This window comes from Glycine max, chromosome 8, assembly GCF_000004515.6.
Source record: "Glycine max cultivar Williams 82 chromosome 8, Glycine_max_v4.0, whole genome shotgun sequence".
NCBI lineage: Eukaryota > Viridiplantae > Streptophyta > Magnoliopsida > Fabales > Fabaceae > Glycine > Glycine max.
The window spans coordinates 44,103,794-44,167,032 of NC_038244.2; the positions used below are offsets into that span (position 1 = coordinate 44,103,794).

Here is a 63,239-nt window from a genome sequence, read left to right on the forward strand (position 1 = left end):
TAAACAATATTTGAACATGACGTCCTGTCATATAAAAAAGGATTATTCCAAGGAACATCATTTTATTTCAGCAGTTTCTAGAACAAGTTCAATACATACTTTCCGAAGTAAAATAAGCAATGGAAAAGGAAGTTAATCTAACATAAGTGCTTGCAACACACTCTTTCTCAACACTCTTACATGTCAATTTATTAAAAACTAAAGATTCAACAAATAAGGACTGAGACCCTCCCAATTTTAAGATTTTCAACAAATTTCAATTAATAGTATAAAGTATGTAAGAAAAATGTGTTGGAGAGTGTATTGCTATCATTTCACTTTATATAATATATGAAACTTTTATAATAAACATTATATCTTTGAAAAGTGAAAAGACTAAGCATCTTCCTCTCTATTACAAACAACAACAACGCCTTATCCCACTAGGTGGGGTCGGCTACATGGATCAACTTCCGCCATAATATTCTATCAAGTACCATACTTCGATTCAAACATCTTCCTCTCTATTAAAAGCACTCAAAAAACAGAGAACAGAAATCAATACTATATGGCCCTCCAATCCTCAACAGTTGGATTCCATTAGACTAGATATAAAAAAGACAAGACCATAAAACAAAACTGGATCTGGATTCGACCTTTATCAGCAAAGTTAATATCAATATATACACGAAAACATGTACAACCCAGCTTTGAATGATTACAGTGATCAAATGGTTAGCTCTCTACATACACAATATTTGCATGCTACACCGCTGCCATGCTAACAAAATGTGAGGGAGAAAACAACAAAAAAGAAGTGGGGGAAAAATGATACAACAGCCAGCCAAAAGGTGGGGGGGAAAAGATACAACAGCCACCCAATAAGAAACGGCACATTATCAGCATCCTCTGCTAAATCCTAGTACATATTTCAAACAATAAGTTCTAAATAATCTGACACATTTCAGACTTCAGCAAGTTAAACCCATTACATCAACACTGATGGTTTAATTAATCATGTGCTAATAACTGAAACATAAATTCAAATCAAAAGCTAATACTTCATAGCAAGAGTTCCACTTCTCAATGTATGAATGTAAGAAAAGGATTGTCATGACTTGAATCTCCATCATTGAAGAGGCTTGATCCCCATCACAACCCAGAGTTTGAATGAACAGTTTCCTTTCTCAAAACAATTGTCCTACACAAAACAGAAACCCATAACAATGACAATTGTTTGCAATTCAGAAAGCATCAACAGAAAGAAGAAAAAGCACGTATAAATCATACAAAAAGGGGGAAAAAATACTTCAAACCAAGGGTTTTAGACCATACAAATGCATATAACTACAAATTTTATTAGAAATATTGATGTTCGAATATCTAAAAGTTTTTGCCTCAGAAGGAGGAAATGATGCATGATACATTATAGGACAATTGTGTTAACTTATTGTTGGGGATCTTTTCTTGTTAGAGACTGGGCATTTTATCTAATCTGTAGTAAATAATTTGTTCCCGCAATACAATTAAGCAGGTTAAGTACTGATTCCAACTATATAGAGGTTAGTGCTTTGTCTTTGACATCATCTAAAAGAATTAATTGAAAGTCACCCTACTTTCTTTTTCCTCCTTCCATGCCTAAACCTTATACTTTTAAGTTTTAACATGGCAAATACCATCCTCCATAACCTAAAAGCCATTATTTTTCCACTTGCAAATTCCAAGAAAAACAAAATTTTGAACTCCCAAGTTTGGTATACACAGTTTTCAACAACCAACAATAACAAACGCTTTTCTTTTAAGGTTGGGTCAACTACATGGATTGTTGAACAATGTCATTGTGTTATGTCAATAACCAGTTCCTCAGAGATGATACCTAGGTCTAGTCCGTTTTTAATAGTTATACATTATACTTAGTTTTTCTTGTCCTTCCTCCACCTATAATTTTATTTCATTTCCCTTTGGCCATGCACAAATTCCAGGCAACAAACCCATATATTTTCTTCCACCTATGCTACTTTCTCTCTCCTCCCACAACTGACCATATCATATTAACACATAAAGAGTGGGTTTCAGCTCCAACTGACCCTACTATCATTCTTGCCAATCCCAACTTGGCACAATACTAGAAGGTCACTATTGCCAAAGCTACTACAACCCACCAAACAATGTACTAGGGTTAAAATATCTACAAAATACCTTAGCAGAAGAGAATGAAGCATAACACATTAGAATTGTGTTAGCTTGTTTTTAGGGATCTAATGTTGATAAACTTAAACTTATTCTTAAGGATTTTTTCTTATCTTTAGTATGACATTTGTTCACCATTTGCACAGTTAAAAGTCAAACACTTGACTTGTTTCCTTTATAAATAGGGGTTGACTGAGTGCTTTGTCTACTGTATAGCCTAGTCCGTATTATTAATTATTAATCTAATTACATATTTAAGATATAGGCAAAATTCTCCTTTATCTCTTTTTTCCCTTCCCTTCCTAAAACCCACAATTTCAACAATGCAAATCATTCAAGAATGGCCCTAATTTCTCAACCCTTTTAATATCCATGTCCAAAGATCCTACTACAGCTTAGGCTAGGTATTTTTAAGGGAACAACTTGTGAAAACTATATCTCAAACAAATACCTCGACAAGTGTTAAAAATATAGTCTAAGGAAGGAAGTTAAGCAGTGTTCTTGGTAATTTAAAAATTTCAAGGGAAAAACTATATTTGGGCATTCAGCAAATCCACAAAGTCATGCAATTACAGACCATTTGAAGCTTCAATGTTTACATATTATATGCTCATCCCAATATCATAATTTATTACTCTAGAAACATGTAGCCATGGATCCATATGTAAAGACATACATTACCAAAGTAGAACTTTGATATACAGCAATCCAAGTGTAGATATACCACTTATTAGACATAAGGGAAGGGTACTGAACAGCCTGGGAAACTAGTTACTAATATGCACAATGAGAAGCTGCATAGCTGACTCCTTTAGTTTACTTTACATAATTAGCCCAACAAAATAAAAATAAAAAATCATGACCGTAAAGTGTTTAGCAGACAACATATACATTTCCATTTCATCCAGAATCCATAGTCAAACAGCCACCTGGTCCAGAAGCAGAGAGGTATGAAAGTGATACAGCATCATAAGGGGGATCACAGAGAAAGAAAAAAGCTTCAAATGCATTTGGTGGAACTCATGCAGAATTTTAAGCAATGATGATAAATAGAATAAAGTGCACAGATAAACAAAAGAAATACAACAATTAAACATTAACTAGACAATAGAAGAAAGGAAATTTTAAATTAAAAAATAATAAGAATTTATTTAGATAGATAAAGAGTTAAAGACGTTAGTGTTAGATAAGAGGGAAATAAAAAAGTAGATAAGAAGTTTTCCAAAAGAAACCACAAAGCAGAAGGAAAAGAAAAAGGAAACTCCTCACATAGAAAACCACAAAACAAATAAGGGGAAAACAAAAGGACTCCCAAACCCTCTATCTATGAAACACCCACAACAAAAGCAAAACACAGATACCAAAAACAATATCATGATAATATTTAAAACTAAAAGTTTCTTATTGAACCTTATGATACATATTGATAGGCTTCTCATTTGTTGGCTATAGTTTAGTACTTTAGTTGTAGCCATCTAGGATGCCTGAGCTTATACTTCTGGGCTCAGTTTTGAAAAAAGAAAAAAAAATGCAAAAATTAAAAGGCTTGATCTCAATCATGCTAATTCCTCCTTTGGCCTGGGCCCTGCAGAAATCTACTAGCTAAAAACTCTAAACAGTCAAGCAGTAATCTTCTCTAGATTGTTGTCATGTCATCTATGGTTAAAATAATCTCAGCTCCCAACTGGTTCTATAACAGGCAGTGAGCTCATATCACAAATCGAGATGTAATAACACAAGCAGGCTAAGAATTGAAGTCGCAAACTAACCTTTCTCAGAGAAGAAAGAAACCATGCTCCTAACAAGAAGCAAATAGAACAAGTGATTGAAATAAAACAGCTGCTCAACAACATCTGGGCCCCAGACAATCTAAGCAAATGACAAATCCTGACTTTTTGGACACTGTTGTTTCCTTCCTCAGTGGAAGTGTTCAGAGAAATAACAGCCAGCAAACATAGTTATTCAGAGGTAAGCCTCCGCCTCTTCCCATAATCAGCATCTCTTGGCCTAGAATGGTGTTCTTCCTCTTGTGATAATCGTGACTTGCTGTGCATCCTTGATGATCGTCCCCTCTCCCACTCATCATCATGCTCTGCCTCCCGGTCTCTGTACCTATGATGATCTGCATACTTGTCCCTATCTTCTCTGTGCCTGTCACGCTCACGGTGATCCCTTTCGCGGTCACGATCACGGTCTCGAGATCGTTCACGGTCACGATCACGAGATCGTTCTCGGCCCGTTTCTCTATCATCACGATGCCTTCTTTCAGACCATTCATGGTCATGGCCCATGTCTTCTTCTTTAGGTGCATCTCTTTCATATCCTTGATCTCTATCATCTCTGTACCTTCTCTCAGAAGTACCAGACCAGTCTCTTTCCGAGCCTCTATCTTTCTCCCTCATAGGCCACCCAGCTCTATCATGACTCACCTCACCATACTGATGGTCAGATGCAGCTTCCTCCCCATAACTGGACTCTCCAGCCTTCCCACCACCAGGCTCTTCACCACCCCATCCACCCATATTTGGATCTGACCACATTCCCATATTAGGACCATCCATGCCTGATCCGGGCATCATCCCCATACCATTAACAGGCATCCCTCTTCCGAAAAAGGCTGGATTAACATGAGGTGCCACTCCAGGCAAACCAACACCTCCAACACCAGGGAATGAAGGCAAAATCCCAGAAAATGGAGGCGTCGGAGCACCGGGAAAGCCTCCATAGCCACCCATTCTACCCATGGGACCACCAAATGCAGGATCAAAACCCTGATTCATCATTGACTGAGGATGCAACATTGGAGGGGTACCACCCATACCCTGTCCAAATCCGTTTCCACCATGGCCCATTATACCTCTACCACCCATCCCACCACCTCTATTCCTCATTGGATTAACAGGCCCTCTATTCCCCATACCAGGATTGTTCCCTCTCCCCCAGTTACCTCCTCCTCTTCCATAACCTCTATTCCCTTCTCCACCTTGGTAATTACCAACTGTCGAAATATTACTCCCGCCAGGCTTAGCCCCTGCATCAGCAGGCCCCCTCCTTCCCTGAGGAACAGCAGAAGGGTTCATCTGCTGATTCCTATTTATCTGAGCCTCCCCCATTTTCTTAACTGTAAAAGGCGATGCAAACGCAACAACACACGGCCTCCCATTAAAAACATGCCCATTCATCCCTTCCTTACAAGCAGTGGCAGCAGAAGGGTCAAAAAACTCAACCTGACAATACCCCTTCGACTTCCCACTCGCCTTCTCATCGAAAAACTTCACCTCCTTAACAGGCCCATACTTACTAAGCTCAGTTTCAAGCTCAGCATCAGTAGTCCACCAATGCAAATCACCCACAAACAGTATAGTACCACCAGAACCACCAGCAGCACCACCACCACCACCACCTCCAACTCCTCCAGTATTAACACCACTAACAGCACTCACACTGTTCCCAACACCATTTCCACCAACCCTAATAACATTCCCTCCTCCTCCACTACCACCACCACCACCTTGACATTGTCTCACCAAACCCTCATTTCCCACACTCCCAACAACCACACCAGGTGGTTGCTGCCCAATCCCCTGCACTGCAGCACCATCATTCCCACCCTGATCCTCAATTTCAGTCAGTTTCCCAGATTGGTTCCCTAATTCAACCCTAATCCCGCCTTTGGAACCCACATCGTTCCCTCTAAACCCTTGATTCTGAAACCCATCAACACTCCCAGAAACCCTAGATTCCACAACCCCGCTTCCACCACCACCGACACCCTCTCCACCGCCACCGTCACCCGGTATCGAGACCCCAGTGGCATCCGGAACCGCCGGCGGCGGCGGCGGAGGCTTCTTTTCCTCGACGTCGTCGTTTCGAAACCCCGAATCGTCGTTCTTGCGCAACGATTGAAGAAACCCTTCGCCGACGTTGACGTCGTTGTAAAGATCCTCGTAATCGTCGTCTTCTTCCTCGCCCAAGAAACCGTCGTCGGCGACGGCGGATATAGCTTCGTTACGGTGGAACTGATCCATGGGATCGCCGCTCTCACCGTACCCTCCCTCGGCCTCGTCCATTTTTGGGTCTCTTTCCTTTAGCTTCTTCAAATTAGGGTTTGCAGTGAGGAGTGAGACAAAGAATGGAGTGCAAGCATGTGAAAATGTAAACGCAGCGTAGAGAAGAGAGATATGCGATTTGTTTAAGAACTAATGTAATCAAATCTAATCACAATCTAGATAATGCATTTCATATACACTTCTATAGCCATTAGGCACACACCCCCAATACATCTTACTTAGACACACCAACCAATGCTACAATGACACATGGCATAGCTCGTCTCGCTAACTAATAATGAAAAAGACACGTGTAGAATATAAAATAACCATAACCTTATTTTTGGATATAACAATAAATCGACAACAATTACAACATCTCATATTTGTTGTGAACTTATATATTCAATGAAAATGAATGTGGAAAGATTACCATGCGAGAATCATAGAACTATTACTTTATTCCATGGAAGTCTTGTGTGTTCCTCAATAGCTAAGAATATCCCCATTGGAGTTTCTTCTCGAATATAATGCAAGGTTGAGGTTTGTTTTAGAATTGCATTTTTCATCCACAAATCTATGCTTCTTGCACTTTACCCCTATATATCAACAATTGAAGCATTATTGTGTCATTGTCATTCAAACACATTGAGAAATCAACAACCATGTATTGATTCACTTGAGTCTAAGGGTGGAACTTGAAAATGGTTATTTATATGTCATTGTAGGGAAATGGCAGATCTTAGTATGACTTTCACATCTGCCAATTTTGACCAAAACTTCTACAGATATAGTAGGTATTACAGGATAAGTTGCTTTATTCATGCTCATACATTGTTTAAGTTTAACTAATTCAACTCCCCCTTCCATTGATGGCAAGTTCATGATGTAGTTAGATGCAACTTTTTTTAGTGGTATTAAATGAAGTAGATGATGAAAAATGATCTTATAATAAGACAAAGAAGAAATATGGTTCTACTTTAAAGTTTCTTAGGCAATAGCAGAAAATGAAATAAGCTCTTTTTGGTTAGTTGTTGAGTTTTTGCTTGTGATGAATGTAAGTGTGACAATGATATGATTATTAGGCAAAAATGTTCATGCAAGTGTTATGTATTTGCGGTAATGCTTCAATGAATTGAAAAACAATTTAAAGCCAAATCTCATGATCGATAAAAGAAATCTTAAACAAGTGAATTGATCCAAGACCATATAGCCTTTCATGGACATTCCACACAACTATCAAAAGAAGGAAAGAAAAGGAAATAAGTGGTTGCGTCTCTATGGTCCTAAAAGATATGTTTAAATAAAGACTAATAATTGGTTAACTAAATCCTACCCCAAAATATAGGTCCTAATTAGCCCAATTACAAATTAATTCCACAAAATCTAGTTAAGTTGCAAAGTAAAACCTTCATGGTCGTGTTATTCTAGCCAAAGGAGAAAAACCTTAGAGTTGAGGATATCCGATCTAAGCTAAGCAAGTTGTGGAAACCTCTGAAGCAGTGGAAGGTGATACCTCTTGGAAGAGGGTTCTACGAATTTGGGTTCTCCTCTCAAGGGTTGTATGGGTTGCTGGTACATGGAATTTGCAACCAGATTCTAATCCTAACAATATGAAACAAACCCATACTCAGTGTTGGGTTAGAATTCATGACTTGCCTCAAGAATATTTGAGATCGCAACAAGCCCAGGCACTTCAATAGTTCTTGATGAGGCCACCCACAGCAAGAATTTTTGACATTTTGCTCGAATTCTTGTAGATGTGGATCTGGCAGAAAAACTTAATATTGAGATTCTTGTTGAAAGATAAAGATTACGCGTTCTATGTTGGAGTAGAGTACGAAAGACTGCCAATGTTTTGTGATCAATGTCATGTTGCAAACAATCGAATAGAGGAAATCAATAGAAATATGCTCTATTCAGGCATGTGGCTCAACAACAGAAGGCTATTTATCCTTCTCTGGTAGCTAATGTTAATGATGATGGCCATTTAATTGATGGAAGCAATCGTCATTTTGCCTTAGAAGATGTCGACAATGACTCTGGTAGTCATCATTCTGTAACTCAGAGTCTTGTTGTTGATTCTCAAGCAACCGAAATCTAGGAGTACCCCCAGCTACAAACTGCTCTTATCCCAGCAAATTCTGCATATATGGAAGATTTAAATCTTTGGCCTATTTAAGTACAACGGGATTTCAAGCTTCTCTCTAAATTTTGGACATATAATGTGGATGAAAACATAATAGAGGAGCCTAGGGAAAAGGAGTTCTCCACTGTCACTTCTAAGGGAAACAAGAAAAAGATGAATGTTAAGCAAAAGGCTTCATCCTCCAACTAGACTGCCAGAAACCGTTTTTTGGTTGGAAAGAAACTACTTTGACATTAGGTTGATCTTATAACATTTTCGTGCTTTTGGTAATCCTGTAATCTTTTTGTACATGATAGACCAGCTTTATCCTTTTCAAGTCTAGGCTATGTTCCGCTTTTTCTTGCCTCCTGGGTTTGGTTTTGCCCCCCTCCCCCCATGGCTTTTGCTTCCTCTTTCCTTCTTTTTATGAATTCGGTCCTTCGTGTTTAAAGAAACAAGGAGGAAAGGTCAAAATAATTAAAATCCAAAAACTAACTAAAATTTACATTAAAACCCAATATGTCAACCAAAATCTTAGGTTACATGAAATAACTAACTAACCAAAATAATATACTCAAACTAGACTTATATTTGTTACATAAAATCTTAGGTTTCTTGTGAAAATAAAAAATTTGGATTTGGTTGGAAGGAGACACGATATAATAAGTGATCAATCAAGTTCTCTAATCAAAACGAGTTTTCGACAAAGTCAATGAATATTTAACAAAAATACCATAATGATTCAAAGATATAACTAAAAATTAACTATAAAAGTACAAATATATAAAAAAAAATATGTTAATGTATATTTTACCAATATACAAAGTCAAATAATATTTCGTATCAATGTCATAGTGAGTTCATTAATTCACCAAATTTCTTTTTCACAAGATTTTGAGGGAAAAATGTTACATTAGTGTTTTGGTCCTCTAATTTATTATTTATGTTCGATTTGATCCTTTATTTTTTATTCAATTTAATCCTTTAATTTTTAAAATTGGTTTAATATGATCTTGCCGTCTAAATTAAACTAACCTTATTAGAAAATGTGTATTTTGTGGCGGTTTAAAATTACTTAGTGGTGATAAAACTGCCACAAAGTATAATTGCATAAGATTGTTGACCCAATTTAGATGATAAGACTAAATTGAATGGATTTTAAGAATTAGATAACCAAATTAAAAAAATAAAACAAAAATTAGACAACCAAATTAATTCTAAAATATAAATTAGAGGAAAAAATTAACTTAACAAAAAAATGTTCACATTGTTATTTCTTCCCTTTAAATATAGTAAATAAAAGTTAGAGATAAAGAAATGATTTCTCATGGAATAAGTTAGCTTTCATTCTTATGCTAATGCTAGGGAATAGTCATGATCCTCCAAATTTACATCTACATGATTGATTAAGTCAAATATTTGAGAAATGGCACCTGCAACAACATAAGCAGAAACATGATCAATATTTAAGCAAATCAAATAATTTTTATACAAAGAGTAATGAATTCTCATTTAATAACTAAAGTTTAATGTTAGTTTCATACGAGGACTAAAACATAAAACTTATTTTAGTATCTAATATATTGTATATCACATAAGACTTCTATTGCATGCGTCAACATTCATTTAGTCCAATTATAACATAGTCAAACAATAGGGACAAAATGTTAATTTCTTATAAGGATCAAAATTTAGAATTTTCTGATTCAGATATTAACTCAATCTCATAAATGTGTCAACTATAAAAATCAAATGATTAATTTAACCTAAGTATAATATATCATAATCTAACATAATTCATGGTCAATTACTATCTTTTTATCCAATTTAATAGTTAATTTTAGTTGTGTTGAATGCCATATCATCTTTTTACTATTTTTTTCAAAGACATAAATGAGGCTAATTGACCAAACAAGAGAATTTTTATAATGAATATAAAAATAAGACTTTTTTTTAAACCTAAATATGTTTATCATATCTAAAAAATAGATCATTTTCAATTTACTACTTAAAATTAACTTTTGGTCATCTATGTACCTGAAATTTATTTTTATTTACCACCTTTTGTTAGTGTCATTTTGTTAAGTGATAACATGACAGATAGAGTGTCACGCCATCAAGTATAATCACTGACGCATCAGTGCCACATCATTTTTTATTATTTAAAAAATTCAATTTTCCTTCTTCCCCTTCTTCCTTCACCTCCCCCCACCCCCAACTTTCGCTATGTCATCGTCTCCCCCTTCGACAAAGTCTTCGGTGAGGGCTACCTCTACGCCCAAGGCACCACTGCTGCAGAGGTCCAAGTCGTCAACACCGTCGACGAACTTTGCGGTGGTGCCACCGCAAACCTCAAAATGGAGCTTAGCGACTGCCATAGTGACCACAACGTCGTCTGTGATATGCTCCAGGTTCTTCTTCACCTTTCTTCTTCTATTTGTCACCAAACCCACATGTGTGTGTTACAATTACAATGTTGTTGTTTCTCACGAATATGATGTTCTGTTGTTGGGCTCTAGTTTGTGTTTTGTAGTTGAATGATCCTACCTTGTGTGTGAAACCAAACTAAGGAGGGGTCAAAAGGGTTATGATTGGAATATGAGGCATCCCTTGCAACATCTCCATGGCAATGTTGTGGTGGTGTGGGGTCAGACGACGGTGGTGGTGCAGGGTTGTTTTTTGTTGGAGAAGGGGAAGAAGGATAATGGGAAGTCACGTTTTTTTTAATAATTAAATAATAAATAATGACATGACTTCAATTTGACTATGTGTTAAGTGATTAGACTTGGTGACGTGACACTTTGATTATTATGTCATCACTTAACAGAATGAGATTAACAACGAATATTATATTAAAACATAAAAAAATCAGGTACGTAGAAGGCCAAAAATGAATTTTAGGTAGCAACTTGAAAATGACCTATTTTTTAGATATGAAAAACATATTTAAGCATTTTTTATCAATGAAAATCAAAGATAAATATATTAAACTCCCTTAGTAAAAAAGAGTTGAGGAATGTTAGCATCACTCTCTATGTCACTCTCCCTCAAATATTTTCTTTATGATTAGTTGGAATTATTGAAAATCGTCAATTTTATTAAATTTTTATACTCATCTCTCTATTAATTTTTTTATCATTATAAACTCTCATTTAATTAGAGATATTTTAGTCTACAAATAATTAATGCAAGAGACATTATGAATTGAGTATTATAAAAAATATGAAACACCACTTTTAATTTGGATCTTGTAGATAGAACCACATTAAATATTACTTATGTGAGCCATTTTTTACCTAGTCAAAAGGTCAACTTGTAATCAAATTTATGAATTTCGTACTAAATGAAAGTCAAAGGTTAACTCACCAATCACATTGGCCTCACGTGACATGTGATAAGCGTTATCCATACGTTATTTGTATACTGAAATCACATAGCAATTATCTCATTTTCTTCTCTTTTATTGTTTATTTTATGTTAAAACAATAAGAACTTATGAATTTAATACTAAATGAAAGTCAAAGGTCAACTCACCAATCACATTGGCCTCACGTGACATGTGATAAGTGTTATGCATATGTTATTTGTATACTGAAATCACATAGTAATTATCTCATTTTCTTCTCTTTTATTGCTTATTTTGTATTAAAACTATAGGAACTTAGCTTCTTTTGAGTTTTTATCCAGAAGATGCTAAAGTTAATGATTTTTATAGTAATTATTGTTATATTTTATAGAGTTGTAACAAAGGCCTAGAAGAGGATTCATGAATTGAAATGTCGCGCTCAGCGAGTCAGAACCGCTTAGCCCAAGCAAGTCGCTTAACACAAGAAGCCACATTGAAAGACAACTGTCACAAGCAAGCATGCTAAGCGCGCATCCAGCACTTAGCGCGCAGCCACTTGATCCAACTGTACAAATGTGCTCAGCGCAAGTGTTGCGTTAAATGCACAAAAGAGTTCTAATTGGTCAATCAGTTGGTGAAGCATATAAAAAGGAAATGAAACATTTGTTTCCTTAACAACGAAGTAACAAAGAAGTAGAGGAAAACAAATAAGCCAGTGCAAGGAAAATCCATTTCTGGAGCTCTGGTTGATCCATTTCTCTTCCCTTTCATCTCACTTTTATATTTGTAAGTCTCTCATAACACTAAGAGACTAAAACCACTCGTTGCTAGAAGCTCTACAAACTAATCTCTCTTTGATGTAATGATTCTAAACCATCTTTTAATATAATGTTATTATTATTCATCCATGTGCTTATTCACATACTTATGGCTTGATCATCCATCTTTATATACTGTTTTAGGATATAAATATTGGGAAATATTTGTATGCTAAGAACTTGAAAAGAATATTTAAAGGGAGTCATATATAGGGATAGAGTGGTCTTTTTTAGTTTATTCATGCATCTTTGCTCTTAATGTAAATCATTTAGTAATCAATTATCAAGGGATCGAAAACGATATTAAATGATTTAGGTTCTTTCACTTGAGGGATCTTAGTTAGAATAGACTAATAGATGTGGGAAATCTATTAAGATTACATCAAGAGTAATTTTGGTAAGCGGAGCCCCCAATATGTTCCTTAACTCATCATAACACCATCTCACAACTTCGAGCATTTGTGTTTCTTAACCTTCATCTTCCTTACTTTGTAGTTAATTCCTTTTAGTTTATACTTGTAGTTAATCAATCGATTTGAATCACTAATTGTTTAATTGTTAGATATACATATAACTTTGAGTACAAGTATAGTCCTTGTGGGATTCGATACTTGATCTTACCGTTTTATACTCTTTGTATAACTTGATACACTTGTCAAAGAGACAACAACATGCCACTATGCAAGAATTAATAACAATATACAAAGCAAATCGCCACATAGAGAGAGAAAGAGAGAGAGAGGTTAGCTTTCACGTTAGGATTTGAGTTGAGGGGTTATGAGATTAACACCTCTATATCCCATTTCTTCTTTGTATCTAAAGTCGTTCTAGATAGAAAGGTTGGTGTGTATCTAGCATAACATACTTTGTCCTTTAAATATAAATTGTTCCCTTATAAGACTAGATGGGGGTGATTACCAAAATAAGTGTCAAGTAAACTCACAAAAGAAACGTTCAATTTCGGGAACATCAGAAAGGGGTTTCATTATGGCGGATGTATCTATTACTGCGTTTTCTTGCGGATTCTAGTGTTCTTTTGGGGGATTTCCCTTTCATCAAAAAAATAAATTCGAAAGGGGTTTAATAATAAAGAACATAGATAACCCAATCTTGGAGAACATATACTTGTAAAGTAATGTATAGACCGAAAATAAATCAATAAACAATCATCATGCATTAACAATCATGGGAAACAACAAAATAAAAAGTGCTAATGGAATTTAATAGGCAGTCTCCTTCAAAGCATTCAAGGCTCTCACAATACTAAATTAAACATAGTAATTAAATGATAAATAAAGAAAAGTAACTCTTACAGAGATAATTGTATTCACTACTTCATAAAAGCACACAGTTCCTACACAATCGTATAATTTAAACACAAACTATCATACAAGGGGCATAAGCAAAGCAAATGGTATAACAGGTAGAGGCATAAACTGACCACTTTTAAATGATTAACAGACACATTCAAATTATATTATTATGTGAGTAAAAAAGGATACGAGAAAAAAAAAAAAAACTATATAACTATTCTAAGGAGGAGTTGGAAGCAAAGAATAAGGAGGATATCATCCCATGTCAAATTTAACATCTAAAATCGTATTCAGATTGTGTCTATCTGTCTTCAAATAGACATAAAATAAACCCTAAAAAATAGATTTAATGTCTATCAGAAATTAGACACAATATTTGAACATGACCTGTCCCACAAATAAAAAGATTATTCCCTGGAACATAAATTCATTTCAGAAATTTCTACATTTAATATATACTTTTGGAAGTAAAATAAGGTGCGGGGAAAAGAAGCCAATATAATATAAATCAAAGAGGACTAGAAACATACTTCTTCAAACACACACCCTTTATTTATTAAAAATTACAAAATTGCTACGAATAATCATTAAATATAATATAAAAACTCACAATTTTATTTTTAATAAATTTTAATCAATAAAAGAAAATGTATTCAAAAGAATGTGAGAAAAATGTTCCTACTATTTTTCATAAGACAAATGCCAGCAACACACTAACACTATTCAGTATTTTCAACACTCTTAATGTGCAATTCACTAAAAAAAATACAAAATTATAAATGGTATTCATTAAATAAGAAATGAAACCACACAAATTTTAAATTTTTTAACAAATTTCAGTGATCATAGAGTGCTTAAAAAAAGTGTCAAGAGAATGTCAATATCATTTCTCTAAATATAATATATGAAAATTTAATATAAACTTTGTTTCTTCATAAAGTGAAAAATCTGGCTCCCTCCTCTGTATTAGAAGCATTCAAGATACAAAGAGAGACAAATGAATACACTATGACCCTCCAATTCTCAACTGTTGGATTCTATTAGACTAGATATATAAACATGACAAGACCATAAAACAAAACTGGAGCTGGATTCTACCTTTATCAGTAAAGTTAATATCATTATATACATGAAAACATGTACAATTCTCCAGCTTTGAATGATTACAGTGATCAAATGGTTAGCTCTCTACATCATACACAATATTTGCATGCTACACCGCTGCTATGCTAACAAAATGTGAGGGAGAAAACAACAAAAAAGAAGTGGGGAAAAAATGATACAACAGAAAGCCAAAAGGTGGGGAAAAAAGATACAACAGCCACCCAACAAGAAACGGCACATTATCAACATCCTCTGCTAAATCCTAGTACATATTTCAAACAATAAGTTCTAAATAAGCTGCCACATTTCAGACTTCACCAAGTTAAACCCATTACATCAGCATTGATGGTTTAATTAATCATGTGCTAGTAACTGAAACATAAATACAAATCAAAAGCTAATACTTCATAGCAAAAGTTCCACTTCTCAATGTAAGAATGTAAGAAAAGGATTGTCATGGCTTGAATCTCCAACATTGTAGAGGCTTGATCCCCATCACAACCCAGAGTTTGAATGAACAGTTTCCTTTCTCAAAACAATTGTCCTAAACAAAACAGAAACCCATAACAATGATAATTGTTTGCAATTCAGAAAGCAGCTACAGAAATAAGAAAAAGCAGGCATAATTAAAATGGAAAAAGAAATAATTCCTCAATTCCGTTAAACAACACATAAATTTAATTGATGTATAGGTGTGAGAATAAAATATATTGACCCCAAAAGCAAACACAATTTTTAATCTTTGGAAAGCTGCAAACCAATGGTTTCAGACCATAGAAATGCATATAACATACAAAAATAGAAATATTGATGTTAGAATATCTATAAAAAAATTGCCTCAAAAGGAGGAAATGATGCATAATAGATTAGGACAATTGTGTTAACTTATTGTTGGGGATCTTTTCTTGTTAGGAAATGATGCATAATAGATTAGGACAATTGTGAGATTCTCCTTAATCTCTTTTTGCACTTTCCTTCCTAAAACCCACAATTTCAGTTTCAACAATACAAATCATTCAAGAACAGCCCTAATTTCTCAACCCTTTTCATATCCATGTCCAAAGATCCTACTACAGCCTAGGCTAGGTATTTTTAAGGGAACAACTTCCGAAAACTATATCTCAAACAAATACCTCAACAAAAGGGTTCAAAAATATAGTCCATGTAGGAGGTTAAGCAGTGTTCTTAGTAATTTTGAATTTTTGAGGGAGAAACTACATTCAGCAAATCCAGAAAGTCATGCAATTACAGATTATCTGAAGCTTCAATGTTTAAAATCATAAAAACTAGATTAAAAAATTCCAGAAAGTCTTGCTTAAATGTTTATATAGTATATGCTCATAATCCCAAAATCATAATTTCTTTTGCTAAAATTATGTAGCCATAATATATAAAGCATCCACTTTTGAATATAGAACTTTGATATAACCACATATTCAAGTGTAGATATACATTATACCACTTATTAGAACATAATCTTTAACAGTTATACTACCAATTGCAAGGGGGGAGGGGGATGATAACTGTACTGAACTTCATGGTAAACTAGTTACTAGTATGCACACATAAAAGCTACAAAACCAGAATGGTATATACATACATAGCTGAGTCCAGATTATAAACTCCCTTTTGAATAATTATCCTAACAATAAAAAAATGAATAATTATAACCATAAAGTCCTTAGCAGACAACATAGAGATTTCCATTACATCCAGAATCCATAGTCAAACATTCACCTGGTCCAAATGCTGAGACGTATGAAAACAATATGCATCACACTGGGAATAACAATGAAAAAAAAAAGATTCAAATGCATTTGATGGAACTCTAAGAATTTTAAGCATGGGTGATTACTAGAATAAAGAAGTGTGCACATGAACAAAAGAAATATTACATTGAAATATTAACTAGACAATGGAAGAAAAGAAGTTTAAATTTTTTGAAAAAATTCAGATAGACAGACATTTTTATTAGATAGGAACGGGAAAATACAAAAGTGGACAAGGTGTTCTCCAAAAGAAAACACAAAGCAGAAGGAAAAGAAAAGGCAAAATCCTCGGATAGAAAACTACAAAAATGTGTCAGAAGGGGGCAGGGTGAAGAAAGTAAAGGACTCCAGAACCCTCTACAGAACATCCACAACAAAAACAAAACACTGATACAAAAAACAAAAATCAGTTCCTTATTCAACTTCGTTAAATATCAATATGCTTCTGATTTGTTGGCTAGTTTAGTTCTTGGATGCCTGAGCTTATACTACAAGGTTTAGTTTTGAGGATTTACAAGGCTTGATCTCAAACATGTTAATTCTTCCTTGGAGTAGGAAGATAGAATATTTTAAAGCCTGCAGAAATCTACCAGCAAAAAACTCTAAAACAGTCAACAATAGTATTCTCTAAATTGATGTTATGTCATCTATGGTTAAAATTAAATCTCAGCTTACAATTGGTTCTATATCAATGGGAAAGTTCATGAAAAGGCAGAGGCATCTAGTATTATTCATCATAATGAACATAGCAGCCAGTAAGCTCATAAAAAATCGAGATCCAATAACACTAGAAGGCTAGATTGAAGTCTGAAACTAACCTTTCTCAAAGAAGAAAGAAACCATGCTCCTAAAAAGAAGCAATTAGAACAAGTGATGAAATAAAACAGCTGCTCAACAACTTCTGGCCCCAGAGAATTCAAGCAAATGACAAATCGTGATTTTCAGTTACTGTTTTTTCCTTCCAAAGTGGAAAGCATTCAGAGAAATAACAGGCAGCATACAAAGTTATTCAGAAGTAAGCCGCCGCCTCTTCCCATAATCAGCATCTCTTGGCCTAGAATGGTGTTCCTCCTCTTGCGATAACTGTGACTTACTGTGAGGCTTTGATGATCGTCCCCTCTCCCACTCATCATCGTGTTCTGCTTCCCGGTCTCTGTACCTGTGATGATCTGCATACCTGTCCCTATCTTCTTTGTGCCTGTCACGCTCACGGTAATCCCTTTCGCGGTCACGATCACGGTCTCGAGATCGTTCACGGTCACGATCACGAGATCGTTCTCGGCCCGTTTCTCTATCATCACGATGCCTTCTTTCAGACCATTCATGGTCATGGCCCATGTCTTTTTCTTTAGGTGCATCTCTGTCATATCCTTGATCTCTATCATCTCTGTACCTTCTCTCAGAAGTACCAGACCAGTCTCTTTCTGAGCCTCTATCTTTCTCCCTCATAGGCCACCCAGCTCTATCATGACTCACCTCACCATACTGATGGTCAGATGCAGCTTCCTCCCCATAACTGGACTCTCCAGCCTTCCCACCACCAGGCTCTTCACCACCCCATCCACCCATATTTGGATCTGACCACATTCCCATATTAGGACCATCCATGCCTGATCCGGGCATCATCCCCATACCATTAACAGGCATCCCTCTTCCAAAAAAGGCTGGATTAACATGAGGTGCCACTCCAGGCAAACCAACACCTCCAACACCAGGGAATGAAGGCAAAATCCCAGAGAATGGTGGTGTCGGAGCACCGGGAAAGCCTCCGTAACTACCCATTCTACCCATGGGGCCAAATGCAGGATCAAAACCCTGATTCATCATGGACTGAGGATGCAACAGTGGTGGAGTAGCACCCATACCCTGTCCAAACCCATTTCCACCATTACCCATTATACCTCTCCCACCCATGCCACCACCCCTGTTCCTCATTGGATTAATAGGCCCTCTATTCCCCATACCAGGATTATTTCCTCTCCCCCAATTACCTCCTCCTCCTCTTCCATAACTTCTATTTCCATCTCCACCTTGGTAATTACCACCTGTCGAAATATTACTCCCACCAGGCTTAGCCCCTGCATCAGCAGGTCCCCTCCTTCCCTGAGGAACAGCAGTTTGGTTCATCTGCTGATTCCTGTTTATCTGAGCCTCCCCCATTTTCTTAACCGTAAAAGGCGATGCAAATGCAACAACACAAGGTCTCCCATTAAAAACATGCCCATTCATCCCTTCCTTACAAGCAGTCGCAGCAAAAGCTTCATAAAACTCAACCTGGCAATACCCCTTTGATTTCCCACTGGCCTTCTCATCGAAAAACTTCACCTCCTTCACAGACCCATACTTGGAAAGCTCAGCTTCCAGCTCAGCATCAGTAGTCCACCAATGCAAGTCACCCACAAATAGTATGGTACCCCCACCACCACCAGGAGGAGCACCACCACCAACAACAACAACACCTCCACCTCCTCCAGTATTAACACTATTAACAGTACTCACACTATTCCCAACACCATTTCCACCAACCCTATTAACATTCCCTGCTCCTCCTCCACCACCTTGACCTTGTCTCACCAAACCCTCATTCCCGACACTCCCAACAACTCCACCATGTGGTTGCTGCCCAATCCCCTGCACATCAGTACCATCATTCCCACCCTGCTCCTCAATTTCACTCAATTTCCCAGATGGCTGCCCTAATTCAACCTTAAGCCCACCTGATCCACCTCCTCCACCAGAATTACCCCCTCTAAACCCTTGATTCTGTAACCCATCAACATTCCCAGAAACCCTGCCTTCCACAACTCCACTTCCACCGCCACCACCGACACCCGGTATCGAAACCCCGACAACGGGATCCTGATCAGGCTGCTGCAGCGGCTTCTTGTCCTCGACGACGTCGTTCCGAAACCCCGAATCCTCGTTCTTCCGCAACGATTGAAGAAACCCTTCGCCGACATTAACATCGTTGTAAAGATCCTCGTAATCGTCGTCCTCCTCGCCCAAGAAACCGTCGTCAGCTACAGCGGATATAGCCTCGTTACGGTGGAACTGATCCATGGGATCGCCTCCCTCACCTTCGTCCATTATTGGGGATTTCCCCCCTTCAAATAAAGAAAAAAAAAAGGCTCTTTATTTTAGGGTTTTAATCGATGAGTGAGATCAAGAATGAAAAAAAATGAATGGGATCAAAACGCAGCGTAGAAATGAGAGAGAGATCTTCTTACCAGGGCATGTGGTTGTGTGCAGAAGAGAAGAGTCAGAGAGACAGAGAGAGACAAACCCTAATATGGGAACTTGTTAACTAATCTAATGCTTTTCCTTGCTGTGTGTGTGAGTGAACTGACCTAAATTTTCTAATTTTTGTCATCTTTTTGTGACGTGAGTTAAATATATTTTTAGTTTTTATTATTTAGTGTTTTTTTCATTTGATAAAATTATTTTTTGTTTTTAGTTTTAAAAAGTTATGTTTGTTTTATTTTTTATTTTTTTAAAATAGTATTTTTTTACTATTCAAACATCATCTAAAGTGTTAAAAGAATAAAAATAAAATAAATATAATATGTAAAAACTAACAAAAGAAAATATATATTTTATAAGAACGAAAATCTAAAAACAATATTAAATTAGAAAGACCGAAAAAGGTATTTAAACTTAAATAAAATTAGGATATTCGTAACCAGTGTCCAAGTTGTAACACCCAACAATCACACCCCAAAAGAAAAAAAGATCCAAAGGTTGTGTAAGTATGAATTATACATTTGAGGATAATTTGGAATTAACTGATAATCGTGTTTAACTTAGAATAATTATGTGATAGGTGATCTTATGAGAAATTTCTTGAAAAGTACGTAAGGATAAAACACATTAAAAAAAATTTATGCTACTTTGTGAGAATAGTCATTGATACTAAAAGCAACTTATTGTCGAGGTCTTATACATGACTAGCTACGGAGGTTTCTAACTAATGAATAATTGAGTGAACTGTTGTAATATGAGAGTCGTTCAAAGTCGACAATTAAGAATATTATATAATTCTTAAGACATTATTTAAAATACTAAAAAAAATAGTTATGGTAAAAATTATAAGTGAGCGCAACAAAATCATAAACAACACAATTAATAAAAAAAAATCAATTTTAACTTCCTTAACTAATGTCTCATTGCCACATGTTAACATTTGTCATAAAATTATAAAATGGGTTTATTTTGTATACTTAACAACAGGAGGCAAGCTTTGTGTGCTCACCTTGAAGGTAATTAAAGTGGTTTTTTTTTTATTTTCTTTATTTTTGTATTGATCTTTGTATTTAAAAGTAAATTAGATTTTAAAAGTAATATAGTACTTTTTTTTCTATCAATCCAAAAAAATTACACTGTATTTCAATGGAACTCATATTTCTTATACTCTATTTTAATTCAAAAAAAGTCGTCCATTATTTTTCTAGATATGTGCCCAAACTTAATTGAAGTCTCCCTCATTCTTTGATATAAAAAAAAAAAAAGCATCTACTCTTGTTATCACAAATATTTTTACAGAAGACCTTATATATGTTATCTCGTATCTTGGGTGGCAAGTTTTTCTATGAGTAAAACCTACACATTTGCCTTCCCTCAAGAGTTTGACTTCAATCAAAAGGAGTCCAATGCCCATCAACGTGTCTGTTTTGCCACAACAACTTAGAGAACAATGGGCACATTTTCTTTGGATGTGAAAAATGTTGTTTCTGTTTCGTTAGCATTTGGGCTTTGGCCTAAAATCCAACATCATATCAATCAAGTTGAAGGAATTACATATCTCATTTTTAAACTCACTTGGAACCTTGCATCATGATTACAATTGCAGTATAATATCATGAATTACAAGTTGAAGGAATTACATATCTCATTTTTAAACTCATTTTTGGTGTGGATCTATGCATAAGGAACGAATGAGGTCATTTTCTGGTAGCCAAAATAACATGGCTAAATGGAATGTAAAATCCAGCAAAAGCAGAAGCATGGGGTCTTTTCCAAGCTCTATCATGGTTAAGGAATCATAATTTTTAAAATGTGGATATTGAGATGGATGCTAAAGTTGCTGTCGATATAAATTACAACAACTCAAATGGTTGTTCAGAGTTACAAGTTTTAATAAACAAATGTAAAATCCTCTTAACTAATTTTCCAATCTCTGTGGTGAATTTTGTAAGATGAGAAGTTAATCATGTTGTCCATAACTTACCTAGGGTATCAAGATTATATGTTAGCAGTCTTTCATCAAGTTCCTCATTGGATTTTCTCTTTCATTATGAATGAAATACCTTAATGTCTTCCTTCTAGGAAGAAAAAAAAAACCCTTAACACGTTTTTGAAAACAAACTAAGGTATTTAAATGACTATATTTGCTTTATCATTTTATATATTGTGTTGCATATTGAATCAGGAATCATCCTAATCCTATCACGGACCTTGGTTGATATTAAGTACTAAAATTAAACATAAAAAATTTCAAGGCAATAGAATAAAAATGTGAAGTTTAATTAGTAAAATCATAATGAATTATATTATTGGTATGAAAAATCTAATTAAACCAATATTAAATGAGATAATCCTAATTGTTATTGTCCAAACATGGAAAGAATGAAATCTTTATTTTTCTTAGGAGGCGTTTAATAGAAGATAAGTTTTGAGTTTTCTAAAAATCTTAGGATCCATTCGGGGTGGTTTCCAAATTTTTGTTTCTTATGTTTGGTATCCTTTTAAAAAAAATATATAAGATTATTGGGAAATAATGATTCCCAAAAATGTTTTTTTATCAAGTTTCCTAAGAAAACTTGTCCATGAGAGGAGACAAAAATCTTATTTTTTCGAGTTTAATTTTTCTTTTGATAAAGTAAAAATATAATTTAATTTTTCAATTCCTAGAAAATTTATCTAAATGCTTTTGATGGACAAACAAAAAGATTATTTCTTCCCTCAAACATGATTCGTATATGATTCATGATTTCTAAAAATCATGATTTTGGTACATGAAAAAAAATCTCTCCAATCAAACGTCCCTCTTAAAGCAGAATCAAATTCCCAGTATAAAATTAATGCCACATATCAAGAATAAATAAAAAAATCCAAATAGCTTAAAGCCTTACAATTATTCTAACATAAAAGAAAATAACAAAAATAAAAATAAAAGAAGTGAATATCTAAAATAAAAGCATTGCAATAATTGTTATATATATATATATATATATATATATATATATATATATATATAATGTGCTAAAAGAATTGTATAATGAATTGTTGTAGTGTAGTTAAGCCAACTAGAGCCATGTTTATCATAGAAATCTTTATAAAATTATAGAGATATGGAAACTGATTACCATAACAAGGCACTTGCTATTTAGACATCTAATTTTGATAAGTACACCCCATTTTCTCTTTCTATATTCTAATTATCCATTATACCCTTTTTTTCTTAGAGAGATATACCCCTTAGAAACCTTTCTTCTTTTTTGTAAATTTATTTTTATAACAATATATACTTATTCCAAAAATTTATTTCTAGAACTATGCATCATAGTTACAGTTCCACAAATACATTTTTGGAACAAATATATGTTATTCTAACAAGACATTTTTGATATTAGAAAATGAATGCTTTATCTTAAACTCTTATATTTTTTACTCTTAGTTTTTTTTATCCTACCATTAATGATCTTTAAACCATATCTAAAATTTTATTTTCATCTTATTTTCATTATTTTTTAAATCCTAATTTTATATCTCATATTCATTATATAATAGTGTTTATATTAAATGCAACATTGTGAATTTTTTCTTCACATGACACTTTGTTTCAAGGTATGCATCATCTTGATTATTAATATCATTGTTCAGATTATTATTATCATTATTATCAAGGTATTTAGAATAGGGGTGTACGTAGAGAAACTGGGGTACTTATAACAATGTTACACAGAAAACATGTGAAGAACAACAATACAAGCCCAAGACAAAACAACATTGGTACAAACCCAAAAAAACTTATTAGGACATTTTCACACTAACCCAAAAGGCCTAATAAACAGTACCACAATGTTTAACGACATGGATCTTAATCCAAACTTTTCAGTCTGATCCTTGTTTTATTATTTTAACTGAGGGAATCTAATAAGTATCTAACCAGGTTTTGCCATCCCACCAAGTCACCACCAACGGCTATTTTACTGGCTATAGCCGGTCAAGCATCGCAACGGTCACATTTTTTTGGTTTCCTCACACTCTACACTCCGATCCTATATATTCCCCAAACCAACGATTCATAAAACACACTTTCCACTTTCAAACATCACAAACACTTTTTAACATTTGTTTGGTGTTGGTTTAATCTTCACTTCACCACTTCCTCGTACTTCTCCGAATCATCATCAAAAACCGCAAACTCATAATGACGATGATGAATAATAAGTTTCTTCCACTCTTTGTATTCGCATTGTTCTTCACATCTTTGTGTTCGGTTCGCGCAGACAATGCTCCTGCCCCTTCACCCAAGTCATCCCCCTCTCCGCCGACCGCCAAACCACCCTCTCCGGCGACCCATCCGGCGCCTCCTGCAAAGTCTCCAACTTTATCACCGCCTTCACAATCTCCGGCGGTTTCTCCATCTGGTTCCACCCCGCCGCCGGCGACTAACCCTCCGGCGAAGTCTCCGGCCACTCAGCCCCCATCGTCGGTTCCTCCGGCTTCCAGCCCATCCAACAATGTTTCTTCGCCGCCGGCTCCGTCCCCAGCGACTCCTCCGCCGACGGTGGCTCCGGTGAGTTCTCCAGTCGGGGCTCCGCCAGTGGCAGAGGCGCCTACGCCGGAATCTTCTACCGGAATTCCTTCATCGGCCGTGCCGGCAGGTTCACCAATCACACTACCATCCACCAGTGCCTCGCCGGGAACTGCGCCGGCGAGTTCTTCGCCGGAAAGTTCACAGGGTTCGGTTGGTGATGATTCGGGTTCAAGTTCCAATTTCGGGGCTCCGATGGTGTTGGGTGGCGTGGCACTTTGGGTGGCTTTGGCTATGATCTGAGGGAAAAAGCATCATGGGATTATTTTTTGAGTAATTTTTTGTTTTTTGTTGCCACACTGATCGATGAATAATTGATTGTTGTTGATCAATTTTGTTAGTTAGGTAGGTTCAATTCTATTCATTATTTTGTAATTGATTTTCTTTAATGTTAGAACGAATTTAATTTTTTTCTGTTTGTTTCAGTTTGAGAAAGGGTTTTGCTTTCTGTCAAAAACTGCATAAATTTTCTTCTTATGCTATAAATTAGAATAGGGTTTTACTTTGCTATATAGCTATCGACTGGAAATTGCATAAATTATCTCATATGCGCAACTTAATGTATCAAAAAGAAAAGAAAAATTTATGTTTCAATTAGAAGTTTTTGTTAGTTGGGATTGTTGAATCCATTCCATTCGTTGTATTTTTTCTTTCAGGGAGTCGCTTTAAAGCGATTCTTTTTTACTGCTTAATGCAATTTTCTTTCAGGTATTTATTTTTTTACTGTTACTTTGGTTTATTTCACTATATCTTCTTTTCTACTGGAAATTTCATAAATTGTCCTTTGTGCAAGTTTAGGCCATATCTAGTTAGTGAAGAATGTAGAAAAAATGAAACGAAAAAGGAAAGAAAGTTGATGATTTTCCATATCAATTGGTTAGTGAAGAAAGTAGAGAAAATGAAAATAAAAAGGAAAGAAAGTTAATGGTTTCCATATCAATTGTTAGAAAAAAGAAGAAGGAAAGAAAGTTAATGGTTTTCCATATCAATTGGTTAGTAAAGAAAGTTAATGGTTTCCATATCAATTGTTAGAAAAAAGAAGAAGGAATGCCATAAAATGACAAAGATCATATATGGATGGTTTAGTCAAGAAAGCAGAGAAAGGAAAAGAAAAAATATTAAAAATTGGAGGAAAGAAAGTTAATATAGGTTTTTATATCAATTTTTAGAGAAAAATAAAAAGGAATGACATAAAATGACAAATATTTTTTAGTATGAAATGAGATCCTTTCTGTACAAAAAAAAGAGTATGAAATGAGATCCTTTGAAACATTTTTTATATGACAAATATATCTCGTTTTTATTTTTAAGATGGGGAAATTTAATTAATTTTAAAATACAAACAATTAAAATAAATATAAAAAATACAATTAAGTCAAATATATATGCCTTTTCTTAATTTCTCTTGGCATAATTTGATTTGAAAAATTAATATTTGTATTTGATTGATTGAAAAAAAATTAATAGTCCTGTTTGAAAAAACTAGAAATGAAATCCATTTTTTTTACCATTACAAAAAAAATATCCATAATTAATAATTAACATGTTTAGACTCTAGTCCTGTTTCCCAAATTAAGATACACCATACTAAAATATGTACATTATTTGTCACATAAATTACATTCCTCTTTTTTCCTGAGAGATGTGAATTTCATACTTTCCTCCCCTTTTATGTTAAAATAGAGTGATAAAGGAGAACTGGAATTATAATTGAACTCCTAAATTAGGATAAAGAAGGCCAATCAAGTTTCATAGTGTGGCAAGCTATGTTCTGGTTTTAGGACTGAAACTGGAAACTTTGGTAGGTAATAGGCATGAGTCACATGACCTATAATTATTTGCTGATGAGGTAAAAGATACACTCATTTGCCAAAAATAGAGATACCATTTCCTATTGATTCATTGGATGAAAATAGCCTAACACTGATTATAGAAACATTGTTGTTGGCCTTTGTCAATGACATGATTCAACAAATTACAAATTACCACCAACAAATCAAAGACCCCCCGCATGACAAATTTGCAATGCAACTTCACATGTAACAAGCTAACCCTCTCACCATGCAAAGAGTATGACTTAGAAATGTCCATATAATGTCACATTCTCAACCCCATTATAGTGAAGTACATACAACATTCTCAGTTGCTTATCCACACACACTCAAACATGGGAACCTATGTGGAAAATTTCGCAAGTGAGGAGGAACATGTCTTTCGTAGCCAATACTCATCTGTCCCTGTCCCTGACAATGTGACATTGCCGGAATTCGTGCTCCAAAATGCTGAATTGTATGCAGACAAGGTTGCATTTGTGGATGCTGTGACTGGAAAAGGGGTTACTTTTAGTGAGGTGGTGAGGGGTGTACACAGGTTTTCAAAGGCCTTAAGATCTCTTGGTCTGAGGAAAGGCCTTGTTGTGATTGTAGTGCTTCCAAATGTGGTAGAGTATGCCATTGTTGCTTTGGGGATAATGGCTGCTGGTGGGGTGTTCTCAGGTGCAAATCCAACATCACATGTATCAGAAATTAAGAAGCAGGCAGAGTCTGCTGATGCCAAATTAATTGTCACAAATGTCACAAACTATGAAAAGGTAATTGGTTCAAATAAATCATATACTTTTTTTTCATTAGCTTCTTGGGTAACTTAAATTAAGCATGTTAAAGATGGCTAACTTTTATAATAATTAGCTTAAAAGTCATATTTAACATGATTTTTTATTGATTGATATTTTAACTAATAATGCATAGAAATTGAATGTTAAACTATGAGTAAATAAGATATGTATGGCCGGTACAAAGGGTTTTCATTAGCTTCTTGGATAATTATGTTGACTTTTATAATAATTATTTTAAAAGTCATATTTAACATGATTTTTGATCAATTGATAATTAATAATGCATAAAAATTAAACTCTAAACTATAATTAAATAGACATGCGCTGATAATGTAAAGGTATGGTAAATTTGTTGAATAACTGCCTTAAAAGTCATATTTATCATGATTTCTAATTGATAGTGTGAAATTTCACACTAATAATACTTGGAGATTAAACTCTTAAACTATCATTTGAGATTTCTTGAGTCGATATAAACACAGGTGAAGGCTTTGGAGCTACCTATTATTGTGCTAGGAGATGAAGTTGTTGAAGGTGCCATGAATTGGAACAAGTTGCTTGAAGCAGCAGACCGTGCAGGTGATGATTTGGCAAGGGAGCCTATTCAGCAGAATGATCTTTGTGCCATGCCATTCTCATCAGGCACCACAGGAATGTCAAAGGGTGTGATGCTCACTCATAGAAATCTAGTGGCTAATCTTTGCTCTACACTCTTTGGTGTGACCAAAGAAATGGAGGGTCAGGTCACCACACTAGGCTTGATTCCCTTCTTTCACATTTATGGCATCACTGGAATATGTTGTGCCACTCTTAAGAGCAAAGGGAAAGTTGTGGTGATGGGAAGGTTTGAGTTGAAAACATTTCTTAATGCCTTGATCACTCATGAGGTCACATTTGCACCCATTGTGCCCCCTATCATTCTCACCTTGGTGAAAAATCCAATAGTGGATGAATTTGACCTCAGAAAGCTAAAACTCCAGGCCATTATGACTGCAGCAGCTCCACTTGCACCAGAACTCCTTAATGCTTTTGAACATAAGTTCCCTGGCGTTGCTGTCCAAGAGGTTGGTACACCATTCATCTATAGTGTTGCTAATTCACCAAGCTTTCCCCCTTACGACTTCTCAAAATTCATGATTTTTTTCCTTTCTGTTCCTAATACGAGAAATTATTGTGTAATCCAGGACTATCACAAGTCTATAATCTCAGTTAATCTCCATGTAACATAAAATTTTATTAATTCCTTTTTGTAAATTAAAAAATTTGGCTAAGTGTGACATGGAGGACCGTGTACAATTCAATAATTCTTGTTACTCTTCTATCATGAGTTTTTCATTTGGTCTCTTTAAAATGGAGTACTAAATGAAAAATTTGTGAAAAGAAAATGAAAAAAACAAATTGAAGACTACAAGAATCATCGGGTAAAAACAAATGTTTTGTGGATGGCTCATTAAGAAACAAATTAAAAGAGAGAATAAATGAAAAAAATTGTGATATTTTTGAAGGAGCAAAAAACACTCAATCAAGTTTTTTATTTATTATGTAATTTATGTGACAAATAATGTTGTGCATATTTAGTATGGTGTATCTTCCTCAAGTGCAAGTTTTCTTTGGTAGGCATATGGACTAACTGAGCATAGCTGCATCACACTCACTTATGTACAAAAAGGATTGGGAAGTACTAATAAAAACTCAGTGGGATTCATCCTCCCAAATTTGGAAGTCAAGTTTGTTGATCCTGACACTGGTCGATCCCTCCCAAGGAACACACCCGGGGAACTCTGTGTAAGAAGCCAATGTGTAATGCAAGGTAATGGAGATACAATCTACCCTCAAAACCATCAATAAGATTATGATATATTAGATTGTAAATGAATGTAAATTATGTGTGTCCTTTTCAGGTTACTATAAACAGGAGGATGAGACTGCCCAAACCATTGACAAGAATGGATGGCTTCACACAGGTGACATAGGATTCATAGATGATGAAGAAAATGTATTTATCGTTGATCGTATCAAGGAGTTGATTAAGTACAAAGGCTTCCAAGTATGTTCTTGATGTTTCACATGTTTAGAATATGAAAAACTAATTAGTTTAATTTTTAGGTTCTGTGAATACAAAAAAAAATCAATTATATTGTGAATTAATAAAAAAATCATACTAGATGTGACTTTTAAGATTATTATTATTATATTATAAAAAAAATTGTTATTATAAAAGTCAATAAATTTATTATATATCAATTTATACTTGGATGAAAATGATCAATGCCTCTGCATTCTATGTGCATTAATTAAATTTAAAACAAATTGCTAGAAACTTGAAAGACTTGTTTTTTTTTTTTTTTTATGGACAAAATGTTACTTTGGTAGTTTTGATAGAAATGTCACTTCAAGAATTCAAACCCGTGATCTTCCCCCTCCTTTTTTCCTTCATCCTTTCTTAACCACTGAATCAACCTTACATCTCCAAAGGCTTGTATGTGTGTGTATATGGTAGGAGGGGAAACTTCTACAAGAAAGTAAAAATGAGTAAAACTACGGATAAATTTGGACATTATATTTGTGCATTAAAAACAAATTGCTAGAAACTTTAAAGGCTTGTATACACGGGGGGGGGGGGGGGGGGGGTGTTCTAACTAGAAAGGAGTAAAATTATGAATACATTTGGACATTATATACACATTCATGCATTACTAATTTCCCAAATAAGGTTGAGGGCTTGGTCAAAATGTATATTATGACTATTTTGCCATGGAAGTATGAATATTAGTGAGCACAAATTAATGGAGCTTTAGGTATCATACGCCCATGTACAAGCCAAAATTAGTTGTCTTTTTTGGACACATGCAGGTTGCTCCTGCAGAGTTAGAGGCCATATTGCTAAGCCATTCATCAGTTGAAGATGCAGCTGTAGTGCCGTAAGTAACCCACCATAGTCTTTTTTACTATTGTTAATCTCACACTTCAATTGGGATTTTAGTTTTCATAAGTCCTTGCAATCTTATGTTATTTCTTATAATGTTTGTTCAGATTACCAGATGAAGAGACAGGGGAAATCCCAGCTGCAAGTGTTATTTTGAGCCCAGGTGCAAAAGAGAGTGAGGAGGACATCATGAACTATGTTGCCTCCAATGCTGCACATTACAAGAAAGTGAGAGTGGTGCACTTTGTGGATGCCATACCAAAGTCACCCTCTGGGAAAATAATGAGAAGGCTTGTCAAAGAGAAGATGGTGGAAAAGATGAAGACTAAGTCCTTAACAAAATCTAAGAACATCTAAATCACTAGCAAATATTATGTACTTTGCTTTGATCATTCATGCCTCATCTAGTTAGTCAAGGTTGCACTGTTGTTAAGTGATGACTAATTTGACATGGGACTTATTATTTAACTATTTGTTGAAAGAGATATTTGAAAAATAAAATTTGACGCTTTAGTTTTTATTTTTGTCCCAATTGTCGCCTATTATTACATGCATAGAAATTTGACCAACTTCAATCTATAAGGGTGTGTTTGGATACACATTGGAACCAGTTGAATGGAAAAATCACACTTTCCAAAGCAAAATGTCAAATTAACTATGTGATAACTTTCATCTAAAAATTCATTGGTGTTGAATTCAACTGTTTCTCAAACACAGCTAAATAATAAAAATGTTACAATGTGTATACCATTAGATTGGCCAAACCCGCCTATTTCCCTTTCTTTTCAACTCATTCAATCATCCACGAAAATTAAGTTTATCCAAACAATAAAACAAATAAAACTATTCATCAAGAAAAAGAAGATTTTTTTTATTATTTCGAACAAATGAGTGTAAATTACATATTTTTCTCCCTTTGCTTTAAGCATACTTCATTACATTTTCTTTCTTTCTTTATATCTTAAACTCAGTTTTCTCATCTCATGAAAATAAATTTTGTAATAGTTTATTCGTAGTAATTCACTTCCCAACGCAATCCAAAACGAGCACTGACAAGGTAAGTAAATAACGCAACCAAAATATCCAATGGTGATGCCATCACAGTTTACAAAATCTGCACAAAACGCAACCCAATGGCCAATGCCAAACCATACTGCCAATACATCTTCCAATCCCTTTTAGTCTTTTATTACTTATTAGTATACCTCTCACTCTAAAGTTGTCTTAGTCTCTCTATTCTTCACATTCATCAGCAGGTAAGCTACTCTTGCTGTGTTAAGTTGTGACAATCAGTAGTGTGTGTGGTATATGTTAAGTTCTATTAGTACTTTTTCAACTTCTTAAAGCTATCAGTTTGTATATTTGTTTATGTATTTTGATGTTGACAGCACTTTTTTTTCATTTATGATTTTATTCGCTCTAATGATCTTTGTGTCTATATTTATTATTCAAGTGTTTTGTGATTTCAACCACTCAAAATCCTTATTTCTGGTGGGTAGTCATTAGTTTTGATCTTTCTAAATGAAAATTTATAGTATTTTTTTTTTCAAAGGTCAGGTTGGCTGGCAAGTTATTGAAATGAAGAATAAGAATGGAAAACTTAAATTGACGTTTGAGAAGTTCACATGGACGATTAGTAACTTCTCTAAATTGGACTCCAAGAAACTGTACTCTGAGAAGTTTTAGCTCGATCACCATACATGGTGCTTGATTCAATTCTTGTGTATATTATATATGCATTTAGAGTGGTCTTTGACATGATATTCATTTTTTTTAATAAGTTTTGTTACTTCGCTTATAGGAAGATTCTTGCCTATCCAAAGGGGACTGATGTGGGCTACTTGTCAATTTATTTAGATGCTGGTGTTGTTAATTTGCCTTTTGGCTGGAGCAAATTTGCAAATTTCAAGTTCGCTTTAATTAATCAGGCCAATGACAAAATGACTAAAATAAAAGGTATGTTTCATCCTTCTCTCTTCTCAAATTGAACTTTTGTCTATATAACTAATGGAACTTGGCTTTCTAAACAATTTCATATAGAGGCTTAGGCTATCTTTTGGTTGGGTTTTGCATTTTTGGTAGAAGCATCAGATTAGTTAACAATTAATGGTCTCATTTACTGTTTTTGATCCTTTAGCTATTCCTCAGTTTTTCAGATTCCATCTTTCCTTAATTTGCTAATCTTTTCATATTTGTGATGAATTATGTGTCAAGTAATAATGTATGTTCGGTTCCACTCTCCAATCATGTGGTTCTATTTTATCAGATTTATAACCTACTTGTATAGTTGTATGCATAAGCGTGACATATGTTCTGAGGTTTTTCTGATTAATAAGATAGTCTTTGGATGTGGACATGGACATGGACATGGACCTTCCCCGTGTAGTGATTGAGTGTTTGTAATTATATATCCATTTGATAATCGTATCATTTGATTTTTAGTCCAACTCAACTGACTCTTGATATATGAATGTCAGAAACTACAAAACAGTTCAATGCAACAGAAATTGCTTGGGGTTTTCCAAAATTCATACACTTAGATGAACTTAATGATTCTAGCAGTGGGTTTATGGTGAATGATACTTGTATAATTGAAGTTCAGATTTTGGTCAGCAAGTCAGAACAGGAGAATCAAGTAGATCAACAAGTTAACAAGATTGATGATAATCATGATATTGATAAGCCTATTAAACACACAGATATCTTCTTACCCAAGGAAACGTTCCCAACCTCATTTGGTGAGCTAGTTGATTTCCAAGGCTTAGGGAAAATAGAACAAGCTTTTGTTCCATTGTTAGAAGAAGTATTTTCTCGACATCCCTCACTCATTGATTGTCAGCAAAAAAGAAGTGGCAGGTTTGTTGAATGGGCATTCACAGCTTTGGGTCGAGTTTTACATTTTCTCAAGACTAAAAAGGTGAAAGATATGGATGGTGATGCTTGCAATAATCTTCAAATTTTTTGGGAGGAATTGAAGATGTTTAGATTTGATTTGACTTGGCTGGAACCTCATGTTCAATCTGCCTTGGCTATGAAAACTTGTATTGAGAGAGCTGTTCGGGTGAAAAGGACGAGGGAGGATGTGACTGCTTTAGAGATGGAAACAAAGAGGTTGAAGGCAAAGATGATTCAAGCAGAGGTAGATCTTGAAATAGCAAGAAGAGACTTCGTGAAAGCAAAAGAAGGCTTTGAAGAGTGCGATTTGGATGCTGAACTAGGCTATGGAGAACCATAATTTGATATTATGTCACTTGTTGAAGAATATTTCAGTAGAGCTAGCCTACATGTTTTGGATGAGCATTCCTAAACACCTGAGTGTTCTTCTAGACATCAAATCATCAATGAACTTGAAAGTACTCAAACTCAAAGCAGAAATTGATTATTCTGTTAACTGAAATGTTGTTTCTGAAATTGCTTATGACAATTTTATTAGTCTCATACCATTTTTAATCGATGCATAGCTACATGAACAAAAATAAAAGCTTAATTTTCACAAGCACCAAATTGATTTTTGCTTAAAAGGCAAACGTTTGAGTGACATTTTTCATTGGTTGAATCAGGGAAAGGATATGAGCAAAATTGGCACAGTATATATGACTACCTAAATCCATCAAGAATTTCATCTTGCCTGAAGAAGTTGCATGAGTCAGTCTACTTGCTTAGGCTTGAAGCCTTGAATTTTATAAGTAAAATAGTTTACAGGATAAAAAAATGGCTAATGCACATAATTGTCTAGTCGAATTTGCAATGTGTTTACAATTTGTTCCTTAATATGCAATATAGAATCTATATGTTAGAAGTAGTTTATTGGAAAAATTTATCACTTGTCATGGATTTTTGGACATTTAGAATTTACTACATTCATTTATTTATTGTTATATAACTTTGGTTTGAAACTTTTAAATTGATAGGATAGGATTGGCGATTTGTTATATTTAGGCTATTTTACTTGGATGCTGAATATAATAAGTGCCTTTTGTGCTATAACACTTTCAGTTTAGCCAATAAAATGCTCTTTTAGATAAGTTATCATGAGAAATTTTTTATAAATTAAATTATGGATAACTTAATTAATCATAAGTTAATTTTAATTTTGCTTAAAAAAAGTTAATTTTAATATATAGAAAAACTCATTTCACTTTCTTTTATTCTTCTAAAAGCGTTTATAAAAAAAATTAATCCAAACATATCCAAAATGACAACCCATAACAACTCAATACACAAAGATAACAACAAAGATAACAACCGTATAATATAATGCCATTATTCCATATTAGAATATGATTTTAGGTTGCAGCAAATGTTGAAGACTGAAGTAACCACCTTATAAAGCCAGCAAGGAAACGTAGAACATAATCTTTAGTGCCATTGTCAAGAAATAACACGAGAAAAATAGACTTTTTTCTGGAATTTGTCAATGCAAGATCTGTATCCCTTAATTGGATTAAAACATTTAAATCAATTGTCATTTTCAATATTTTATCGGTGAAGAAAGTTCATTTAAGAACTCGAAAATCACATTTGTTGTGTCCCTACCATTTGCAGAACAACAAAAAGTCATGGATGAGACATGTTTTAAATACTCAATCCACGTGTTCTTGCCCAAATCCACCTATCAACATCAAAATAGACTAGTGACTAGTAACAATTTAGTAAGGTTATAATATATTGCATATGCAATGCGAAACATGCGTGATCCTTTGCAAAAGGCAAAAAAAAAAAAACCAAAGGATTTTAATAACCAAATATATACAACATTAGGTTAGTTTATTCAAATTATAAAGTACTAATATAATTAAGCTAAAAGTTGAAAATTCCTAGTAAAGTAACGATAAAATCCTAATTACTTGTTGAACATGTTAATTATTACCAATTATGTTCTGATAATACTACTTTTACTTTAATTAGCAGAATCAAAGTAATACTTCTGTGAAGGAATGTTGATGAACGAAAAAAAAATTAAAAAGGGACTTGTCATCTGACTAGATCTAGGAATGAAATGACAAAGAAATAGGCAATTATATCTTTCTTGTTGCGATTGTTTCTTCCTTCCCCGTAATTGTTTATGTATTCATGCAATATTTTAATTCACCAACTTTCCCCATAATTATTGACCTTTCCAGGACTCAATCATTTTTTTAAAGGAATCATGAACACAAATTAAACAATGAAGCTATTACATGTTTAAGAGATGGTCATTAAACTTGTGCTTGATTAGTGCTGCAACAAATAATTTGACCACCTTCTTAAATGGTTCGATTATCATATTATTATTGCGTCATGTGTAACTGTGCTGATCATACTTAATCATGCACCGACACACATGTGGGCTGCATTGAGGAATCATAATTTAATTTGCTTAATACAAAAATAAATTATTTTCTCCACTTTTAATTTTACATTTTAAACTCTTAAACTTTTTTTACTTAAGAAATTACAGTCAAAACAGTAGTTAATAAGCTTAAACCACAGCTAAATTAAGAAAGATATTGGAAGAAATCCGACACTTTTGTTTGCTTTGACCTAAATTTAAGAGAAACTAATTAGTGATACCAGCAAAGTCTAGATGAGCAAATATAAAGTTATAAAAATGTAAAATTTATATTACCCTAAATATAGTTTAACCATTTATATCCGGTTTTGTGGATAAAATTAACTTATGTCAATTTGGCCTGATGACAATTTAATGTGTTGTTACTAGGCTACAATTAATATTTCTAACTTAATCCATCACATATTGAATATTTCTCTTTTCTTGAAACATAAGCCATGGTTTCTTCTTTTCCCTCTGAACACAAATACTTTGGAATTATTAAGAAGAAAGAACAAGAGAATCCCCCAAGTAAATGTAGAGTGAACACAACCACGAATCACGTTTCCAACCAAAAACCAAATCATGTATGAAAATGAACAACACACAGTATAAGGAAAGAAAATTGTCGGTGGTGCAAGTTATAGCAACGTCACATGCTCCACTGCATCCGCCGTCCACGTGGCATCTCCTACACCGTTCAGTCCAGCCTGGCCTAAAAACACCCAACCTTAATTCGTACGACCACCACCACTCTACTTTGAGTCTTCAACAATATCCCCTTTATTCGCATTATTTACAAACACTGCCATTAGTCATCAACGGTTGATTTTCACCCGTACATCACCAGGTTTTCATTGGTCAATGATCAACGACATAGCTTTGACGGTCATGATTACATCATAAACTACAAGTACTCGTACTCAATCATTTTTACTTTACGAAACACGCACCAAAAGTGCAAACTTTCCCCTTTACAGCGAGTGATTATGACATTCTGTGCTTGTGATATGGTCTACGTTGTATGGTATAAATGCCCTTTCTTTATTCAAATTTATATTTATATTTATTTTTTTAAGCATCATGAAATTTATATTTGCTCGAGTGTTCGATAACCGGTGACATGCACAGCATAAATATTGTTTCTGAATATTTTTTTTATAAGATATTTTAAATATTATTCAAATTCATGTTTGAAATTATTTATAGTTATATTTTTATTTTAATCATGAATGATAAGCATAATACTCTTTTCAATCTCTATTATAAACAATCAAAATATATTTTTTTAATCTAAAATATTAAGTAAAAGTTGGATTTTTTTTACCCAAATAATACAAGTGAGAGATTTTTTAAATCAATGATACAAATTACTCTAGTAAGTGAGAAATTAGTTCCCCAAATTGGTTTCTCACATTTTTTTATATGTTTAGAAATCTTTTTGAATTGAATGTAACTTTTAAACATTTTTCACATAAAACAAACCAATAACATTAAGAATGATTGATGAAATTATTGCTTTGATGTCTTTGAATATGTGAAATTATTGTGCAAACTAGTTGTTATTATTATTTTTTATAATAAACTTATAATTCATCATTTGAATTCTGTTTTACTTTTTTTAAAGATTTTTCTACTTTAATCGTATTGGTCCGGATGTTTATTTAAGTTTTTTTTTTCTTCTACTTTAATCATGCAAAATAGCACTATCTCCATAATTTTTTTTAAATGAAAATAAATGAAACTATTGTATGATTGAAATATATTTTTCTAGAGTGGATTTTCATTTTCTTTTCATTTCCATTTTTTTACAAAAATATTTTAATCTTTCTATAAAAAATTAAAATTAGTTTGTAAGCTAATAAAATTTATATTTAATTCACAATTTATATTTATGGGATTACACTACCATACGCTTAATAAAGCATCGTAAATATAAACAAAATAACACAAAAGGTCACCTCCTTAAGTTATTTATCTAAGTCTTTCTTTTTCCTCTTCAATTTAGATAAATTTCGTTTTATCTTTTTTTTTTTTTTTGGGTAAGCTTAGTTTCAAATTATACCACCTATTCTAAATATTTCATTGATTAATTACTTTTTTTTATAAAAGAAATACTTTTTGATAAAAATAGATTAGAAGTGTTTTCTTTAAAATAAATTAACTCAAAATGAATTTCTATATAGAATTGACAACACGACGAAAAGTTTGGAAATAATTTTAAACAAAAAATATTAATATAAAAATATCTAATAACATATGAAAAATAAAATTTTATTTTTTATAAATTAATAGAAAAACTAATAAAATTAAAACAAGTAAAAAACAATTAAAAAAATCGGTTCCCTGATTTCATTGCTGGATTTTAAAAATTAGCAGATTTTAAAAAATAAAACAAATGGATGTTTAGAAATCGGTTCTCAAGAAACGATTTCTAAACATATACTAAAAAAATGTAATTAAAGGAAGTAAAAAGAATACTAGGTGAGAAATTAATTTGAGATGAATCAATTTCACTTGCTATAATAATTTCTATTTAAATAATTTTTTACTTTTATTATTTGAATAATTTTTTAATTTTTTTATTATTTGAGTAAGAAGATATAAAAGTTGACTAATTTCATCTTTATTTTAATGAGACTAGTTTTAAAATCTCTTGGATCAATGATTTTTATTATTATGATTCATATGAAATTTTAATGAATGATAATTTATAAAAAAAAAACTTATTTTTATTTTAAGATTAAATAATTTAATGAAATTAATTAATTTTTTAATAATATAAAATCATTTTTTTCTTATAAGGAAGGGAGAGTAAAGTATAACATTTTTTAGTTATTAATTTTTTTGTTAGTTGATTATAGTATTTTTTATTATAAATTTTAATTAAATTAAAAAATATTTTCCACATGTTAAAATATACCAATGAGGAACAATAGTTAAAACACGTAACTAATCAATAACTAATGTTATTCTTTGTTCCGCGAAAGAAGAAAGAACTGCTAAAGTCACGTGACATCCTCCAGCGGCTTCTTCCTTACACCAACCGGAATCTTCTAGAACCTTCCACCCATTCTCCACATTAAATATATATTCTTTTCAACTTTCAAACACATTTGTAACTAATAAAATTTACATTTTATTCAACATATTATAAATAGTTAGTTATAAATTTATATAAATCTTACCACTCATTCACTCAATCAAATAAATAAATCAACTGGATCGTACTTGTTTGATTAAAAAATAGGTATTAATTATTATAAATTATTTATACACGTCTTTAATTTATATAGATAAAAAAGATCTTATTCCACAATCCATCAATGATTTTATAATTTTAATTGTTAATAAAAAATTGTAAAAAAATATAATGGAAAGTGTGTACTAAAAAGTATCTTAAAATAAATATTATTTCATAATTTAAAACTTTCATATTTCAACTAACTAGTAAATTTTTTGTCTTCGAAATATATGTTAATATCTAGAGTCATAATTTTTTTTTGTTTTATAGATTATTGTTATTCTTTAAATACTTGTAACAACTTTCCTTTTTAAAAAATAATTTGTTGTTTCTGAAACAATTATAAAATGTCAATGTAACATTTTTTAAAGGGTTAAGTGTATTTTTTTTCTAACAGTTTAATGTTTTTTTTATTGTAATTTTTTTATTTCTTATAACTTATATTTATTTTATTTTTTATACTATTAATATATGTTATTAAATGAAATGAGATGTCATTATCTATCACCTCCACACAAAATTCAATGTTATCATTAATTTAAAACAAATATAATTTACACAAACTAAAACAATAAATAACATATATACAAGACCAAAACATATTTAAGTTGTTTCAAATTAAATATTAAAATAAAATAAATACTTTAATATTAATTTATTCAACTCTCTCGATCTTTTAAGAAAATAGCATAATCTCATACTTTTACCACGTTCCTTAAATTCAAATATTTTTTGTCCAGTATACCAAATACATGAATATTGTAAGAATGAGTAATGAGTCTTGTTCCTCTCTCCAATGGCAGAAACCGTAATAATCTGAAATCCGAAGCCTCATTTCCTTGACCCCTCTTATTAGTACCTCCCCTGTTTCCTTTCCTTCATTCTTCACTGTCCTCTCTCGCCGCCAGATCTCAGACACACACTCTCACTCTCTCTCCCTCACCTTCCATAATGCAGCTCCTCCGGCCACTGCTCGCGGCGGCGCTGCTCCTCCTCGCCACCCTCTCCGACGCGCACAACATCACCAGCATCCTCGCAAAGCACCCCGAGCTCTCCACCTTCAACCACTACCTCACCCTCACCCACCTCGCCCCCGAAATCAACGGCAAAACCACCATCACCGTCTGCGCCGTCGACAACGCCGCCATGTCGGACCTTCTCTCGAAGCACCCCTCCATCTACACCGTCAAGAACGTCCTCTCCCTCCACGTCCTCCTCGACTACTTCGGCGCCAAGAAGCTCCACCAGATCACCAACGGCACCGCCCTCGCCGCCACAATGTACCAAGCCACCGGCACCGCCCCCGGATCCGCCGGCTTCGTCAACATCACCGACCTCCACGGCGGAAAAGTCGCATTCGCCCCTGAAAACAACGACGGCACACTCTCCTCAACGTTCGTCAAATCGGTGGAAGAAATCCCTTACAACATCTCCGTAATTCAGATCAGTAAGGTTCTCCCCTCTGCCGCAGCGGAAGCCCCTGCACCCGCACCCACCCAACAAAACCTCACCAACATTATGTCAAAACACGGTTGCAAAGTCTTCGCCGACACTCTCTCTGCTCAACCCGACGCTCTCAACACCTTCAATGACAACCTCGACGGTGGCTTAACCGTCTTTTGCCCCCTCGACGACGCGTTTAAAGCCTTTCTCCCCAAATTCAAAAACCTAACAAAATCTGGTAAGGCCGCGCTTCTTGAATTCCACGCTGTTCCGGTTTACCAGTCCAAAGCTACTCTCAAATCCAATAACGGACTTCAGAACACTCTCGCCACTGATGGCGCCAACAAGTTTGACTTCACCGTTCAAAACGACGGTGAAGATGTTACTCTGAAGACGAAGCTTACAACTGCCAAGATCACCGACACTTTGATTGATGAACAGCCGCTTGCGATTTTTGCTATTAATAAGGTGCTTCAGCCTAAGGAGTTATTTAAGGGTGAGGCGGAGGCTCCGGCGCCGGCGCCGGAGCCTTCTGCCGCCGACGCTCCTGCGCCGGCGAAGAAGGGGAAGAAGAAGAAGAAGGCGGCTGATGCGCCGGCGGATGATTCTGATGCTCCTGCTGATTCTCCCGATGACGCTGCCGATGTGACCGCCGATGATAGTAACGACGCCGTTAGACGTAACGGCGGGAGGTACGGTGGTGGTGTTGTTGCCTTGGTTTTGAGTTTGGTTTTTGGGTTACCGTTAATGCTTTGATGTGAGTTAATTAAAAAAAAAAAAAGAGTTTAGGGTTTTTTTTCAAGGGGGATTCGAAGTGATATTCCTTTTTTTTTTTCTCTGTGTTTTTTAATATTTTTATTTGATTATTGTCGTATTTGATAATGTTGTGTAATTTTGCTGGTGGTGAGAGAGAGCGGGAATTGATACACTGATGTGAATGTTTTTATAATGTAAACAATTTGTTTAATTTCCTCCAATGAGCGTTAATTAGAGATCTGTTATGGTAATGTAGATCTTAAATTTTTATTTGTTGTCTCTTACAACATGTGAAAACAGTGTTTGCATTTCTGTTAGAAGACATTTGTTGTGTTGTGATGCAAGATTTTAGGGTGTATGCACTTTGCAGTTTTGAATCTCATAATAAAAAAATTAATTTTAAAAGATAAATTTATTAGTATTTAATAAAATGAGTCAAAGGACTAGACCATCTTAATCCTCTTCCAATTATTGTTTGTACTACTTAGTTACAGTTGAGTGTTTTTAGGTTTTGGTAGGGATTAGATGAAATCATTTGAAATTGACTGAATCAAAGAGTGAAGCCGACACCTAACATTGTAGGCATAAATTCACTACTACTAGTTGTTTTGTAGGCATAAATTCACTACTGTATGGTTGTTTTGTCCAGAAGTTGGACACTTGTTAGAATTAATGTGTTCTGTAATGTTGTCGACAAGGACAAAGGGTGGATCCTTTGGCTCTGCTTGTTTTTTTTTTTTTTTTTTGTCTTGATCAGTGTTTGGTGCTGCATTTAAATTGGTTGTAGTGGCTTGTGGTTATTGTTTTTGAATTTAAACGTTTTCATAGAGTTAAGCAAAGAAAATGAAGCATGCGGATAAGGTTTATAGATTCAGAACTAGTAATGAACAAATCAATTTACGGGATAGTTTGTTAGTTTAACTGGAAACTAGGTTATGTAAAAAAAAAAAAAAGGAAACTGGGTTGCTTTCATTATTATTTATTTCTGTCATTTCATAAAAGTTCATTTTATATATTATAATATTAAATATGTTTGTACTACTACATAACTGGAAATATATTGTTTTTTGTTCTTGTTATTTTCTTTTCCGTAACTTTGATTTTTTGGTCTTCTGTCTTTAATTCTTGTCGTGACGGTAGGTATTAAAATAAAAAAATGTTATAGTTATATTTTGCAACTAGTGTATTATATATATAGGAACACGAAACATGTTATGAGGACTAATGAATATTGTAAGAATAATTTTTTTTACGAGAATTAAAAATAAAAATCACTTCACTTACAGTAACTTCTATTTTTATATTTTCTAACACTTTTACTTATATTTATTTGGTCACTGGTTTTCTTTTCTTTTGATGACAAATTTCAAAAGTTTTCAAAGGTACTCTTAGTCACAATTTAAAATCCACGAGTTCCAATTGGCTAAGGAATTTCAATCGTTAACCAGTTTCCTTCTCACCAGGGAAGGTAATTTCTAACACACTACTGTGAAGAAAATGTAATCGTTGTGCTGCAATTTCTCTACCAAAATTTGTAACACTGGAGTCATTCATAAATTCAGTGGTACATGTATTTATTCATTCATGACGATTTATGGGTTTAGACAATCTGCAAGGCAAAATATAACCACTATAAACAACAACAAAAAAGAAAAGAAAGCATCATGCTTATTTTTGTCAAGATGTGTTACTAGTGCTTCTTATTTCAAATTAAACAGAAAAATGTTTAAGATGTAATGTATCATACAGTGAAAGCATACAAACTGGTGAGGTTATTGCCACTAATACTAGTCAATAAAGTTGCTTTGTTTGCTAAGAAGTAAGCACACAGTGAGTGACTCAGTGTGGTGGCCAGAACCAGAAATGGTAAGTTACTCGTGCGCTTTACTCCTTTTGCAAGTCCCACGCTGGTCCTCACATCTCATGAGGACTACTTCTATATATAAATTGGAATCGGCTTTAAAGTACAAGTCACGACCCACGCAGCTACTCACTTACTGAGTGCAGTTAGGGGTGGAAATAGGTCAGGCTGGCCTACAGGAGCCTACGACCTGACCTACATAAAGTCTGACCTGGAATTTAATTAAAAGGCTAGGCTCAGATTTTTATAAAAGTCTATTTAATTAAATAGGTTAGATTTAGGCTTATTAAAAAGCCTTATAAGCCTGATAGGCCGGCCTATATATATATTTATATTATTTTTTGGATATAATTAATATTTTTTTTTAAACTAGCAGATTTCATTCCTATAATTAAGTAAAACTATTATCAAATTACGTTTTTATACAAATCATATCTTATCATATCCAATTACGTTCTTATACAAAAATTCTATCCTATCATATTTACGTTCCTATACAAAAATCATATCATTTTTCTATCACGTTTCCTTTTTTTAATTCTCCTATTACGTTCCTAAATAAAAGATTTATTGTAAAAAGACAATCAGGCCAGACCAGACTTTTAAAAAGGTCAGGCCGAGTCAAAATAAAAGTCTTTGATAGGCTATAGGCCAGGCTTAGGCCTGAAAGATTCATCGTAGACTAGGCTCAGACCTTTCAAAGTCTGGCCTGGCCTGACCTATTTCCACTCCTAAGTGGAGTGTGAATTATTCTTTGGCTGTTTTACTAATCAGTATTCTGTACCCTGTGCAATGTGCTTCCTGCTATCAGTGGCATACGAGTAATTTTTTAAGGTATCTCTCTTTAGAGTGGCTCCACAATCCAATCTCAATCTTTGTTCATTGCTAATTGTTAATTGTAGATGCTAATTAGTCACTAGAGGGGTAGTTTCTGATGCATTTTTAATAAAGGACGCGTTCTAGTATTAAGATTATATTACTAATCAAAACATGGAGAAAGGTTTGTAATTTGTTAGATCCTTATGTAATAAAGTGACAATTGAGTACTTAGAGGATAGTTTCCCTTCGCAACAGAGGGTTTTTTCCCTCTTGGAATAAACTAGCTTCTCATAAGGTGTGAGTTTGTCATGACATCATAATTTATCTCGAGAAATAAATAATAGGTGGTCCAGTCCAACATTAATTGCATTCGGTGGCCTAGCTCCGGACAATCATGGGCTTCTTGTTTCTTCCCTCTTCTCCCAGATGCAGAAACTACTCTTTTACTCACCGGATTCACATACATAAAGAAAAATGTTTTGCCCTCAAACACTTGTCATTGTGTAAGGATCCTGAGGCCATTTTGGTCGTTAGCTAGGACACATCCAATAAACTTTGCCTTCTCATCAACCAGGGTTATATTTTTTCCTTTCCCTCAGTAGAATTTTATGTGAAGGATTGTATGAACATTTTCAATTCTAAAGAGAAAAATTGAGTTTAATGGGTATAACATCAAAATTGAGTTTAATGGTTACCAAGCTTTTAACAAAAGGTCTACCACTACAATTTTATAGTTATAACATCAATTTTTTTAGGTATCTAATCTCAACTATAAATTGTGTTAGATCGACAATTAGTCTCAAAACTGACTTAAAAGATCAAAACATATGAAAATAAGTCAAATAAGAGTTAAGGTTCTAATTATGGTGATTAGAAGAAAAAAAATCTCATTGATTAACTCTAATAGTTGAATTCGATTCTTATAAATAAAAAGATTACAACTATAGCTGCATCAATCACATTTATTTATAATTTAATTATAAATTTCACAATATCAAGAAACACAATTATATATAATCCCAATTTCAACCCCAACATCAAGATTTTTGAGTCAACATCAATTTAAAATCTTGATGGTTATTGAACAAAGAGCAAGAACCTTCCTAAGAAAAACACTTATAATTAATACGGAGCTGCACCAAAACGTTGAATATTACAATATAATTTATACAGGTGTTGACAACCTGATATGATATTATTACACATGATATTGATATCCAGTTTAAAATGATCACTACTTGTCCTAGACTTGACAATGATAATAATTAAATGAACACCAACAAAATTCAGAAGAGGAAAATAAAGGAAGAGCAAAGCATCATGAGTGGAACTACAACTTGAAGAAGCATTGAAGCCGAGCGTTGGCCTTCACCATAGGGCACAGGAGTGTAAGGATTTGGAGGAGAAAAAACATAAGGATCTGGAGGGGTGCAGCACTGAACACCTGCAGCAGGAGGGCACTTGCTAGGGTCTTTCTCTTTCTCTTTTGGTGGTGGTGGTGCTCCATATATAGAGTAACCATAAGGTGTAGGGGATTGTGGTGGTGGTGGAGCAACATAAGGAAGTGGGGGTGAGGGTTGTTGTTGACAAGGGTATTCACATTTGGAACAATTCAGACATGTTATTGGGGTTTGAGTGACATCATCTGCTGAAGCTTTAAAGGCAAAATTGGATAGTGCAAACCATATGGTGGTAAGAACTAGAAGAAACTTTGTTGGAAACATTTGTTTTTCCATTGAGTTAATTGTTTCTCCTTAATTTCTAACTAGAGAAAGAAAGGTTTAGAAGAACATTGCTGATCTTACAGACACATATATAATAAGATATATATGAATATCAGCAGCTGTCTAATAAGGTCCTGGATTTGTCACCGCTTTTGCTATCTGGGATATGATGCCGCATGGCAGAACATTTGTCATTATGATATTGAAGTAGCAAACAAATTGCAATCATCTTACATGACTCCTAATGCTGACAAATTGTTAAAAACTTAATACGTTCACTTTTACTTTTCCTTATCTGTTTTTAAGAGTTTTTTTTTCTTTTTTGGGATAATAAAAAAATATTTTATTTTTTAAGCATAGAAGAGTTCATATAGATAAAAAATTCATATTTACGTTAATCATCAAATTAAAAACTTAACAAATAAACGTTTAAAAATATCTTTAACCAAAAACAAGATTATCCAATTTTTTTTTACAAAAGAAAAACAAGTTAAGCAGTGAAACAACATAAAATAATATGTTCAGAACATTATGCAAATAATATAGAAACTCATGCTTCAATGTGACATCTTGTCAAAGTGTTGCGTCCCAGTATCCTCTAGCATGAGGTTCTTTAAAGTCATTCACCTAACTATCTGCTCTTACGAATATAAGGTTCGAGATCATCATATGATCCGAACACAAATAACACACAGTGAGTGAGTTATCATATTTCTAAACAAGTAGAGATAAACGAAAGTGCGCGCGCACACATACATAATATAAATATAACAAACTCAACTTAACATAATTCACATCATTTTATCACTCATTGTGTAACATTACTTGTCCCAAGGATTTAATCACAAAATCACATTTCACACATTTACATTATTCATGTGTTCAGAATAACACATCTCAAGTACTACACAATATTTCACACCCATACAATTCGTTATCCAACATCACGTAACAAGTCACAATGATCATTATACAGACATTATGCAACAAATATACTAAGACTCAATCCTATATGCAATATGGTACTATGTCAGTGAAAAATCTGGTCGGACACCTAGGAGTACATGACAAAACAAGCTAGTCAGGTCACTCTCACAAGGTAAAATCATAGGAAGACCAGTCAGGGTCATGCTGTTTTGCGAAAATGCTCCAACTATGTGAGATTGACATAGGCTTAAAGGAGTACTCAAATCAGGTGTATTTACCCCCATGACTTAGACTCCGAAGAGTCTGTCAAGGCCTTTCCCTCCTGATTCAAGTCCAACTCAGAAAATATTTAAATATGCAAACTCTATCTATGAATTATACAAAACACACGACTCCTCAATTGTTCTCAAATTAATTTTAACTTGTCGCGTCTCAAAGTGATTCAGTTCGTCAGGTTCCAATAGTGGATCCCATTACAATACTCGACGTGCATTAACTCGTCACTCTTGAAAGTTTTATAGTCATGTGATTATACGATTCATAGCTCACAACTCAATGTACACAACATCTCAATACGCACGTGATCTCACAATTTAACACATACTAAACTTATCACATACACTAAATCTCAATCACAACGTTATAATCCTAAAGCAACATGTTATCACACCTGATGAATCATATTATACAGTATTAATATATGCATGACACAAACACAAATTTTACCTATGAATTATGCAATACACATAACTACTCAATTGTTTCCAAAATCATTTTAACTCGCCGTGTCTCAAAGTGATTCAATTCGTCGGATTCCCACAATGAATCTCATCATAATACTCATCACGCATTAACTCGTCTCTTTTAAAGGATCTTACAGTTGTGTAATTGTATAGTTCATAACTCACAACTCAATGTGTACAATATCTTAATACACATGTATCTTACAATTTAACACATCTTCAATTTATCACTTACACACAATCTCAATCACAATTTCATAATCTCAATATAATAATTTATCATGTCTCATGAATCATATACACATCACATAGTAGTAATATTTGCGTGATACGAAACATATATATATATTAAATTGAACTATATTATTTTCAATTAAAAAGAGTTTCTACAAAAATTAAATTAAAATTGTGTCAAAATAAATTATTTTATTATTACAATGTATATATAACATGTTGCTCATCATCCTCGGAAGATACATGACAAAAGCAATCATTTGTATAAAATAAACAACTAAAGAAAAGATTATTTAGAGTACAATTCACGTTCTTTAATAAAATATAATTGATGTGTGTGGTGTCAAATATCAAAAGTGGAGTGGTACAAGACATAAAAATTTGCATACAATTTTGATATGATAGTTTATTTTAATATAACATTACAATACCTTTTTTCAATCTACCGCAATATGCAAAACAAACAGAGATGAGTTTTTTTATTTTAACCATTTATTCTTTATCTCAGTATATTAGATTCAAATATAAACTCATAATGCTAATTAACTAGTAAAGAGATCATACTAATCCCTCAGTTTCATCAATTCACGCTAATTAGAAAAAAAAATCAATTTCTAGGGTTCTCACTCAACGCAAGAACACATCAATTCCACAACAATTTTGCATTGGGACATCAATTGGTCATCAAACATATATAATTCACATTTATAATTGTAAAGATAGAATAAAAATTACAAAAACACCCTAAAACTCTTCCCAATTGATCCTCTAAGGATCTATACACATATTTTCACTATTCTCTAACTGTAAATAACTCATTCCTTACTTTTAAGCGGACTCACGTGTGTAGTCCGACTGCGATAATGGTGTCTCTAATGGTTCCCTAAGATTCTATAAGTTTTTTTTCTTATTGTTCTACTAGGATTTACAAGCGTTAGAGAAAAGGAGAAGGGATTAAAGTTTCAATTTTAGTGTCTTCATGTGAGGGTCATATATCTTTCTACAAATATTATTTCATAAATTCCAACGGTGGGAATGTGATGAGCTGAGATACAAAGGTGGTGACTGAATTTTATGACAATCCAATGGTTAACAAATCTAAGATTTTAGTTTTATTAGAACAGATTTGAGATTTGAGTGTATATGGAAAAAATAGAGGATTTTAGGAGAGAGAGAACAAATTTGGAAAAAAGGGAGAGGGTAGAGACGTGTAGTAATTATAAAAACTGACCTAATATGTCTCTATTTATAAATAGGGTACTCTGATCTTATTATTTACTTTATTTTTTTTATTTTATAAAAAAAACTCTATTTAACTTCTTTTAAATAAATAAATAAATATCCCATTAAAATATCTCTTTATTTTCTAAAACATATGTTTATTTTATTTATTTCAAAACTTATTATTTTAATTAATAAAATCATTTTTTCAGTCATTTATTTAATTACAAAAACACTATTTTTTCCTAAAATTATTTATTTTTAATAAAACTCTTTTTTATTTATTTAAAAAAACAGAATGTTACACTCAAATGAGTTTTCCATTTCTAAACTCTCCATCCAACATATGGAAATAAATAATAAGTAATTCATTTCTAAATTCAAAAGATGTAATTACAATTATTCAAAGCTGAAATTGAAAACAAATTTCTGCTAAATAAAAGAGCATAAACCTAAGACATGTCCAAAAGGTAGATATAAGAAAACTTGTTACAACGATATGGTACTCAGTTTCCCTTAGCTTCATCAAGCTTGTAAACTCCTTCCTTCTATTTTTTTCCCTTGAGGATATAGTAATCACTCAACTTATGCTCAAATTTCTTACAGAAATTGCAATTCCCCTTGAAGAACTTTTTGTTAGGCTATGCACGCTGAACTGCATTCCCGACCTTGTCGTTATTGAATTCTTTTATGTTATCTTTCTTCACATTTTTAGTACCAGATAAGGCTAGAAATGAGTCCAATTGAAGGCCAAGAATGATTCAACATGAAACTTGAGTAGACTTGAGGATATAGTACTCACTCATCTTATGCTCAAACTTTGTTGAACTTGACTTGACTCAATAAAAAATGATTTGATATGAAGATTGAGTCGAATTCAATATGAATTTTTTTTCATCTTGGACTCAAATTAATTCAAGTTTGCAAACAACTTCAATTAGATCATTAGCTCAACTTAATTGATTACACTATATATTATTATTTATTTATTTAATACAAAAGCAAAATTATGAAAGTAATTAGAAAAGTTATTTAATTTTAATTATATGATTGTGGTGTGTTGAGAAAATTATTAATTAAATGAGTCCAACTATGTATAGTTCTATTGGTTCACAAACCAAATTTAATGAGTTAATTCGTAATTGAATCTCGAACTAATTTCAAGTTTTTTGGTTCATTGCTAGCCAGTATTTCAAAAATAAGAGCAAAATCTTAAACAAGTTTTTGGTGATCCAATTGACCCCGCCTTTTAGATCCAACCATTTTGCTAGATAGTTTTTTTTAATAAATTTTAATCAATATGATAGTATGTTGAGATAAGAGTGTATTACTAACACTCCTTCAGGGTAAAAAAAAATTAATAACATGATATATAGTCAATTAGTCATAACAACCGCACAACAATAATTATAAAAAAATAATTATAAAAAATTGGTAGGTGTGCATAAAAGAAAATGAAATCCATGTTTGCTGCCCAAATTGAATCACAAACACCAAAATAAATATTTTTTTTTCTCTACTTGATGATTAGGTTTTCTCCTACAATAATGTGTCACACAAAATTACCTAATAAGACGATAATTTTATAACTATTAGAAGAAAGCATAACCTCTTACTTAAGAAACAAATGAAGACCTTAGTAATAATAGACAAATACTCACATCATAAGATCAAACAACTAATATCTATCAATTAAAATATTCTAAATCTAATTTTCATAATTAATATTAATAATCTAAAATTTTATTAAATCAATAATTAGACAATGATGATACACAAAACTCCAACAGGTTTTACAAGAAGATTTAAATATGTTTTTTTTCTTGTCAAATTTGTGTCACTTTTGTTTTTTATTCCCAAATTTAAATTTGTCTGTTTAATCTCTTAATTTTTTTTAAATATTCTTTTTAATCCTCCTTGATTGAATTTTTGTGGTTTGAATGCACCATTTGTAACAATTTTTTACCGCAAGAGGAAGTAAAAAGAACATCTTTCATAATTTTAGGACTAAAAAAAATAAATTTGAAGGACAAAAACAGAAGTAACCTAAATTTAAGGAGAAAAAGCTTAATTAAATCCTTACAAGAAAGAAATATCAAACTAAACTTTTATGGATGACGACCAAGGTTGATTTGTAAAACTTAAGAAGACTTGTCCAGGCAATGACTATTCAAATATAGATAATTCAACTCCTCCACGAAATATGATGAGATGGGTCGCGGAGAGAATCCATTATAGACTTTTTCAACCTTTGCCAAGCATAATTCAATCATGTACTTGAAGGGTTCATGCATCTGATTAAAAGGTTGATCAGCAAATTCCTCGAATGGCATCCACTTTGTGAGAAAATGCAAAGCACAACAAAAAAGATTTTAGTCGAGAGAATTAAATGCATCACCAACACCTGCAAAATGTGGTCATAATAGCACTAGAGGTAAACATGCAAATGCAATAACAATGAATTATATGGCAATGGTGTGCAAAGTCAGCAATAAGTGATACGCAGAATTTTAATACCATCATCCTATCAACTATCTTTTGAAGAACTTGGAACCAAAAATATCCTCTATCATATATGTGCTTAGATTCCAGTACTATAATACTACAATTAGTTCCACAGTCATTCTTCAACAACTTGAAGGACCATCATTGGAACCGTTTTATTATGATTTGAACAAATTCCAATTATCAGTTCCAATACTATCATAAATGTTTGAACTTTTATTATGTGGATAGTGGTCATATAATGTCACTCAATAAGCATAACTGTGCATTTGTTTGTGAAAAAAATTATTAATCATTCTAATAAGGTAACGTGATTTGTTCATAAGTCTTTTTTTTTTTTTATGGAAAGCAAATTTTTTGTGTTTTCAGTTATTCATATTTCATAGTGCTTGGCACAATTTGACTTTGTTGACGAATGGTGAGCTAGAGTATTGACATGATAAGACTGATTTGCATGGTTAAGTTGAGGAGGGAAGAAGAACATCCATTAATTCGATGTCACCTTTTTATGTTCTGCATCTATCATGTTAGAGTATCATTTGTGAGGTATTTACATTAAAGAAAAAGAAAAAAAAGACATGATATGACACTGACAGTCAAACAAAAATACCTGAGCTGCCTCAATTTCCAGTTCTTGCTTTTTGATGTCAAAAGAAAGAGGGCGAAGCATGCAAATAAAAGATAGACCCGATTTTCCAAAGAATGAATTGTGTGTGTGTCTGAAAATCAGAAACAAGAGAATGTCAAAAGAAATTAATTATATAGTAAAGAAAGAAGAAAAAAGACAGGTCAAATGTTGGAAAATTTCAATTTCTCTTATGAACTCTAGTTTATTAGGATGCCAAATTAATTATTAGAAGAGAAAAACAAAGCAAGTGTCTTCAGTGTTTTCCATGAGCTTACACGTAATTTAACTCAGTAAATTCTATTTGGCCTTGTGGTTGAAATTTTCTTTCTAAATCCATGGATCTATATAAATATGAAATTTCTCCTCAAAAGCATCAGCATGACTTCTTTTTTTCATTTGTATACTGAACCTTGGAGCCTTTCCCTTTATATAATATAAGCTCAAACTAAAGGGTATCTCTCATGTTTTATGTGTCACAAATTAGAAAATTCTTACCTGAATGCTAGTAATTCCACAAATTCTGTATCAATCTGAACAAAAATAAAGCAGACCAAAATAGAAGTCATCACCATAATACAATAATTCTGAGATTCTATGACATGGGAATGCAACATGTACTCTTGACACTTTATACTTACTCCTGTCTCTTCTTTTACTTCTCTAATAGCTGCCTCAAAAATCTCCTCACCCTGCAGGTACAAAACCAAGTTTCATGTTGCCAATCAAATTGTAATTTTTTTAGAAGAATAGATGGAACTTGTCTTTGAAAGTGTGCATACTGCATCAACAACTCCAGTAGGTATCTTCCAAACACCAATCCCATGAAATCCTCCTTTTTTTTCCAGAACCACAAGCACCTACAAACAAGCCCACCATACCCCAAAACAAAGGGAACAAATAAGAAAAAAGTAAGAGAATGACAAAAAGGTTGAATATTTGTAACAAAACATGTGGATCTGCATAACCAATCTTTGATCTCATTTTAGACCTCTTTATTATCGTTCAAGACAATAGCTCCAACTGCTACACAATGAGAAGCATTTGGAGGTATTGTGCAGTCAGTTTTGGGAATCCAGTAAACTAGCATTAGATAGTTTGGCTCTGCATGGTGGTACCAAAAACCCTCCTGCCAGACACATAACACAAAGAACATTTATGACCAAATTATATTATCAGTCACAAATATCAAGATTCCATCAATTTCCTCAAACTCAGTTATTAACATGACACGAGAACATATAAAATAGAAATATAGACTGATGTGATCTTGCCCCTTACATGCTAGTAGCTACCCCACATGGTCAAATTTGACACAAGAATATGCTTTGAATAAGAAATGGTTAAAATCAGGCTAACATGTGGCGTCTATCAGACACTAGACATTACCATTGCATTTCAAAATTAGAGAATAGAGAATACAAGATCATGGTTATAATATGGTTAATATGAGTTTGTCATTTTTTTCATTATTATCATAAGTTTTTCTTAGTATTGGATCTGATACACAGTATGCATGATGGGGAACCATGCATAAAAAAATTACAAAAAGAACTCCCAAAGAAAATATGGCAAAATTACCTTAACTGCAGTTTCAACAAGATTAACAAGCTCAATAGGAAACTTGATCCAAACACCATCTTTTCCCTGAAATGCATACTAAAGTTAATAAAGGCTAACTAGAGGTCAGAGGTTTTCATTTTATGACTGAATGAATTTTAGGCAAGAACAGTATAATATAGTTATGCGGGCAAAAAATGCTGACATTTATATTACAGATAAAGGATTATACACACACAAACATACAGATAAAGGTTTGAAATGTTGAGTAAGGTCACAAAATTCATAATGTGCTTGTAGCATTAATGAGGACTTTGAAAAGTATGATTTTTTTTCTGGGATAAAAACATTCATCTTGAGTTGAAGCGTGTATGCAGCACATTTATCAGTTGACTTCATATTTGTATTATTTAATGGTTGGTTTTAAGGTGTGTGGTCAACAGAATCCATAGAGAATCCCTACTTAGAAGAACTATATTAGCTTCAACTTTTGACTCATAAAGAGGTACTCTCAAGTCAAACAAATGATATCAAACTACCATGTGAACTACTTGTTGTACCTAAATAAAGAAAGTGGCCAACGATTAGAAGTGGAAATAGGCATTGACAAATTGGCTAAACTTTTTCAGATGAGAACTAAATGCAACAAAGTACCATTTTAGGCTCTGGATCAGAATATTCACCTGTTGCTTCCAATGTAAAAGTGAAGATCTAAGCAAAGTAGCAAAAACTTCGGAGTGCAAAGGCTCCTTTAAGTCCACAATGACTCCTCCATGTGCATCATTGGTGGCAGGGAGAATTTTAACACACTCAAATCCATTTTCACACAGTCGATCCCCTAACAGTGGCGCTGGACTAGCTGAGACTGGCATGGGTTCGACTGCATCATAAATAAAAAATGATAAAGTCCAAAGAAGTTAAACTAACATGAAAAAAATTTGAGAAGTTTATCATGTCACATCTAGTTCACTTTTGAAGTTCTTTCTCTAATTGCATAAATTGTCTCATTCTAGAAACAGTCCAAAACTGTATGAATCAGAAACCTGCACTTTGTATTGGATTCACAAACTTGTACAACTGACAGGTGACTCCACCTAAAGCTTAATAGGAAAACTTTTGGCGAGAGCCTTCCCATTGAGTGGAAAGATTGTGAAATCCAAGAACTTTTTATCCAAACCTGGATTTTTGTTTTGGTACTTCTAGATAACAGAGTAACTAACTATTTTAAATTTTACAATTGGTTTCAAGGCAGTTCAACTGCTAATTCGCAAAATCCATCACAGAATATTAGTTCACTCCAAAAGTTCTCATCGAAATAGAATAAAGGAAAAACATATATGGCAAATTCTAAAAAACACTTTTCAGTCTCAAGTCTCAACTAAAGGCATATGCAGTCTGAGAGACAAGACAATACAGCACAAAAGCCAAGATGGCCATACACAAGCAAGTTCCACAGGTAACTAGAAACAGCTAGCACAACAGTGTGACAAAGAAGAACCACACCAAAGAGCATTACCTAGAGACAACAAACTTAAAAAGAGATGAGGATTAACTCAAACTGAAAACTTGAGAATTTAAAGGCTAAAGTTTGGAAATGAGTAAAAGGGGACCACAGGGAATATACACAAAGGGAGAGCACTAGCTAGTGGAACTTGGAGAGTTACAAGTGATTAGGTTGCAATTTATAACAGGCACACTACTCTTTGAGTTTAATGAGTGCGTGGTGACGTGATTCCACTGCATCCTTTTTTGTGAACTAAAGCCTGCCATGCCATGCCTTCAATTCATTAGAAGCCGCCCATATGATAAACTTGGTCATTGGTCAACAACATCTCCTTGAAGCAGTATGAACAAGTTTACCCTCTTCTTAAGGTACATGATTTTGAAAATGGTATCCCTGTGTTCACATTTTTCAGCAAGTCTGTCTTCAGAGTTCAAACCTTAGAAGACTCGGTGACCCTTTCTGGTCTCATTCATGAACCATGAGGTTGTTTTGTCCTCAAATACTGCTCCTACATTTATTTACATAAACAAGGATGGGACAGAAAACACTCCAGGGAAAGGAGAAAGATTAACAAAGATAAGTAAATACTATAAAATTACATATACTAAAATGTATCATGCATTTTATAATTGTTAGAAATATAGTTAGGTAAGAATTAAGAACTAGTTACTAATTAGTTACTTTTCATATTATATAAAAGCCAAGTCGATGTTTGATCTAATCATGCTAGTCATCTCAATCAATTCTATTTGATTGATCTTTTCTCATACTCTCTTCTCTTTTCAGTTTACTAACATGATATTAGAGCTAAAAAAAATATTAACTGTTTAGCTCGTTCTCATTTATATAATTCTTCTTCTAACAAAATTTGAGCTGTTAGTCTATGTTATAAGTTTACATTAATGGTCTCGCTTATCATGGTACCAACACGAAGCACCGAATACATCAATTTCCATTATCGATAAAATTAAATTATACTTCATTACTTATTAGGATGAAGCCAATTAAAATTCTATTTAGATAAATAATATATCGATGGAAACTAACGTAATCATTAAGTTTTTTACATTGGTACCGAATTTTTTTCTATAAGAACTTTATATATAAATCCAAAAATTTACTCTCGTCTTTCTTATAGAAATGGACTCAGTTTTCCTTCTGACTAGAGTGTTCATGATTTGAGTATTTAAATAATTATAATTAATAAATAATTATAACTATAATTGTAACTATTTTTTAAAATACGGGTATAATTTGATATAATTAATTATTGTTTTTAAAATATGGGTAAATAATTAGTTATGAATAAACTAGTTATATAACCAATTATATAACATGTTATATCTAAAATCAATTACACAACTAATTATAAATGAATAAAAATAAGTTATTTGAAATACACATTTTTATAAAACTACTTATAATTTTATAACTATAATTATTTTTAAAACTAGTTTTATAACTATAACTAGTTTTAAAATAAAAATAAGTTATTTAAATACTCATAACTATAAAATTAGTTATAGTTTTATATCTAATTTTATATAACTAGTTATACAAAATTAGTTATAGTTATTTTTTAAAACTACCTTTTCCGAGAATCCATGCTCCGAAGCGACTAAAATTCTCTAACATCAAGAGTTAGCTAAGCAGTTGTAGTTAAATAAAATTACTTATAATTTAGGTTTGCACAGTAACTTTTTTTTTATTATTATTTAAAGAAATTGAGTGGACTCGTACTTTTATTTCCCTTGGATCAGCCTACGCATGATACTATAGTAGTAAAAACCTGAAATTCAAGATTGTAATTATCATGGACTTGTTAACATTGTTGCCGACTTTGATTTCTTTAAATTCAAGGGAATGGATGGTGACACCACCATAGTCAAGAGATGGTAACACACCACCACTTCATGGTCAAGAAAAGGAGGCTAGGGTTAATATACCACCACCAAGTCAAGAGATAATAACACCACCTCATATTCAAGAATTGCCAAGCTCCTTGAAATGACCATATATAGCGATATGTCATTTAAGGAAAATAATTTATGAAAAACCATCATTACAAGAACGAAATTGATTGCAATTGATATGTTATAAGATTAAATGAAACATGAAAATTTAAAGATAGGATAAATTGACACTAACATGTTGCCCCGTTTAAAAAGTGGTTATTGTAAATCTCCAGGTATCTTGCCCATCCCCCCCAGCTATTTAATTTCTTTATGTTAATCAAGTTTCACATCATTTCTTAACTTCTTGAATGAAGTTTTCTTTGCTGTTTTAAGAGGTGGAGATCGACCTCTTATTTTCTACTCTTCTTTATTTTATTTTGCTAATGAATTTTTAATAGTTAAAGGAAAAAAAACATTAAATTTGCTGCTTTTGCTTTGAGGGAATAACATGCTATTGAAACTCCACTCATTAGCTTAACAATTGAAATTTTACAGGAACATGTAAGAGTTTTGCCAATGTTTATTATAGTCTAAAATGTTGTATTGCAACCTATATTTCAATTAAAATTTAAAACTTTATTTCATGCAATGAAACACAATTACACAAGTCCAAAAAACGCTAATGTTGTGTTTGTTTCCAGAAAATGGGAAAGGAAATTAAGAATATGGAAGGAAAAGATGAGATTTCATTCCATGCTTTGGTTGATCCAAAAAATAGGAAGGAAGAAAAGTATGAGAATCACAGCAAAAAACATTCCATTCAAAAGTGGGCAAAAAAGAGTGTGAAGAAGATTTTTTGTGATAAAAAACAAAATTATCCTTTTTTTCATATTTCTCTTATTTATTGAGGATGCATGTTTATATATGTATTTCATATAATTTCCCCCTTTAATTACTCAATTAAACAAAAGATAGATTTTTTTAAAACTTTCTTTACTTTCATTTTGTTTTTCTTACCAAATAATATAATCTCATTTTATATATTTTTTTCTTCTTTTATTCCCTTTTACTCTCTATTTTAAACCAAGCAAAAATTTCTAGAAAAAATGAAGTATACAATTGCTTAAGAAAGGTATTGGATGGTTTTTTAAGATCCTTTTTTTTTATCTTTTATTACAGAAAAGTTCATCTATTTTAAATTATTATAAAGTATAAAAAATTAATAAAAAATAATTTTATTGTTTTATTAATTAAAAATAACAATAATATGGCATTTATATAGATGAAAATGAAATAGAAAACGCGTACAGATAGAAAACTTTTTTCTTAGTTGAATCAAATTCAAATGAATCTCTCAATATATAATATATTTTATTATAAATATTATAATAAGTTTAGGTAATTAAATCTTTGATGTTCATCGGAGTTAGAATAAACATCAAGACTTAATGAACGATTTTACACGTATTTGTGACATATAAGTCTATTTATTAATTGGATCAACTTTTGTTAGCAATCCTCTCTCTTCATATTTTGATGAAACACCGTATCGTAAGGCACTTTTTGCAGTAGCTGAAGGAAGAGAGGAGGATAAATATTAGTGGCTGCTAAAGTTATAGTGGAAGCAACAGTTTTCATGGTATGTTCTGTAATATGAAAACGATAAGCATATGCAGAGTGATATATCACTCAGTGACCTCGATATGAGAACGTGTCAAGGTGATGCCATCAATAGTTCCATTATTATTTATATCATCATCAATAGTTTCATTTATGTTATCCCTTATATGATCATTTTGTCTGGTATAATCTAAATCCTTGATTAAAATAATGTTATTAATTAGTGTCCTAAAGATATTAATTAAAAAATTAAAAAGAATAATGTTTTATTAGAAATCATACCAGCATGTATTTAAAAAGAAAAATGTTAATTTTTACGAAGTAAATATATTTGCATCCATTTTGTAATAAAAAAAAGAAACAAAAAAACGTAAGTTTTTGGTTATAGGTCATAGAGTATGCGTGTCTTCAACCTACTAAGTTAGATTAATTTTGCTTGCAGTATCTGATTATCATTGACTCAAGGAAATTTTACACAAATTGAAAATCAAACATGAATTTTCTCGCTAAATAAATTATTCTCACTAACAATTAAAATTTAACGGGTTGGATTGAGTTGGATTTGTGATGTTTTTTACATACACAACTCAACTTAACCTGATCATAAATAAATTAGGTCGGATTGGATTAATTGAGTTTCAATACTTAAAAATTATTTTATATTTTGTAAAAGTTAGTTTTTTAAGAATAATAATTTGTTTTTGTCTAAAATTTTGTAAGTATGCAATAACTAAATGCACTCAAAATAAATTAAATTGTAATAATATTTGACTAATAGTATTTATGATTTCAATGTTAATACGATATTTTTATTTTAGATAGAAATAATGTAGTGTATTAATATAAAAAACATAGACAAAAATCAACACAGAGATAAAAACAACAACTTAAAAATCATAAATAGTTTAACTTAATAATTTAATAAATTATGTGAGTGTGTTTTGTATTTATTAATTAATTTATATAATAATAAATTTAATTATATGATTTGAGTTGGGTTTAAAAAAATAGATCCAAATCAACCGATTACTTAACTCGTATATGATCAAATCTTAATTGATTGGTTGGATTCAACCTGAACACTCGAAAGATTCAATCCAATATAATTGGATCGAGTTGGGTCACAAGTTGAATGATAGAGCATTGTAAAGACATTCATTTGTGAACAATAATGGGCTCAATTGACATATATTTGTGCTTAATATTAACACATTGGCTTGAATTTTGGAATATTGGACCTAAATGGCTTAGTTGTTGATTTTAGTTCATTTTTGGATTTTTTCTCATTACGATAGTGGTGTGCAAGGAATATCTTGAGCTTTAGAACTTGGATTTGGATGATCTATGGCTATTTGGAAAGATAAGTCAACGATCTACAACTTTGTCTATCATAATCTCAGGCCAATTCGCACACCTTTTGAGAGTCAATTTTGCACGTGAAGTTACTACCTCTAGACCTCATTAGATTTGGGCTATCTCCCTCATTTTAGACCCAAATTGGGCATATGATATCTCCTTCGAAAGCTTATTCAAAACCTTCCTATTGGGCCATACTAGCCCAAGAATTTTCTAGTTTAAATTTGTATTAAATTTGGGCTATCTCCCTCATTTTAGACCCAAATTGGGCATATGATATCTTCTTCGAAAGCTTATTCAAAACCTTCCTATTGGATCATAATAGTCCAACAATTTTCTAGTTTAAATTTGTATTAAATTTGGGCTATCTCCCTCATTTTAGACCCAAATTGGACATATGATATCTCCTTCGAAAGCTTATTCAAAACCTTCCTATTGGGTCATAATAGCCCAAGAATTTTCTAGTTTAAATCTGTATAAATAACAGAAAAACATAATTGGTGAGAGAACTTTGAATTCATTTTTCATTTTGGCTCCAAATTAGAATTTTCTCTCTTCTCTTTCATGAGTCTGTGCTCTCTAATATCTGATCTTCAATGGAGTTCCTCATGGAAGGCTAGATCCACAATCAATTTGAGGTTCCCACATTGTGGTTAGAATTTGAGTTTCGTCTTTAATCGCAGATTCATACATCTCTTTCTTTCTCTCTTTCCAATTTCAATTGTGTTTGTGATTATGATGCGTTTGAGAATTGGCACGGAGTAGACCAGATCCATTGATTAATTGATCCAATATATTCTGTTTTTGAGGTTAGGAGATCGATCGATTTCCTAAATCAACTGTTAATCGCGCTTGAATTCACGAAAATTAGACGAATTGTGATTGCGATTTCAATTTGCGTGAACGCATGCTAGCTGATTGTCTAGATGAATGCAAGTTGATACGAATGTGTATGAATTTGAAATCCAATTGTGACAATGAAAATTCTATCGCATGAATCAGAATCTCAGATTGATAATTTTGCATAATGAATTACTGTTGCATTGTATTGATTTTCCTGTATTCTCAAATTTTTGTTAAATCTGTTGCAAATCCCCCTCCCCTCTATCTATGATTAAATTTGAATTGTTTGTGTCTATTGAGATTCGACCTAGGTTACTCCCTATATTGCAAAATTTGGGGATAAAGTAATGCTTTTGACAGTGATTCGACATTGCTGTCATTGACCGAGAGTTAAGACTCTATTGATTTAGGCTAGAGTCAATATTATTTAAACTCAATACTAACCTATAACTGAGATAATAAGATAAGTTACTCCACCGGCCATACAAGGATGAAAGAAGTGAAAACTCAAAACTAAAGAACTGAGGATTTATGGGTTTTGAAAGTACTTTATTAGTCTCTTGAAAATTTTATGTTGCAAAGTATTTTAGTTAAAATTTGAAACTTTATGCATGCATATTCATCAAGTGTTGAACACAAGCATAAAAAACATAGAAAAACATGCCAAAGACGGAGGGCACTTTTTGAAAAATCAGTTGAATCAAATTCAAGTGTCTGCATTTTGAATAATTATTGAAAGGCATTTTTTATTTTGCAGGGGAGAGCGATAAAACGCAAGTGGCTGCTAAAGTTATAGTGGGTGCAATTTTCATGGTATGTTGATAAATATAATAACCATCATTATAGCAAAAGCTAATAATAATGTTGCCCAGCGTCATGATGCTTTCATTCAAGTGCTCAGTGAGCATTTGAATGACTCACAGTGACGGTTTACATGACCTTATGACGATGGCGTATCAAGGTGATGGCATCAAATAGTTTCAATTTCAATTATTTTTTTATTTGCCCATTTGAATTTTTTTTAGACTAAGCCCAATATGTTGATCTAATCTTGCTTAAGTATAAAAGTATAAGTAAAAATAATAATACACAAATTATTTTTTATTTTAAACATTTTATTAATATTTATTATTTTTTATCACATCATAAATTGTATCATATTTATATTTTTTTATGTGTTAGATAATATATTGTGTCTATCAAATATTTTTCATATATAAATACATACACTTACCCAAAAATATTTCTCATTTATTTAGAATAAAGTTGGATCATAAAAAAGATTAAATTATCACAATTCATTAAATTAAGGAAGTAAATTCTAATTAAGAAACATATCCATATTTAATATTAAATCATATCTTGAATATGGAGTTATAAGATTGATTTAATAATTAAAGAGATAAAAAAAGAAAAATTATAGGTTTAAATCCATTCCATTAAACAAAAACTAAAAAATTAATAATTAATATTTATTGATAAAAAAAATATCTTTTGAATATGATTATAAAGGATATTTATAAGAAATCAAAAAATAAATATTTCATTTATTATTTGCACTTGCGCAGTTGCACTTAATATTTTATCACAAATGAAGAAACATTCATGAATAAATAGGTAAATTAGAGTAAATTGGCACGCATGATCGTAGGCTTAAATGCTAATTTTATTATTCTAATGATTATCTTTCAGTTAGTTTTTTTATATAATTGTTATATTATAAATAACTTGTTTTGAACCAAATTAAGTGTATATCAACAAAAATATATCTTAAACTAAAGAAACGATCAGGATATCGAAATAATCGCACCTTCTCATCGTGATAATAACACTGTTAACATTGAAGTTGAAATAATGAAAGATTAACTTAATGCACCATAAGGATATATATTCTGACAGTGACGGGCACCTAACAAGATTATGGGTATCATCAGAATTCAGAACCTTCTTTCCTAGTATGTCGAAATTCATATTACATAATAACCAAGCTTGCATCAACTTCCGTCAACGGATAACTCAAGTTCAAGCCGCCGTTTACTATTTTCCAGTTCCAGAGTTTTGCAGTTACATAAGCAACTACATAAACAATTTAACATCACATCTTAACCCAAAATTTTAAGATTTATGATTTTTTTTTCACTTATATGATACTCAACTTTTTCACTTCTATTGGATATGAGACTTCACATATACTTAAGACAATTAATTCATTCGTCCAAAACATGAGAGTGCATTCCCCACTTAATTAATGTTTCATCATTTTAATTTATGCTAATACATGTATGGGTATAAACACTTTATCGACATTTTTTTTTACGTATATCATTTAAGTTTAAATATATTTTTATTTGTCTATACTTATATTTTGTTTTTGGTCCTAAATAAATTTTGTTGGACTTTTAGTCCTTATTTTTTTTTAAATATTTCATCCCTATATAAATACACTTAATTTTTGTTTTGATCCATATAAATTAACAACGGGAACAAAAAATAAATAAAAAATATTATTTCAGAGATAAAAAATAAAATATGATTATATTTTAAAAACCAAAAATATATTTAAGTATATTATTTGTTTGTCACTTTAACATTAACATGAAGTATCTACCCATTATATTATGCTCAAACCTATTCATTAACTTGTTACCCGCGTTCCTGAGTGTGAAATGGAATTTCTTAGTCATGTAATTATGCTCATATCTATTCATTAACTCGTTATTTGTTTACCTTTTATTGAGACATTAATTATTTGTATCGTACAAGCCGTCAAACTCGGGATATACTCGGCTCATGGGGCCCCCACATGCTCGGCTCATGGTGATCCTCAACTACCACCTATGAACTCTACCATGATGCATAGAGGAGCAGTTCACCAATCCTCAATGTTGGACATGTATATATAGATCCAAAGGGGAGATCCCCAGGTATGTTTTATTGATCCCACATATAGACACATAAACACCTCAGCACCATTGATTTGCTCGTCGGAGTCCCTT

General features: G+C 32.7%; 7 protein-coding genes across 15 annotated transcripts; 4 read left to right on the forward strand and 3 right to left on the reverse strand.

The window, feature by feature from the left end:
- Positions 1-861: 861 nt before the first annotated feature.
- LOC100782869 (cleavage and polyadenylation specificity factor subunit 6) lies at positions 862-6,408 on the reverse strand. The gene is made up of 2 exons (XM_041017803.1): positions 3,939-6,408; positions 862-1,180 (listed from the first exon to the last, which is right to left on the reverse strand). Exon 1 carries the CDS (start codon positions 6,237-6,239, stop codon positions 4,128-4,130), a length of 2,112 nt encoding a protein of 703 aa, XP_040873737.1. The 5' UTR covers positions 6,240-6,408; the 3' UTR covers positions 862-1,180; positions 3,939-4,127.
- An 8,772-nt stretch (positions 6,409-15,180) lies between these two features.
- LOC100813702 (cleavage and polyadenylation specificity factor subunit 6) lies at positions 15,181-20,071 on the reverse strand. Of its 3 annotated transcripts, XM_041017804.1 has the most exons (4): positions 19,924-20,071; positions 17,515-19,800; positions 16,665-16,706; positions 15,969-16,569 (listed from the first exon to the last, which is right to left on the reverse strand). In XM_041017804.1, the coding sequence occupies exon 2, from the start codon at positions 19,781-19,783 to the stop codon at positions 17,702-17,704; it is 2,082 nt and encodes a 693-aa protein (XP_040873738.1). In that variant the 5' UTR covers positions 19,784-19,800; positions 19,924-20,071; the 3' UTR covers positions 15,969-16,569; positions 16,665-16,706; positions 17,515-17,701. The 3 variants fall into 3 exon arrangements, with proteins under 3 accessions (XP_003532176.1, XP_040873738.1, XP_040873739.1); XM_003532128.4 differs by lacking the exons at positions 15,969-16,569; positions 16,665-16,706 and adding an exon at positions 15,181-15,471; XM_041017805.1 differs by lacking the exon at positions 16,665-16,706.
- Positions 20,072-23,993: 3,922 nt separating this feature from the next.
- LOC102664101 (classical arabinogalactan protein 4) lies at positions 23,994-24,926 on the forward strand. Its single transcript, XM_006586076.4, has one exon. It carries the CDS (start codon positions 24,126-24,128, stop codon positions 24,753-24,755), a length of 630 nt encoding a protein of 209 aa, XP_006586139.1. The 5' UTR covers positions 23,994-24,125; the 3' UTR covers positions 24,756-24,926.
- Positions 24,927-26,524: 1,598 nt separating this feature from the next.
- LOC100814237 (4-coumarate--CoA ligase-like 1) lies at positions 26,525-30,570 on the forward strand. Its single transcript, XM_003532129.5, has 6 exons — positions 26,525-27,102; positions 27,609-28,190; positions 28,744-28,936; positions 29,028-29,173; positions 29,980-30,047; positions 30,160-30,570. Exons 1-6 carry the CDS (start codon positions 26,680-26,682, stop codon positions 30,407-30,409), a joined length of 1,662 nt encoding a protein of 553 aa, XP_003532177.1. The 5' UTR covers positions 26,525-26,679; the 3' UTR covers positions 30,410-30,570.
- A 1,289-nt stretch (positions 30,571-31,859) lies between these two features.
- LOC100783403 (MATH domain and coiled-coil domain-containing protein At3g58270) lies at positions 31,860-33,409 on the forward strand. Its single transcript, XM_014779440.3, has 2 exons — positions 31,860-32,008; positions 32,530-33,409. Exons 1-2 carry the CDS (start codon positions 31,993-31,995, stop codon positions 33,285-33,287), a joined length of 774 nt encoding a protein of 257 aa, XP_014634926.1. The 5' UTR covers positions 31,860-31,992; the 3' UTR covers positions 33,288-33,409.
- Positions 33,410-39,479: 6,070 nt separating this feature from the next.
- LOC100814766 (fasciclin-like arabinogalactan protein 1) lies at positions 39,480-41,027 on the forward strand. Its single transcript, XM_003532130.5, has one exon. The coding sequence runs from the start codon at positions 39,559-39,561 to the stop codon at positions 40,804-40,806; it is 1,248 nt and encodes a 415-aa protein (XP_003532178.1). The 5' UTR covers positions 39,480-39,558; the 3' UTR covers positions 40,807-41,027.
- A 9,286-nt stretch (positions 41,028-50,313) lies between these two features.
- On the reverse strand, positions 50,314-54,691 carry LOC100783941 (nudix hydrolase 10). 7 transcript variants are annotated; one of them, XM_006586078.3, is made up of 9 exons: positions 54,542-54,690; positions 53,709-53,905; positions 53,047-53,112; positions 52,457-52,594; positions 52,248-52,325; positions 52,107-52,157; positions 51,964-51,998; positions 51,451-51,559; positions 50,314-50,671 (listed from the first exon to the last, which is right to left on the reverse strand). In XM_006586078.3, exons 2-9 carry the CDS (start codon positions 53,895-53,897, stop codon positions 50,477-50,479), a joined length of 861 nt encoding a protein of 286 aa, XP_006586141.1. In that variant the 5' UTR covers positions 53,898-53,905; positions 54,542-54,690; the 3' UTR covers positions 50,314-50,476. The 7 variants fall into 7 exon arrangements, with proteins under 7 accessions (XP_006586141.1, XP_040873604.1, XP_040873603.1 ...); XM_041017670.1 differs by having other exon boundaries at positions 50,314-50,739; XM_041017669.1 differs by having other exon boundaries at positions 54,465-54,569.
- Between the last annotated feature and the right edge of the window lie 8,548 nt (positions 54,692-63,239).

Coding starts and splice junctions, on each gene's coding strand:
- LOC100782869 (XM_041017803.1), bottom strand. CDS start 6,239: ATGGACGAGGCCGAGGGAGGGTACGGTGAGAGCGGCGATCCCATGGAT.
- LOC100813702 (XM_003532128.4), bottom strand. CDS start 19,783: ATGGACGAAGGTGAGGGAGGCGATCCCATGGATCAGTTCCACCGTAAC.
- LOC102664101 (XM_006586076.4), top strand. CDS start 24,126: ATGACGATGATGAATAATAAGTTTCTTCCACTCTTTGTATTCGCATTG.
- LOC100814237 (XM_003532129.5), top strand. CDS start 26,680: ATGGGAACCTATGTGGAAAATTTCGCAAGTGAGGAGGAACATGTCTTT. Junction 27,103..27,608: donor ATGTCACAAACTATGAAAAG/GTAATTGGTTCA, acceptor ATATAAACACAG/GTGAAGGCTTTGGAGCTACC. Junction 30,048..30,159: donor GAAGATGCAGCTGTAGTGCC/GTAAGTAACCCA, acceptor ATGTTTGTTCAG/ATTACCAGATGAAGAGACAG.
- LOC100814766 (XM_003532130.5), top strand. CDS start 39,559: ATGCAGCTCCTCCGGCCACTGCTCGCGGCGGCGCTGCTCCTCCTCGCC.
- LOC100783941 (XM_026129790.2), bottom strand. CDS start 53,897: ATGCCAGTCTCAGCTAGTCCAGCGCCACTGTTAGGGGATCGACTGTGT. Junction 52,595..53,046: donor TTGTTGAAACTGCAGTTAAG/GTAATTTTGCCA, acceptor TGTGTCTGGCAG/GAGGGTTTTTGGTACCACCA. Junction 52,158..52,247: donor CTACTGGAGTTGTTGATGCA/GTATGCACACTT, acceptor TTGTACCTGCAG/GGTGAGGAGATTTTTGAGGC.